Raw genomic sequence first — 72,089 nt, forward strand, 5'->3', positions numbered from 1 at the left:
AATTGAACGAAAAGCTCGTGTTGGCAAGAATTTTAATGTTATCTTATTAAGGCCGCGAATTAATATCAATAGGGCGAGGATGTTAGTAGAAGAATGCATGAATCCGGTAGTGATGTCTAAAGTCTAGCATCGCACAGGTACTTTTAAAATGAACAAACGTCTACAGCTCAAATGATTAGAATTTAATAATACACATTCCATTTGTCATTTTATTTAAGCCTGGTATTTCCAGGTACCTTTAGCAACGTCCGTAGTAATATAATGTCATGTGTGCGGACTAACAAAGCGAGAAATCGGGTTTCAGTACTAGTATTGAGCAGAGTAAAGTTAGCCCATTGTGTAGCTTTGTGCTTAACTATTAACAAAACCTTTACTATTAATACGAATAATTAAAAGTATTATATGAAATATTTTGTCATCAGGAAATGTGTGTGAAATCAAAATACGCAATGCACAAAACTGCAGAAATTAATAGTGGCAATACGTTTCATAATAGATACAGTTAAAAAGTACGTTAAAGTTAATTACCCATATCTTTCTTGTTCATGTGGGGTCGTGGCATTTCATTCCCCCCACCTTCATATCACATCTGTTTTCAGAGTTTCAAAAGTATATGATTGACAACTTGGCATTAAGATCGCAGTGTTTTACGACCGATAGCGACAAATACTGAATTAAAACTAAAATTGATTGATAGCTAGTGAAGTGTACTTAACTATGCAAATGTTTCTTACAAATGCAGTTAATATCACAGATGAGATTCACAAAATCAACTAGAAAGACGTGAAAGTGTTTTGAGATGTTCTGTCCTTAATGATGCTGGTTTAAATTCATTTTTATTCCTTCTTGAAGTGTATATATATGTATATAGCTAGGAAGTTAAACACCAATTGATTTTGCTGTGATAATAACTAGCGTCGATGAAATCCAGTGCTATTCACCAGAAATGTAAGTTATTTAACCCCAGACATTTTTCTGAATATATAAAGGTATCTGTCCTTGAAGAAACTCGCTCATCTTCAGCAGACGAAACGAACACGCAATTCTTGTATTAGCACACATAGCAGCTTATGCAGTCTACGCAATGAATGGAATAGAATATTATATGGATACCAATAAATCAATGGCAGACGTCACAACTTTGCTAAAACTGTAGAATTACTCTAAATGCTGCTAAAGTTATCTTAAAACTCGAAGTTTTGAGAGTGTGATTTTAGCATAAATAGAATGCCAATTATACAAATAAACATACATACAAACACACACCATTCTTAGAAATGGTCAGGGCAACCACATAATATTTAGTTAGAATACGAAGCGCATGGTGTTTACTGAACCACACTGGATGTTGTGAAAACAAATTACTTATTTATTTTTGAAATAGAAAAAAATAATAAAAATTACGTTAAGCATTTACTTTTATTTGGATGTTATACAGGCAGATCGTGATTAGTATATAAAAGTCATGTTTGAAAAAAATATATCGAAACATACTGGTTCACTGTGTACAGGATTCTAACACAAAACAAACATTTCAATAACATCTCTCTTTATTTTCCACGAACCCATTTCAGTTTTTCTATTTTTAACTCATTCTTACATTTAATTCTAAGTATTCTGTGTAACCTTGCTGACGGCAGATTGTGGTTTAAGTAGTAGGAGTGCATTTTTAGGCTGTGATACCCAAGTACTCTTTTGCTATATTTCAGAATTCCGGGGAGAATAATAGCCTCTGTTGTTACTGTTATTATTTTAGCACAAAGTTTCACAATAACATATCTGTACTATGTTCACTGCCAGAAATCGATTCCTGGATATGACTGTTTTAAGTCACTGCTGTGTCGTGAAGGGATAATAGTCTTTTATAAGTTATCTAATTAATAACATATTGAGCGATATGTTATTTTAGCTGTTGTTCGAATAGGATAGAGTAAGAAATTAGTTTTATGCATTTCATAAGTAAAATCCTGGCAGAGCAATCTGCCGGTAGCAAGTCTGAACCTTTAACCGAATAAGTTATATCTTTTAACCGTGTGGGCGTTGTAAGTGAAGGTCAATCACATTTTCCGTTTGTAATGAGTAAACTAAGAGTTGGTGATGGATGTTAACGACTACTATTTTCTCTGGTCTACTATTTCAAAATTAAGTATGGGTTGCGAAGACACCTTTTGATTAGTTTTACTCAAAATTCAACAAACAGACACAAATTGGTTAATTAGTCAGCTCCCACCTCGAACTTAAAACTTAGGTTGCAAGCAAGACTTGAAGAGCATAGAACTTAACTCTAGCGTTAGCTTCAAGCTTTACAGAGCAATTATTACATAAAATACATGTTTAGAGTACATAATAAAGAAAAATAAAATCACTAATAAGACGTGTTAATTTAATTTTTCTTCAGGCCCGGCGTGGCCAGGTGATTAAGACACTCGACTTGTAATCTGAGGGTCGTGGGTTCGAATTCCCGTCGCATTGAATTCCCTTTCAATCGTTGGGGCGTTACGATGTGACAGTCGTTAGTAAAAGAGCAGCTCAAGAGTTGGCGGTGGGTGGTGATGGCTTGTTGCCTTTCCTCTAGTCTTACACTGCTAAATTAGGGATGGCTAGCGCAGGTAGTCCTCCTGGAACTTTGCCCGAAATTTAAAAAAACAAATACACAATTTTTCTTTATTATGCAATATAAACAAAAACACAGTATTGTAATCACCTCTACAAAGAGACTCCTCTTTGTTCTGAATATGATCATACATTGTAAACACTTAACTTAATATGTAATTTAGGTGCGTCGTCTAAAACACTAAATATTTCATTTTCACTAGTGTTTTACATTCAAAGCATAGTGTGAAAAAGGTTTTTAACAGTGTCGACGTTTTCACTTAGGTAGATTAAAAATTGCTATGCCATCAAAACCAGTGCAATTGTGTGTGTCGTAATAAAAAATAAACAGCAATTAGAGCACATATTATCGCGAACATAATTTCAAAGAAATTACATCGCCTCATTAAATTTTTACAACATAGAAGACGTTATCAAAATTTATTGCATGTAATATTAAAGTTTACCTCTGTGTACTTATACAAGTTTTTTGTTATAATCTTGCTAGTTTTTATGGAAAAAAACGAAAAAACATTATTAATTATTCAGCAGCGAAATGTCCATGCAGCTTTTTTGCTATGTTTACCTCATACATTTACCTATAGAAATGAATTTGTAGAAATAGTGCATGTTCTAAAATAAATAATTTTTTCGGTACCATATAAAGTAATGGAAATGGTTATTGGATATAAAGTAATGGAAATGGTTATTGGAGAAAAAGCAATACACATAAAAATGTTACTGACAACTGGGAGGAAGATGGTAGCTTTATTAATGACAAAACATGTTATCGCTATTTTATATGAATTTCTCCTTTTTACACATTATGCATTATTTTCATATAGTTTATCAAGATAAAACTATGTAATAATGTTTCAAATATCCTGTTTTTTTCCCCACAGTTCAACAAAAAATTAAAATTGTTATTGGCCCTCTAAGTTATTATACAAGCCAATACTGTTTAAAAATATTCATATTTTGACTTTATCCGGATCAAACTATGGCTGTGTGTAATGCATTTCTCATCTTACAGTTACTTTATATTTCCAAAATATTTACCGGATGATTTTCTTTGTGGTAGATGAATTCTCATTTAGTGAGTTGTGTTCATGACGGAGTGACATGATGGTTCAGAATCACCTTGTGCTACTGAGCAACAGTTTCAAGCATTTACACATCTCTTTATACAGGTTCGTACTAATATGTATTTTACTGCTCTCGAGTCAATGTTCACATTTGTATTTGCATGGAATTCGTCGAAAAGGTTTCTAATCTATTGTCATTCATCTGTAAAGGATACGATCTGAAAACGCTAACATCACTTCTGGACAGATTTGTACCTTGATCTCTTCTGTTATAAACAATCCCAGATCCATGTGCCCTTTTCAGTTCGTTCTGAAACACGAACTATTTCTGAATTTTGATTTGGTTTGAATATTGTTAAGCCTAAAATTACAGAATGGACTGTCTGTGTTCTAGCCGCCACGAATATTGAAACCCGAATTTTAGCTACGTGTAGTTACAGAACCACTTTGGGGTTTCCAAAATATTTCGAAATGAGAATTCTTGACAAACCAGTTATTTATTTCGTGCATAGCTAATATGTGGTGTATAAGTCCTGGAAACCATGAAGGAATACATATTTCTTCTACTTGTAATATTAATACTGTAATATGACTACTTATGGTTTTATAGAATTTATGTCTGCGTGTCATTTTATGAATGATAGGATACCAGCTAAGCTCATGTGTAAACTATACAATTTGGGTATATTTTAGTGAAATTCGTTTTCACGCAATAAAAGAACGGCATTCACGTAGAATTAGCCTTTTATACGTTTTCTCTTTTCAGTTTTCATGTCTATTTCTAATACTCTATATGAATAAAATACATAAATATACCTGTTTTTCGTATTTTTAGAGCATGTAAATGACATTATTTTTAATATGAAGTGTCGTATGAATGTTTTCTTAAATAGTTAAACAATTTTGACTCAGACAAAGGTGTGAGCTTTCTTTCTAAGGAACCATTGTATCTAACCTACTACATACTGGATTTATTTCTCAAAAACGCCATTCATCTTTTGAGCAAATACAAACTTCATAAATAATTTTAATTGAACCACTATAGGTGAAGCTTGGAAAAGATACTTTTCATTCAGTATCACCACATGTAGATAAAATGCTTTATGTGGATTGGGCGAATTTTAGTGAATAGCACGTGCCATCTGTAAACCTTGGTTGGATCGAATCAAAAGATGATCATTATTTTGAAAACAATAGATTTGATTGATGTATACAGCGTTTCTTTAATGTCTTTTTCCCACCATCACTAAATCATTTCATACAGTAATGGCTTGTTAAGAGTAGTGAAGAATTAATTGTAGCCTCAGCAATATTACGCTTTCCTGCAGAGTAATGGAAAATCTACTGCTAAGAAAAACTTGATAAAAAGCCACAGTGCATCACTAGTTTTTGTTCTTAAAGAATGGTTCTATTGAAACTTATAAAAAAGTTTAGTTTATGTGTTGTTCGTATATGACATAATTTCAAATACATAAAAACAGAAGACAGCTGCTTTAAGTTTATGGTTCTATGGGAATATTTATGCATTGTGAAACATGTTTATATCGTGTAAACATGTTGTGTAGCAGAAAATAATTCTACCGAGTTTAGTAATTTTATCTCTTTGTGCAAATATGTGTTTGTTACTTAGTTATATAATCTTAATTCCGATGACGAAAAGTTTAGCTTGATGTTGAAAATGTTCATATTTTTCACATTTTGTATATGCCCTGAGTTCACGAATATTAATCCTAAATATTTGTATTCTATACAAGCTTCATATACAACAATTATAGCCTTAAAGTAAAACATAATAATTAAATTACGTGCCTCATTATGAAGCCAGTCTCCTGTTTCCAACATAGTTGATGACCGACTTACATAAATCAATCAATTACATGTTAAGTTTAGCTAATTTAGACATATAGAATGCATATTACAGGTTATAGTTGTATACAGAAACATTACGAAGCTCAAAACGAATTATTTGGCATAACCTTGCGAAGAATTAGGAGTCATGTTCAAACACAAATACATTACATCCATCATTACGGGATAATTTATTGATTGTGACTTAGCTATTAGTGTGCAGAATAACCTTACAAATGTCTTGATAATTTATCTGATGATAAATATAAAGATTGTGAAAATCAGACATTTTTTAGCCAATTCCTTGGTGCTGGATAATAATTGAATTGTATTGAAAAGTGAGATATATTACTTAAAATTGAAATTTGTTTAAAACTTTATTAGTGTATTAGATGTAGAATACCATGATATTTTTATTAAGCCTGTCGTTTGTGGTACAACAATATAAAGACGTATGTGTGTGTGTGTATAGCACATAGCATGGTTAATTTACTTAATGAAGTTGTTATGTAACTTGTGATGCAACAGCACAAACTTCTCATTTTAAAACTTCACAGCAAGTGGTATAGCACAGACTTATTAAATCTATAACGTAGAGTAACCATCACACTTTTCCATCTTAAATCCATGTGTGTAGAACAGCATAATCGACTTATTGAAGTGTATAATCACTACTACTTAATTATCCATAGTATGTTACAGTGTCGCAAATTTTCCAGTAATGTCGATTAGTAGTATGTAACATATGATCAGTAATTTTTGTATTCTAAGACTCATAATGTAGGTAAAATTAACATGTAGAATTATATCATATGATAAAATCTTTTTATTTTCTGTTAAAATATTTTTATTTGCAAGCATCTGATACTCATACCGGAGCCTTCATCGAGCAACAATGTTTTTATATCCAATTATATTTGTTCAAGGAATCCACGTAGAAATCTCACGCACTGATGTTAAATACGGAATATAAATGTACTTAATAGTCGGGTCTTTTAGATGTTTATCTTCCGATCTTCATTTGAGAATTCTTCATTTATTGAACACTCGTGCTTTCCAGGAAGAACTTGTATTGATACAGTACATGCTTTTATTTACGAATAAAGCCTCACGGTTCAATGTTAGTGGACAACAAAATTACTGTCAGGTGGTATGTTTTCTTAAAGTAACATCAAGAGAGAGAATAACATTCTCATTACAATCTCAAAATAGTGAGTTATTAGAGCTCATACTTTTTCTAACTTCATCAGAAACTAACAGTTTTTAGTCAACGATCGTTCAAAATTTCTCCTTTCGAGCATTTTTTAAACTTAATATTCTAATTTACTTTGTTTATTGTTAGAAATTGCTTTAATATTATCCGTTTCGTAATTTTGAAGGTTTTATTTTTCTTCAATATGAAAATTTAACCATTTATTTTCATTTTATATTTTGAATTATTCCCGAAATTCTGAACACGGAATCGAAGTACCTAGTCAGTTGTGTATTATGTTGTTTGTTGTTTAAAAAAAAAGAGCTAACTGCTTTTCATACTTCTAATGGAAGTATCTCAGAAATTCTATGAAAATAATCACATGTTCTTATGTTTAAATTTATCTTTTTAATTACACCTATGGTCATTAGCTTTGACATTATATATTATCAAAAACATTAATGATGCAATTACGCACACCTGTTCTTAATCTATTTTAGAAGTCATCAAACAAAGTCGGAAATAACTATACATTAAAGGTCTAACTTACGTATAGTGCTTCAAGAGGTTTATATACTTTCATATTAGTATATTTTGTAGTAGCAAAGAGATTGCAAATGTAAGCCTAATGAAATATCCAGTTTTTGGATATTTGATAGAAAAGGATATATATGATAATAGTATATAGGCTGATAATGATAAAAATTGATGAAGTAGGTATGTAATTTATAATAGTATTTTTATATGTTTGTCCAGTTTGAGATGATAGATTACAATTATCTATCTATCTATGGTATTCTCTCTTTCTTTGTATTTCTCTGTACATCTGTTAGCTTTTCGACGATTTTTAAGGTGAAATTATCAAAGATTGTATTGTAATAACAAAGTAGGAATCAATAATTTTTGTCAATTGTGTTCTAAAGCAAATGAGTCAACCTGTGTGATTCTAGATGAAAAAGAGACAATTAATTAAAGCTCTGGATACAATTGTGATAACCAAAAGTGTAACGACAATTTATATACGTGTTTGACTGGTATTTAATATACTGTTTTAAAAAACGTAGATTGGGCGTTGCTTATTTATTGTTGAAATTTATCACCAACATATCACAGGTACCTGTTATTAGTGGATTATTCAAATACCTGAAAACTTGATACTCAGTTTAATTTTTGAATCTGTTTATTTATATCTATCTCTCTGTTTAGTAATTTATTTGTCAGTCCATTTTTCTGTCTATTAATAAGGTTGGATGCTTGTTTTCTTGTTTTTTTCTCGCCTGTATTGTATATATTGGCGCATAGTACGAGAAAATAATTTATTGTGATAGCAGAAAGTCGATCACCATCACAAACAGAGATTACTGAACAGATAGACGTTTAATCTAAGAACACAAATAATTAGATACATAGAGACTTAATATGCGTGAGAGAACAATATTTAATACGTAAAATGTAATATAGGAAAACAATAATCGAATAAAAAATCCTAAATTAAAACATTTAATGCTTATAAAAGTAGGAAAATTAAGACATGGTACTCTAAAATACAAAATGTTCTGTGTTTATTTTTATAATTTTTCCGATGTGTTTTTATTTTCCAAAATGCCATATGCTTAAGATGGTTAAAAAAAGACGGTTTTAGAATAGTTTCTAAGAAAAACAGTCTAATTAAGTGGAATACGGCTTTGAATGTGAAAGAATCTTTTTAACAATTCAAAACTTTCGTTAAAACTTTACATTGTATCATAGAAATTACTTAAAATCTGTTTTACCTCTAATCATCTTAGCAAAAAAAAAATCTATTAGTCCGCTGGCTTTTTTATAAAGTATACAATTAAATGAATAAAACCTTCTTTCGCCATGGATTTTCTTTTAAACACAGTCATTGTAGGTGAATCTGGCGTAATAATTACACAGCGGATAACTTGCGAAAGATTTTCATGGAAATAAGTAATTAGGCTTCTCCTGGAAAATGTATAAGTGTATCTGTTATTTACGGAAACTAATTGTACCATGCGTAATGAGAAGTGTGCTACAAAAGAGGAAAAAATAGCATTTTTATGATGAAAGGAACGATAAAGAAATTACTGGCCTTTTTAACCTTCACAGACTATGTGTATATATGTCTTCTTATTTATCAATATAGTTAAATATAAATCAGTATAAGGCTCAAAATGTGCTGCACTTCTCGTGACTGAATGTATTACGTCTTCATCAGAGTGATAAACACGTTCTAAAGGATAAGAAGCTAGCTTATCTAACTTTTTGAGGTGTAAGAATGACAGCAAAAAGATAAAAAATACAGAAATATGAAAAATGATTGCAACCATTTTCAATACCTTTCAGGCTCTATAACCCTTTTTTTATCAAGTGTGCTAAACATTATTTAGATATTTACTCTCTATGTCATTCTTTATTAAAGAAATTCACGCTATTTGTAAAACTGCACAGAATTTTATCTTGCACGTCTTTTGGAAACGCAAAACACAAAAGATTTGTATTTGAGTAAGATACCTTTGACTTTTTATGTCGCATTATATTCTTACATCCTTTGAATGTCTCAACGTTCGCTTTCAAATATAAGCACCACAGTTGTGTAATTATAGATCAAATTTATAAACATCACTGGAGGAAACTTTAGATTCAAGTGTATAAATATCGATACATCGAGCTATACCTAAACGTGTTAAATATCTCTTATACCATATTCTACATTTGCAAGGGCCAGGTTTGGCCAGGTGATTAACCATCGACTTTTAATCTGAGAGTTGCGAGTTCGAATCGCCATCATACCAAACATGCTCATTCTTTCAGCCGTGGTAGCGTTATAATGTTACGATCAATTCCACTATTCGTTGGTACAATAGTAGCCTAAGAGGTGGCGGTGGGTTATGATGACTAGCTAACTTCACTCTAGTGTTATACAGCTAAATTAGAGTCAGCCAGCGCAGATAGCCCTCAGGTTGCTTTGCGCGAAATTCAAAAACAAACAAATCTATAAACTTCAGTTTATGTTTCAGTAACTTCTGAACTGAAGTTATTTGAGTTTGTCCCAATTTGTTTGTTCTATACTTCTACACTTCAGTCTAAGTTTCTCAAACTCAGTATAAAAGCAGTCTTCACTTTTAAGATCGTAAAGCCACCAGAAAAGGAGATATTGCTGAATGCGAAATGCTCTTTGTGTATTCCAACGATAACTTGACATTTATTTAGGCAAACGCAAAGACATTTGTTCATTAAACCCTTACGGTAGGGGTTCTTGAAAGTAAAACTAATATTACCTTCACTAAGTAGACTACAAAGTGACCAAAAATATGACAATATATCTTCCGATTGCAGACATAGTGGAGGCAGTGTAAAGCGTATTTGTTTCTGTTACCTACAGTATTGTTTTAGCGCAAAGTTATACAATAGGCTATATGCGGTTTGTGCACCACAGTGAGTGGAACTTCGGATATTAGTATCACGAGTCTTTAAGGTTACCCCTGACCAATCAAGGGTCATCTATAGAGCATCAACTGTATTTCAAAATTGTTGTGAGATACCCTGACTGTTGAAAGTTGTTGCCAAAAAATAAGAGTTAAAAATAAATATAAAGAAAAGTATTAGAGTTGTTGACAAGTAGAAAGAGAAATAATTTGCTTTTAAGTTACTTGGAAATCATACTTTGTAAACTATTTATTGATTGTTTTAGGTTTTAAGGGAGTATATGACTAGCGTGATAGCTGGTCTCTAGATATTTCAGTACGCCTATAAGCTAGTTTAATTGCAAGCGTGAATATAAGACTATTGTGTTAAATCAGTGAAAGAGCTAAATTTTCCTTTACGCAAAATGTTTGGATACTACTTAAACACAAAACTTAACCTAGCATAAAAAATTGTATGAATTTATGATATATTGGATGACATTAATCATTGGCCATAAAAGGAAAGTCAAGAATAGTGCTTTTTTATTGTTATAAAAAACCTGCAGGACACAGTGGAGTTTGAGAAACGGAAATTAAGGGAGAATTTTTTTTTATTTTTGCAGTCGGCTTCAGTGATAATTTAGGTATGTCAAAGTCTCTATACCTTTTACTATTGGATCTTTTTCTTGAAGGAATACTTAGATATTTATTTGTACTTTATGTACAACAGATATCAACAATACCATCACAGGCGATATACTTATAACCTACATATTCATCTTTCACAGGATTTTCTGGACTTTTTTCAGTGCAGTGCCTTCAGAAAAAACAAAAACTCATAGCTGGATAAATAAATGAAAATTAATAGCGAATTTATTAAAATATGTGGAGCCAAAGGACTCAATCTTTCAGAAATGGATTCCTTGTGTCCACTGTGGGAATAGAACAAGTTGTGTGACAGAAAAGCTTAACCTTAGGAATGGACCCGAAAATAATGGATCCAGACTAATCTTTTAACAATTGGAGAACTACAAACTTCAAGTAAGTATTCTGCATAACAATGGTTGTTTCACGTTAAAAATAGGAAAAGAAACGGTGAAAAACACACTCATATTTGACAAAATGTATGTTACGTTTCCATTTTGTGTTTTGCTTTTGGTTTTCAATTTCGCGCAAAGCTATACAAGAGCTGTCTGCGCTAGCCGTCCCTAATTTAGCAGTGTAAGGCAGGTTGTCATCACCACCCACACCCAACTCTTGGGCTACTTTTTTACCAATGAAAAGTGGGTTTGACCGTCACATTATAAAGCCTCCACGGCTGAAAGGGCGAGCATGTTTGGTGCAATGGTGATTCGAACCAGCGACCCCTAGATTAAGAGCCAAGCACCCTAACCACCTGGCCATGCTGGACCCATTTTGTGTGTGCTCAAACGTTGTTTTGGAAGTGCGTATCCACTTAAAGTAAAGAGTCTATGGAAAGTATGTCATGATATATTGTCTGAAATTTATTTTGTAGTATTTTATAGAAATATTGAAAGAGGAACTATTGTATTTGTCAGTAGCACTTATTCGTGGTCGTTGGCGTAAGCATCGGTAACACAGGGGGAATTTACAAGGCAACAGGACAAACTAGGCCACCATTGTTATAATTTATGAGCAACCTAAAGAAAACAAATAACAACTAAAACATAATCTTTTTAAGACCTCCCTGTAGTCACATTGTAAATTTATTTTGATCTTTTGGAATTATATGTCTTGAACATGTCCTTTGGTACTGGAAGATTATGCGTCCATCCATGAGTTGTGATGGTTAGTAAAATAACAGTTTGGAGTCTGGTTTTGGGCAAAGCTTTAGATACGTACTATAGTTTATACTATATTGCTTAATCCTCAGAAAGAAAATCGATACCTTTGTGAAGAAAAGTTTATTGTTTGTATTCCTTGATTTGTATTTAATCAAAGGAGCAAAAGATAACGTTCAGCTTTAAACATTTGTGGCGCTTTATATGAAAAAGCAAAAGAAAGGGCAGAGAAAATAAGACATTGTTAATAATTCACTCAGACAAGCTGAAATGATATATGTTTGTAAAAAATTAATGAGTTTATTTTATACTTGTTCTGAAAATTTAACGTTTCATCAGTAATACAGTTGAGGTAAAGGTACCAAATATTTTACCTTAAAATGTATTATTAGAAAACAACATATTGAGTTCTTTCTCTTACGTCTGGCTAGTTGTAGAAGATGAGACTCATTTTGTCTGAATTAATTACATTTTCCATTGACTACTGTTTGCAAGCTTGAATGAAATTAGAAACCCCATTCCATTCCTTTAAACTGCACAACAGTGAAACAGAATATAATAATAGCTCTATTAACAGTTTCAGTCTAAACGAATCGTTTGAAAACAACAAGTTCTGTATCGTAACTAAATTTAGCTTTGAGTTATAAATATTATTTGATATATTTAATGAGTAATTATTTATTCAGTATTTAGTAAATATTAAGTTATGAAACAATTTATTATGTGTATTTGGCAAATAAGTGTTTATTTATTATTCATAAAATTGTTAGCTTCCACATATGAATTAATTTAATTATTACTATTTCTCTCATTTATATGCTTATTTTGTAGAACGTAAGCTATCTTAAAGAGTCATTATGAGATTACTTATGTAGTGTGAATATTGAAAATGTTTGTTTTTTTTGCTTTTGTAAAATAAAAGTTCTAGGCTAGCTTAAGTGTTATTAGGTTGTTTACGATACTCATTAAATGAATTCATATTTTAACTGTTCGCTATATTTTAAATTTTTTGAGCTAAGATTCATCACAAGATTTCTAAACATTTTTTTATAAATTAATGTTTCATTCAGGCATGTTGCAGGGTTAAGTATAATATTAAGATTATGATATGTTTTACTCTTTTTTTTTCCAGTCTTTTATTATTGATATTTATGTAGCTGAGTAGTAGCTATTACCTTATTTTAAAATAACAAACACTTTGTAGCTTTATATGCATATTTATATAACGACAGTTGGTTGTTTGAAGAAAAGCAAAAAAACAAACTAAACAATGAATTATCTGTGCTGTGTTGACTACTGGTATCGAAATCCGGTTTCTAACGTTGTAAGTCCTCATATATGGTGCTCTACTTGTCGGGGAATATAACAAGATCGTTAAACGTTATTTATAAAACTTACATGTTCTGTTATTGTTTATTGATTCTAACTCTGGAACAAGCATTCAGGATCAATAGGTTGGTACATTAATAAGATAACTTGCGCCTGGTTTCTTCGAATTGCTTAGGTTTGGCATGTTTAGCGCATTTGCTAGGAATCTAATGACCGATTTGCGTTCTTCACGTTATGCTGTTCATCACCTTTAAAAACACCTCAATCAGAGGGTATGAAATGCCTATTCCAAAAGTTTTCGGTACCTCGCCTGTTTATTCTCTCACAGTATTCATCAGTAGACGAACATACTTTGTTATTTAGTGGTAGGAAACTCACTAAACTTTTCAACGTGTTTGTATACATTTTTATAATGACTTGTTAAAGTGCAGATAATTACAAGTTGTACCTGAATTCACTTCCTGTGCTACAGATGTTACGTGACATCAACTATGGTATAGTATTAATTCTATAAACAAAGTAAACAAAAAATTATTATTATATATTAATAATATTCAGGGTAACTTTAAGTATTCTTTGTTTTGTATAATAGTTTCAAGTTTGATTAAAGAATGACGCCTAATTTTTAGGATGAAATGTATTTTATTACAACATTGTAAAATTATTAAAAATGCAAATGCAAATACATAATGACTTTGAACAATAAGTAACATGAATAACCGTGCAATTTTCTAAAAACATTATACTTAAAATATGCACTATTACATTCAAGAGAATAATCAATTTTAAGTACATTAGTTAATGAATTTTAAAGAGTAAGTTGTTCATTACTCTGTTGTTTTTGTAATTTTAAATATTTTTGTCAAAACTGAAGAAATTGGCTAGCTCAGATAGACCTCGAGTAGCTTTGTGCGAAATTCAAAAAACAAAACAAACATTTATACAAGTCTGAATTAGGAACTCAAGCATGTACTGGGTCAAATGTGTTATAAACGATGAAGAAAGTCAGTTTCATGACCAACGTTTAGGTGACTTGAGTTGTGAATATAAATATATATATTTGTTATTATATTTTTGCACTGATGATACGTAGTTCCCAAGAATACAGCTGGTTCGATTAATTAAAAAGCCCTATATTAAATTTTAATAAAATCAACCAAAGTTTTCCTCTGTAATTAGCAACAAGTACAACCAAATTGAAATTTGCTTTGTTGAAGTTTCTGAAAACAGGTGTGATTGTAATAGGCCACATACATTGTTCTGTTTTTTTCATTTATTTATATAATTTAAATATCAAAACTTATTATTTTAAACATTTCAATAATTATGTGCCGAACAACTAAATTCTGTATAACTTTAAAAACGACTATTGAAATTTGTTTAGTGTGAACATGTGAAAGTTTTCCTTACGATAGGGTTATAATGGAATTTTATGGACTATGCTTTATTATGAAAAATAATTTCTGTCAGAAATTATACATTGACTAATTACTAATTTGTCTCCGTGTAGAAATGAATTTCATCTCCTATTTTTCTTTTGTGAAATCACAGATAAAATTTACAAATGTGGATTTAGAATTTGAAGCTTGGAACAAAAGATTAATTTAAATGATACCATTCGTTTATTTATCTGTTTATTTGAAATTAAGCACAAAGCAACACAATTTGCTATTCATTTTCTGCCCACCACGGCTATCAGAATTCGAATTCTAGCGTTGTAAATCCACAGACATAACACTGTGCTAATGGGGTACAAGTGTTGCAAGATAACAGTATGTAAGCTGTGAAAAAAGGAAAGAGAAATCTGTAACACCACATCAGTTCAGAATGTTTGAAAGTAACACTTTATTATGAACAGAAATAAAGTTGATTTTATACATTTTGAAGAGAATGATAAAGCATGTACAGAATATTTCATAATGTATTGACAAGAACTGGTCTCGTTTCTTCAGAAAATTGTAATTTGTGTACTAAATTCAAATGTGCCATAAATTTACTTTTTTTAAATAGGTAAAATGTTATTGTGTTTTTATGATAATACAGTTAGTAATACATGTAGGTAAAATGATATACAACTGGGACACATATTTAGAAGATTTAGAATATTTTAACAGTCACTTAAAACTATAAATAACGCTTTACAGTTTAAAGTATAGTTATTTAACTGATTTTAAACTAACGAAAGTTTCTACGAATTAATTCCCGGTAGCTTCTACTTAACAACAGTGGAAATACTAATCAATATCTTGCTCCTCTGTTTCAATACCTGATTCAGAAATGATTCCTGAAATACAGAGTAACTGATTCAAACTTTCAAAAATAAAAATACAAAACTATAAGTAAACCAGGAATTAATTAAAGTCGTTTAAAAACTTAATGAAAACGGTATTATTCGAAAACTTAACAAAAACAAAATACGTAATAATCTCATATAAGTCGAAAGAGGTGTATTAAGTAGACGCATATTTTCCTCAACGTATTAATATAGCCACTCCCTGCTGTGTTTCTCTCTCATGTGAACATTAACCTCAAGTTTATTAGCAGACCTCCACTTCTTCTTTCATAGTCCCAGAGAAAACAATTACTACGATGAATAAATTGTTTTATCTAAGAATAATTACTGCTTTTAAAATTATCGAAAGGCAAGATATGAGATTAAATTAACTGAAATTACACCATACATAATTCAAAACAATCCTTTCATTTGTTTAAGTTACTTAAGCATAATAGTTTGCTTCCTCACGAGAACATAAGCAGAAAAAAAATTACCAACCATTAATATTCCTTTCTTTAGTTGGGAAATACAGTGTACAGTTAACACATCTATTCCTTTATAAACTCCATGACTGGAACAACAATAATTTTATTAGTATATGTATAAGTATTTTACATTAGCTTTTAATGTCTGCAGAATTCCAGTGTTATATTTTAAACCAATTATATGTATATATATATATATATATATATTCACATATCACTACATAGAAACCCGCCAACAAATTCACATACAAACGTCCACACTTTTCATGTTTATACATTAGGAGAAAATCTTTTGTCGTAGCGTGCGACAATTGAAAAACACTGCAAATATTTGGAAAACCAAACCTTTGAAGCTCATCATTGCCAGTCTTGAAGCTTTGCTGGAAAGTTCATCTGAAATAAAAATACAGAATACAGAAAGAAAAATTACTTAAACTTCTTCACTACTATTCCCTCTAATAATAGTGGTTGTCATGTATTTACGTAAATTCTTCATTTATAAATAAAAATAATATTTATTTCAATTGAAAATCTCCATACAAATAACGAAGTTTTTCTGATCTAAATATATATCCAATAAAACTATTATTAAAAAGCTTTCAGTGGGAAAGATATTTTATTGGAAACGTAGAAAAAAAATATTCTGTGAACTTAAAACTAACTTATATGGATTAGTCATTATCCAGTATTGCCAAGAAGTCTAACCGTCAAGTACACAGAACTGAAGCAGGGCATGGCCAGGTGGGTTAGGGCGCTCGAGTCGTAATCTGAGGGTCGCAAGTTCAAATCTCCATCAAAACAGACATGGTCGCCCATTCGGCCATGAGGGCGTTATAATGTGACGGCTAATCACACTATTCGTTGGTAAAAAAGTAGCCCAAGAGTTGGCGGTGATGACTAGCTGCTTTCCCTCTAGTCTTACACTGGTAATTAGGGACGGCTAGTGCAGATAGCCCTCGTGTAGCTTTGTGCGAAATTCGAAAACAAACAAACAAAATAGAACTTAGTATTACAGAATTGCGGTCTTAAATTTGTCTTTTAACAATTTAGAGAAGCTTGCTATACAGATAAATTAAACATATCATACATAACACGTGTCAATACAGTTGTAAGAAAATAGACCCAATGAAAATTGACCTTCCACACGAAGATCGTGTAAGTAATTTCACTTCACTGAATAGAAATCAAGTGTTTAATTCATAAATAACAACAGATGCGTCTTTGAAGTTACTACTGTTTTTCAGAGACGAAACAAAAAGTCAAAAGGACGAGACACATAAAAATGAGATTATAATTCAGACAGTTTTACTTTTCGTTGATTTATCAAACTAACGATCATAATATCAACTTATTATATTCTTACTACCAACCTCATGCTCACGAGCTCACTGCAAGTCACTAACTTTTATCGACAAACACCTGAAACAATTATTTACATAATAACGGTAAGGATTTTAAAATTATTAATTTGGCCAGTTCTATCACTATATTATCAGTTTGCTGAAACGTTTTGTAAACCGTTAACACTATTTCGAAACTCTGAGCATGATTTGCAATCTTTCCTCAAAAGCTGTATTTCTTTGTCTTTACTTAGTACGAAGTATATCTGTAGAATTTACAAAGTTTCACAAACTTTTTCGAAAACAAACAAGTCATTCATTGTTATGTACAGAGTCGTTTTTACTTTCTATTTAATAAATATTTTCCTTATCTAGCGAAATAAATAGTGAATAGAAATTATCATGTAAGTAAATATTACTTCATTTCACTAATAACTCTTTAAACAATAGTCACTGAAGAAAACGCTTGAGTAAAGAATGTTCACTGGCGAACCGGTTGTTCAACATAATGTTTTCTGAATCACATAACATCTCACGAGCGATGAATAGAAGGATGAATACATTATAATAAAAAGGTTTTGAATATGGTTAATATAAGTCATGTAACAACCACAGCTAGACCTGTTTGTATCAAACTATATTTTGACAATGTTTGACGTTCGTAGGTAGCATGACGCCATCAAAAATTGATTGCTTTTGGGAAGAGTATACAGCAGTGCTATCCTGCAATATATTTATAAGCTTAGATCGAATACTTACGATTTACAAGAGGAAATATTTCTTGTGCTCGATGACCGTGGAAAACAAAAGAACATGGATAACTTTAGATCAACACAACCCTACATAATGAAATCAAAAACAAGTCGTAGCTGAGTCGTCACAAGTAAAGCGTGATGTCTTGTAACAGGTAAAAATCCATCAATATTTAAGTGAGACAAAAAATTAATTTTTTTGTAGTTATCGTTTTATTTATTTTTCAGTTATTATTTCTTTTTATCGTTTAGTTTATCTGTGAATTTTAGCTACAATAAAACGTAAATAATTTTCTAGCTAGTCATTTGTATATTGAGTAAATATATATGTATGATGAAACTGATATCAGTTTCCATAACGGTGACGTACAGGTTATATTAGTGTAACAGAAGATTACTTAAATTTATGATAACATGAGATGTACTCTCGTGACTTACTCAGTGAACACTATCCAATACATACAAGGATTTCTGTCTAAACAAACAATAAAAGTCACGAATATACGAGATGTTTTCAGGATATATCAATACAACTGTCTCAAAACCTCAAACAGCCGGCGATAAAGTGGGCACAAATGTTTGCATACTGTTGTATTTCGATATTATTAAGGTTACAGACACTTAATAATAATTTGATGTTATATTTTGTCATTTCATATGTTTTGTTAACGTTTTGTTGTGATAAGTAAAATTCTAAATTACATATCTTTCTATAGGTTTCATATAAAATTGTTTGAAGTTCTGATGAATCGTTCATGATGTCCATAGAGCCTGTTGCAATATACAACTTAGGCACGTAGTTGTTTAACATAACACGCATTTTTCAGTTTGACAGAGCCATATGTGTTTATATTTTTTCATAATAACAATGATCTTATTTGTTAGAAATTTTGCAAACTTTTGTCCAAAGCTGCATTAATAATATTCCATACTGGGGAGCCTGCAGGAGACAGCGTATACATCTTTTTTGTGCAATTGGACTGTTGAAACGGGCTCTAAGAAACTATCGTCCTCATACATTAGATAGACAGTTATTATGGAAAGCTTGCAATGAAAAGGGTAGTGCTTTTGACAAGACGGAGTCTTTACCAATGGGGTTACAATGCAGGGCTATTATGAAGTTACATGGTAATCAAATAGAGCATGACGAAACGTGGTTAAATGGACTGTAACGATTTGGCGAGGCTCCAAAATCGTTTTAATATAACATAGTCAACATCGGTAATTATGACCAGAAAATCATATGTTTAAGCACATAGTTGATATAAACCGGCGAATAGGCCTAATCATAAATTGTAATATGGCTACCAAAAACATATATAGTTTATTACTTCAGATTTCATTTACTTGTTTCCAAGAAATAAGATTAAATGACAATTGATCCTTAAAACAATTGATTTACAGTTGTTAGTCTATGTTACTAGTTTTCATTGGAGTATATTTCTGAACAGGTAGGAGAAATGAGATGTAAGATTTTAACAGCACAAGAAGTTGACTAGATAAGAATGTAAAATTAATCAGGATAATTTCAGTTCTAGTTTGATATAGATCACTTGAATTGTACAATAGAAATTCAATATTTGTTATTAATTTTTCACTCATTTGAGTTTAGTTTAAACTTCGTAATATAAGTTCACATTAGCATTTAATAGGCGCCTGTGGCTACGTTTGAGTATACCATACATCTTAAGTTGAGTTCATTAAATATTACCGTTTAAGCCTATTTATGAAAAAAATTTAGACTAAGTTGTGTTTGTTTAGAATTATGTGCAAAGCTACACAATGGGCTATCTGTGCTCTACCCACCACAGGTATCAAAACATATCAAAGACATGCCACTGTGCCACTGGAGGGCTTTATATTAAGATCAGAACAGCAAGCCCACTGAAATCAATTGATGGTTTCAGGTAATTACTAAGATGTTATTCATAGTTCGAGGGTAAAATCGTGTACCTGTATAAACGTGATTTTACTTACCTAAGAGTTAAATCCTTTATTATCCTTGCTTCTTAGTTTATTAACAAGTCATAATCTCTGTCTTTTAAACTGAATCAACTATTCCAACCTTTTACTGATGTTTTTTCCTATTAACTTCTGTTTGAAACTGTTACTTTACACTCATAGTAGCTCGGCATGGCCAGGTGTTAGGATGCTCTATTCATAATCTTAGGGAGTTACGGGCTCAAATTTCGGTCAGACCAAATATGCTCACCTTTTCATCTGTGGGGATGTTATAATGTGACGATCAATCACATTATTCGATGGCAAATTAGTAGTTTAACAGTTGGCGGTGTTGGTGATGACTAGTTGTTTTTCCTCTAGTTTTACACAAGTAAATTAAGGACGGTAGCGCAGATAGTCCTCGTGTAGCTTTGCGCGAAATTAAAAAGAAACTTATATTCATGCTATTTTGCTTATTATATAACACATTTTCCTTTGTTCAGTATATACATTTGCGATTTTGTAAAATTTCTTGATTACCTAAACTTCATGACAAAATAACATATAAGCTTAGTTAACAGTTAATACGCACATCAGGAATGTTATTCTCTTGATATATACCAATATAACTGAAAAAATCATTACAAAATTACATTCATATGTTAAAAAAAAGATTTTTGTAAAGCTACTGTTTTTATCATAAAGATCAAATCTATTAATCATTGTTAGCTTAAAATTTACAGCAAGTAGATACATTAAATGCAAAAAAATAAATATCGATAATTCGTCAAGAAATAAGTGCTTGCAGTGTTACGGCTTACCTATGTTACAATATGTTACTGATTTAGCAGTATTTATGTTTCATACGATGTCACAGGAACTCTCTGAACATGTGTTAGGTTAAAATGAATGAACAAATGTAAAATTTATTTACGAATGACGAAGATAATGGTAACCATCTTCACTTGATTGTGTTATTATTACTATGTTTTAACATTTTGTTGGAAATATTCTAATTACTATAACAATGAATGTGTTATTATAATTGAATTTTGTTTGTCTGTTTGTTTATTCTCAAACATAAAGCTACACAATGGGTTTATCTGTAATGTATTCACCACTGGTATCGAAAAATAATTTTTAACATTATAAAGGACCTAACCACTTGAGAGGTAGGCAACATCAGTAAACCACATGAAATACATAAGAGATGGCATGTAATGCTCAGCAATAATTTATACAAAAACTAAAATTGTGTCCAGTGGGTCATTGATGCGTTTATGAACTCAAAACGTTTAAACCTGGACATAGGTTCTCCACAGCCGGCAAAACGCAGATAGAAGTCATGTAACTTTCCGTTAAAAGAAACAAATCAAACTATATTTGAAATTCTATAGTAATATATTTGTTTAAAAAAGTTATTCTGACGCAGTCATTTCATTTCCAGCTACTTCTAATGAAATGTCAAGAAATATATCTTTTCACAATCTGGTAATGTACTAAACATCTAAGGTACAACTTCCTCATTTGTGAAATTTTTATTAAAAAAGCCCATTTGAAGTCATCTGTATTCCTAATCTTACCTCTGATGAATTAGAATAATGTATTTTCAAAACTAGCAAATACAGAACTACTTCAGTTAATTATAAAAAAATATATGCAACTAAACATGTATATATACACATACACTTTAACTCCTTTACTTTTAGGCTCGGCATGGCCAAGTATGTTAAGGCGTTCGACTCGTAATTCGAGGGTCGCTAGTTCGAATCCGGGTCACACCAAACATGCTCGCCCTTTCAGCCGTGGGGACGTCATAATGCGATGGTCAATCCCACTATTCGTTGGTAAAAGAGTAGCCCAAGAGTTGGCGGTGGGTGGCGATGACTAGCTGCCTTCCCTCTAGTCTTACACTGCAAAATTAGGGACGACTAGCGCAGATAGCCCTCGTGTAGATTTGCGCGCAATTCAAAGAAACAAACCTTTACTTTTACTATAGTGTTCATACAATACCTCGTTTAAAAGAATATAGAGAGAGATGTGAAGCTCATATTTTACAGAAAATTTGTTATTAGGGCGAATAAACACTTCAGTCTTGTAAGGTAAATATCTAATAATTTTGTCTTATCATTCGCACCTTTATATAGAAATCAAAAGATCTTTTCAATTGAAATATATCCAAAAAAGAAAAGTGTAGAGTTCAAAATATAAATTATATCGTTCAACGCTCCGATTTATACCTGATATTCAACGATTAAACTGATGAAATTTTACACCTTCAAGTTGAAAATACTTTACAATAAAAGTATAAAATATATATTGCTTGACACAATATAACAATAATTAATTTAGAAGATGTTAAAGTTGATACATAACAAATACAAGGTTTGGAACTATACTAACTTTTTAAAAAAAGAATCACCTATATTACACAGTATGAAGAGTGGTTAAACTATCTTTTAAAAATTCATAAACAGCTTAAATGGATAGAAAAAAATGCATCATTTAAAAACAACGTTAGCAGTGATGAAACGTTGGTTTTAAATAATGAAATTTTTCTATCGCATTTTAGATTTTATTTTTAAATTTTACATTTTGTTGAGTGTTGTTACCTCCATCATTTATATTTAAAACTTATTCGAAAACTTTAAAAACATTCGAAAAATGGGAATTTTAAACAACACCTCTGCGGTTGTAAAAAAAAACGTAAGAAGAAATTTTATGTTAAAAATCCAAAGACCGGAAATCCTTACTTGAGTTTATCTTCCAGGCAAGATCATAATGACTTAACAATATTGCGGATTCATGAGTAATTCGTTGGGACAAATTACAAACATCGTTTAATTATAAACTAAAAACTTCAAATTGTAGAAAAGCTGATTCTTCAGGATTTTTCATGATGATCCTATCTACTTAAAATAATCTTAACGTGTAAAAACTATCCAAAAATTAACAAACAAAGTAGACGATTAATTCCACTAAGATATTGGAAGGAATATAAAAGCACAAAAACTATAGTAAACGAATACACAGAAACTGTAGTTGGTTCTTAATTATTTTTAATATGAACAATAGGCTTACCTGGGTAATAAAAAAGCCTTCTTTCTCTCATGAATTTTGTTCCGTTAATAGTAAGTACGCATTCAAATATAGTGGGCTCATTACGAGACAACGTGTTTATATTTAGAGATTTCACGACAGTGACATTATAACCATTATACGGATCATGAGCAATCATCTGAACTACAACTGCTGCCAGATCCTGCAGCTTCTCTGTAGCAGTCATCTTATACAACTTCAGTTCTGGATGTGGAAAGACTCCCTTAGCTTCACACTGCAGTCGTAGGTCATCGTTTGTTTCGTAGCTTAACGTGAAAATAAATTCTTTCGGAGGTGCTATGAAACGTATAGATGAAACGAAAAATAAGTTTAAATATAGTTTGTTTCTTTCTTGAAAATAAATTAAAAGCCATTTATACTTGATTATATAACATAATACCTATACTCAACTAAACTATTTCTGTATAAAGGAAAACATACGTTTTTCTTAGATTATACCTGCAAACATGCATCTCAATCTTACTTTGAACTTCTGTTTTATTGATTAAACTTATTATGTAAAGTACATTTCATTACATTAAAGGAATCTGAATATTCAAAGTAAATTTGTATTTTGAATGCAGAGTTTAGCATTGTTGAATGACAATCAATTTTGTATATAAAAGTGCACTCCTGATTGTTATCACTGCTATGACAAAATGTTGGTTGGAAACTTCGACGACATACAGATTTTACCAATTCAATGGAAGAGTGCTAATATATGGAATTTGTTAAAGTAAATTAAAGACAAGATTTATCAGTGTACTGGTTGAATAGACTGTTGGTACACAAAGTTTATTAATAGTTACTGGAGGTGATTAGCATACGAAACTTGTTATGGTTAACGGAAAAACAATTTTGTTGCACATAACTGAATAATTTTAAAAGGAACGTCTGTTACACAAAATAAAAAACATTTTACTGCATTTAAAAAATAATTTAACACGATCCACTTTCTGTCAAAATACAGTAAGTAGTTCGGGCCCGGCATGGCCAAGTGTATTAAGGCGTTCGACTCGTAATTCAAGGGGCGCGGGTTCGAATCCCGCTCGCACCAAACATGCTCGCCCTTTCAGTCGTGGGGGCGTTATAATGTAACGTTCAATTCCTCTATTCGTTGGTAAAAGGGTAGCTCAAGATTTGGCGGTGGGTGGTGATGACTAGCTGCCTTCCTTCTAGTCTTACACTGCTACATTAGGGGCGGCTAGCGCAGATAACCCTTGAGTAGCTTTGTGCGAAATTCAAAAACAGTAAGTAGTTCAGCTGCGAGTAACAAATCTTAACAAAATTTATCCATCAAAATAATAAATAAAACTCAATGTTAAAACAGGTACATAACGAAAAACATTTTAATTACTGTGAGTAAATGATCTCCAAAAAGTTTAGTCCACATGTTTCGACGTTGCTTCTTTAGAATCAACTTTTTAATGGTTATAGGTTGGCCCTAATTAAAATAATTTTAATTAAGTGCCTATTTTAACGTTGTGTCTTATTTATTATTTTAACTTTATACTCAAGTACCAAGAAATAACACTGGATATTTCTCTATGAAGTGTTTTAAAGTTCAAAGGTTGACATCCATTATTGGTCAGTTATGTTATTTAACTGTTCCTCATTAGGATCTATTTCTGCTGATCATAAAATACATTACAAATAACAATAAGTTCTTGTAATTTGTTCTTAACATTTTTTAGGTGTTTAGGTTGTCGCCCCGTGGGTCACCAGCAGTTTACAAATTTACAATGCTAAGATACGGTGAACAGAGCACAGATAAGCTTATTATGAAGCTTAGCGCTTATCAATCAATAACATATTTCAGGTGAGCGCATTTTCAGAATTTATCACAGAGAGTACAATTTTGCACAAGTTTGTTCGACGCATCTGATGGTGATAAAGGGTTGCTGAATACAAGTATGTCATAAATGCTGTTTCAAGGACTCAGTCATTTGACGTTAAATACTATTCTACAAGAGTAGGAAATATATATCGATATTGTAATTTGAAAACCAGTTACATAACTTGCATAAGTATTCCGACTATCTGTTGTGAGAAAAACCTCATTAAACTACTGATTCGTAAAGACATTCGTGCTGAAGGAATAACCAAATGGTCAAAGAATTTGTACAGTTTAAAAAAATTAAGTGAACTAACAATATACTTTGAAGGATAAAACTCAAAATACGAAAACCCTATATCTCTAATTCCTTCGTAAAATAAGCTAATCCCCTTATGATGTAAAATTATCGCTATGGTATAGAGTTTATCAGCTCTGATCGAAAAGACTGATAGTATACAAGAAATCCGTCTCAAAAGTCTATGTGTTTAGAGCTTACTAACATCAATAAAAAAGACTGGTATAAAATTCTCAGGCTCTGTTTCATGGTTCAAAGATTTCTTCATAATTCATATAAAATCGCATGTACTGATCAAGTTCCTCTATAATACCCATCTACTGCTATTCTTACTCTAAAAGGGTTCTCTTCTCCCAAACATATCCTTTTAGAATACATTCTTGTGGTGTCTGAGTACATTTTCCACATCTGGTACCGCAAGCTTGTGTGTGACGTATGAATACAGTTTGAAACATAGCAACCTCAGTTCCTGAGGGAGGCCAATAAAAATACATACAATGTCATATTCGGGTTCAGTAACTCTGTAAACCTACTCCTAGTCTAACTCAGTTAAGGATTACCTTCTGGAGGTGCTGCAAACTCATTGGTATCTCATAGGTGGGGGAAAGCTCCAACACACAAACAATATAACCCGTCAAACCATCCGGAGAACTCATCTAAGCCTGATATTGCTAGTTACAAATCTGTAGGAGAAGTTGGCACAAATACACAAACAAGCATTATAGCACTGTTAGCATGCACATTTAGTAACGTACTTGAAGAGACTGTTTGCATACTGATTTAGCAAAGTGTTTATTGACTGGCATGTACTGTTTATTCTTGCCGATTAAAGAGATGGTTAGCATATAGAGCTCATCAGATTTAATGAAAAAATATTTTGGAACATAAAACTTAACCAGGAAAGTTTTGTCAAACTGGATGAAAAATTAGTTCAAAGAGAAGAAAATGTAAGTTATTTTGACAAAATGTTCGTAGTTAATGCGCATGTGAAAAAAGGTTATTTATGTTTAAAGTAAATCTACTTTCTATTAGTGAGTTCAGTTTTGTAATGTAACACAAATAGTACGATCATAGACTTCTTATTCTAAAATATGACGTTGAATAACATGTATTGTTAATGAACATTAAGAGTATAGTTTAATACAACAGGTTAAATTTAGTGCTGGTTACGTACAAAGAAGAATAGCTAAATGGCTTTGAATAAAAATAAAACGGATGTAATAGACCATGTTAGAAAATTTAATTAAGAAGTTTGAAAAACTACCTGGATAATTAATTAGCTGTAGTATAAAACACAGTTACCCTGCATTGGAAGGATTACTTTTAAAATAAAAAACATATTTATAGCTTTTCTTTGATTTGAGAAATATATTGATATAAAAAACAGGTCTGACCACGTCTGAACATAATTATGATGCATTTGGCATTATTTATGATTTGTTGAAGAAATATATTAGATCCCTTTTTCTAAAATAATAGCGTTCATATTAAACGAAATGTTATTTTTTATACTTATTAAAGCTGTAAATGACATGAAAACGAAAAACTGACATTTCGTCAATTATAAGTTCAAAAAGCTCATAGTTTACTTTCACGAAAGATCTGCTTTGATAGAATTACATCAGGGACGACGTTTTAATGTACAGAGGCAATCATTCTGTTACAAATATATTACACTTTGTAACACAGATTTTCTTCTTGGATAGCATGTGTTATTTCTTAATTACTTATGTTGTAAAAGTACAGAAAATGGCCATTATTCCCTTCAAACTTTGCTTTTATGACCTGGATAATGAAATTTAGAAATTAACCTATTTTCTATGTAAAAAAGGACAAATTTGCACATTTTCATTTTCATAATATCTGAATAAAACAACATATGAATCAAGATTTACATGTATTTATACTAAAGTTGTACAAAAATGTTCAGAAGTGAGTAGTTTTACGAGATTTGCGACTGTCATGTAAATCACTTTTACGTATCACCCCCTAAATATAGTCTCCCATCATGTTTTTGTTATACGCTCCCAGGTCACGAAAGCAAAATTTGAAGAATAAAATAGGTCTTTTCCATTTACTTTAGGCATAAGCAATTGAGAAATAACATTTTCTGCTCAGGAACAAGAAAAGTAAAAATTTTGTTACATAGTGTTATTAGCCAGTTACTACCAATAATTAACTAAATACATAAAATTGTCCGTAGCATCAAAAACAAAATGTTTGCTTTTTCTAGAGGAAAGTTACGATGGGTTATCTGCTGTGTACTCTGCGTGGAATTTAATCTCGGATTTCAGGTTTTTAGACATATCGCTGTCTCATCGGGGATTTGAGAAAAACAGCAACAACAGAACAACCTGTTGAGTAGTAGCATAATATTTATTTATAAAAAATGAATAAATTTATAACTAAATAGTTAGATCAAATAGGTGTACATTATATTGGTCGTCCAGGATTTATTGTTAGGTTACATAGTTATAGGAGAAAGAACAATGGTATTTTTAATCCCAAATCGACAAATGAGAAGCAAAATACAAAGAAATGTAATGTTTAGAGAATGCTTCAACCAAAGAAATAAAAGTCGCATACGCCATCAGTCCTTTCTGTCTATTGTTTCTAAAAGTTAAACAATACAGCATTTGTTAACTAAATGAAATCAAAACCACTGGCTGTTCTTTGTAGATATCAATGAAAACTTAAATCCCAGCTTTGTGAACCATCTTTTAATTATCGTAGCAATGGTTAGTTTGTATTTTTGTTGAATTTCGCGCAAAGCTTCACGAGGGTTACCTGCGCTAGCCGTCTCTAATTTAGCAGTAATATTAGAGAAAGGGCCTGGCATGGCCAAGCGCGTAAGGCGTGCGACTCGAAATCCGAGGGTCGCGGGTTCGCGCTCGCGTCGCGCCAAACCTGCTCGCCCTCCCAGCCGTGGGGGCGTTATAATGTGACAGTCAATCTCACTATTCGTTGGTAAAAGAGTAGCCCAAGAGTTGGCGGTGGGTGGTGATGACTAGCTGCCTTCCCTCTAGTCTTACACTACTAAATTAGGGACGGCTCGGTGCATCGGGCTAACAACCTACTCACTTAAATACCTGTTGAAGAATCCGCAAGCGATTGCGGCCCTATGTTCCTTGATGGAATCTCATGGAGATAATAATAATAATAATAAAATAATATTAGAGAGAAGACAGTTAGACATCACCACATACCGCCAACTCTTAGGATCCTATTTTATTAACGAATAATTTGATTTCCCGTCACATTATAAAGTGAAAGGGTGAACATGTATAGTGTGACAGACTAAGAGCAGAGCGCTATAGCCACTCGGCCATGCTGGACAATCGTATTAATGTTAAAATAACGTATGTGACCTGGTGTTTTAATTTTGATTAAGAATTCATATAAGGGCCGGGGCCAGGTGGGTTAAGGCGTTCGACTAGTAATCTGAGGGTCGCGGGTTCAAATCCCGGTCGCACCAAATATGATCGCCCTTTTAGCCGTGGTGGCGTTATAATGTGAGGCTCAATCCCACTATTCGTTGGTAAAAGAGTAGCCCGAAGAGTTGGCGGTGGGTGGTGATGATTAGCTGCCTTCTCTTTGTCTCTTTTGACACTGCTAAATTAGGGACGGCTAGCACAGATAGTCCTCGAGTAGTTTTGCGCGAAATTCAAAACAAACAAATGAACAGAATTCATATAGTAGAGTTTGATGAAACTTTATTTTAAGACATTTATTTTTCTGATAATGTTTATCATTTTAGCCATATCACTTGTGAAAACAAAACCAGTGTATCGATCTTTAACACCATGTAACAAAATTTTTACTTTTTCTTGTTCCTGGGCAGAAAATGTTTTTTTCTCAATTGCTTATGCCTAAAGTAAATAGAAAAAGACCTATTTTTCTCTTCAAACTTTGCTTTTGAGACCTGGGAGCGTATAACGAAAACATGATGGGAGACTATATTTGGGGGCTGATACTTGAAAGTGATTTACATTACAGTCGCAAATCTTATAAAACTGCTCACTTCTAAACATTTTTGTATAACTTTAGTATAAATGCATGTAAATCTTAATTCATATTTGTTTTATTCAGACCTTATGTAAATGAAAATGTGCAACTTTGCCCGTTTTCACAAAAAAAGTACTATCCAGGAACAAAATTTGTGTCACGTAATGTAATGATACAGTCATAATGTTTGCATATTTTGTAATGAATAAACTAAGTCTAACTAAAACTAGGAAATTCATATTATATTAAACATCTACATATGTAATTTTTATAGTGACACACGTTCTGTGGACATCATGAACGATTTATTAGAATAGCAAACAATTTTATCAGACATTTGTAAAAATATGTGCAATTCAGCATTTCACCGATTACAGCAAAATCTTACAAAATCATATGTTATGACAAAACATAATATCAAATTATTATTAATAGCATGTATAATCTTATATCAGTTTATATTAAACAATTGGTACGTTGTTGGTCCTCCCCACACTCTAGTAACTTCAACGAGGCGACGAGACATGCTTTTGAGAAACTATTACTGGAATCCACCATTATTTCATCCCAAGTTATCACTATAAGTCGTTGCAACTGAGACACAGTAGCTTATTTAGGGTTGTGGTTACCAATTTTGCGGTTTAGTTCTGTCCAACAGATTTTATTTGGATTACAATTTGGATACTTTGCTGAAAAAAGCAAACTTGTAACATCCTCCAGGTCGAAATAATCCAGTACAATACAAGCGCTAGTGTCAGTGATATTGTCACACTGGAATGCAAATATACAACCAAACTGTGCTCTCGCATAAAACAGAAATAACGTTTCCAAATGATTCCTTCATAAGGCACTATTGACTTTTATTTGGAGGATATACAAAGCAATTTATCCACAATAATAAATAGCTGCAGAAATATGTACTGCACCATCTCTTGTGTGTTTTCTATAAGAAAGACAGTTTTCCTTCATATTTCTCCATTCAAACTACGAACACGAATCCAACCAACAGCCCTAACAAGATGGAAACAAAACGCGTATGAAAACATATCATGTCACCAGTCCTAACTGTAAGTTGGCATGTTGTCTTGCCCAAATAACAAAGTGACAGTGATAAATGCTGGTTAATATCGGTTTGCAGATAGCCCTTTATATAAAATATCTTGTTTGGTCAAGCTCCTATATGCAGTTTTTTTATACCTTGGAATGAATATGTTTATTCAATTATTTTCATAAAATATTGCAAGACTTCTGTCGACTTTTGTATGTTAACTTGGTTAAAACACCATCATCCCTGACAGTAGTTAATCTCATTTTATATTTTCAAAACTTTCCTTGGCCCGGCATGACCGGGTGGTAAAAACACTCGACTCGTAATCCGAGGGTTGCGAGTTTGAATTCTCGTCACACCAAACATGGTTGCTCTTTCAGTCGTGGGAGCGTTATAACGTGATGGTCAATCTCACTATTCGTTGGTGAAAGATTAGCCCAAGAGTTAGCGGTAAGTTAGTTGCCCTTCCCTTTAGTCTTACACTGGTACATTAGTGACGACTAACGCAAATAGCCTTCGTGTAGCTTTGCGCGAAATTCTAAAACAAACTTTCCTTTCATAATGCAAGTTGTTTATATGACGTATTCACGAAAGTAATACACAAAACATTAATCGGTATAATAATGGAGCTATAGTTATGAAAACAATAAGGAACTAAAATAGTATAAAAAGCAGATACAACGTAAATTCCATCGCTTTATGGTACGAAAATGAGGTTTACTCCTCCTGATAATTTTCACAGTTGTTGGTTGTCATTTAATGGGTTTGAATGTTTAACATCCACATATATTTTTAAAAAGAGCAACAAGATATAGAACAGTCAGTAACCAAGCAGTAGCAGTAGTTTTAATCTAATTGCTCAAGGGACTGAAATACATTGATAGAGATTGTAAATGAAATTTTTGGCTGATCAGAGTTATTTTACATGAAAAAGGTTTAGCAAAAGAGTAGGTAAAGCTGACCCTGTTTACAAATATAAGTGGTCAAGGTATGAAACCTAAACTCTCCACAAATTATGTTTAATATTTCTTATATTTTCTTTACAAGTTGAACGACTGCTGGAGAACAATAACATAAAAATTAGCACCAATTGGTTTCAATGCAGCGTAGTTATTAGAAGCAAAACTATGCAGGGAAAAGGCAACCAAACCAAAAAGTTCAAATGTGCATTGTGGTATAAACAATGGAATGGACAAAGCTGGAGACATTTGTCGTATAGAGATAAGTCTAAGATTGAACTGTCCTATGACTATCACTAACAATTTGTTCAGTGGTAAGGGGAGCACGGTATCATAGTTAATACACAGCATCTGCAGTGAAACACAATGGAGATAAGTAAAAAGTTGGGGTAATCAACAAGATATTAATGGTACTCGGGAAAAGTAGACTTAAATTCTGACCTATCATGCAGTTTACACAGGAACAAGACTAATCGTGCGAGATTTTTTTTTACAACAGACCAATTTTCAATGGCATACAGCAAATGTAACGAAGGACTACTCACAACGAGGGTTATCTTGCATAAGGTTCACATATGAACATTCTTGAGTTTTACAAGTTACGTATAAGCTGGGTGAATTTATGGAGAACAGTAAAGTCTATTTAGAATCACATTCAACAAGTTCTATATTTAAAAACAATTGTGTAGCATTATGAAAATGTGTAATGGTCTGAGTAAAACAAACGACGTAAATATATAATACTGGCACACTGTACAACCTTTTGGCTTTTATTATATATTTTCTGCGATCATGTTGTTTTTTAAATTAATAAATTCACCTTCTATTTGGCAATATTCTTTCTTTGTGACTCGTATCAGTGTCGTTTGTATGTTGTCATAATTGTGTTCATTACTGAGAGTAATCGAGTAACTTCACTCAAAGTTTGTCATTTATGTAATAATGGCGATAGTTTGTGATGAAAAACCATACATCACCTATAGCAAATAATGAAGTGTAGACGAGAAAAACTTTAAAACCCTGCCCCCCAGTGGCATAGCGGTATGTCTGCGGACTTACAACGCTAAAACCGAGTTTAGATACCCGAGATATGCAAAACACAGATAGCCAATTGTGTAGCTTTGTCCTTAATTCGAAACAACAACAACTTCAAAACCCATATTATGTAAAAGCTTATAATTAGTCTGTAATACTTCAGTTACTATGGATATAAATATGTAAATATATATATGTATGAAAATTACCTTCTAAAAACGTAGGGTGAAAACTTCGACAATCAAAAATATATTTTTCAAAATGTATTTCATTTAAAGATGAGTACATTAAATATTTAAAAGGTACACACATGTACATAAGTACACACATTATGTACAATATTCTGCATATTTTCTTACATCTTTAAAAAATAAACAATTTGTTTAATTTAATCACAAATAACAATGTGTCATTTTGCTTAAGTCTCTTAGCTTATTTCAAAACTGATATGTTGTTTATCTCAATAAACAGCGCTGGATTTATTATATTTCATGTTTACAACACTGTTAGTCGACTGCGTTGTATGAAACTCGAAAGTGAATGACAAAGAAATATTAAATTTTATGACAAAAATTTTGCACATATATTGTCAGTTATATATATATATATATACCAATACACAAAGACAGCAACAAAGACGTGAGTTCCGAGATAAGGCAACAAACTGAATTCCCAACTCGTTCAACAGTTATGTTTTCATATTTTGTTGTCTGAAGTCCACCAGATTAGTTATATTTTCCAGTGCAAAACACCATTACTTCTTACTGTGTATCTATGCAAAGACTTGCAATAAAAATAAAAATATGGAAAGTCATGAGCCGTACATGTATTTCAAAATAAATAAAAACTAAATATTCAGACCAAATGTAAGAGACGTGTTGTGTGCTTCAAGCCAAATTTATGAAAGTGGCAAAGAATAATAAACGGCAAACCTTTTACAACTTTTCTTTTTACAAAATAGGTAGCGACACAACTTTTTTGCTGGTTGAAATATGTGTGTGTTGTTTTTTTTTGCTATATCAAAGCCACATCGAGCTATCTGCTGTTTCTATCGAAGAGACTCATTGAACTCTTGATTCAAACTGTGGAACTAGTCGATTCTGATACATCTAATAGTCGAATGTTTAGAGGATCCCTCGTATATATCTGTAGAACATGTTTACATACCCTAGGGTCGTTAACATTTTTAGCATTATTGCAACCACTTTATTAGAAATACCCGCTTTTCGTGACGACGAGAAACCCACTTGAAGTAAAAATGTATTCTCAAGACGGCTGGCATGGGTATTCAAACTTTAATTAAAATAAAGTTTTAAAACACATACCAGCCGTCTTGAGAATACGATATCCACTTTTTTTCAGACAAAACAATTTTTCAAACACATAAGTTTGATAAGATTTGGAAAGTTAAACTGGAAAAGAATTGTTCCCAGTAAAAAAATTAAGAACCAAAGCCTATTTCAAGTAAGTTTTATTAAGCCAAATAAAAAAAAACTGTTACTGTTTTTTGGTAAAATAAGTTTGTTTGTCAAGTTTAGCAAGTCAAACTATGAACACAGATAGTCCTGGTGTAGTTTGCGCTAACATCCAAAACAAATTAACACGTTTAAATGGTATATTTATGCAGTTTAAGAATGTTTGTAATGAAACGCCAATAACATAACCATCAGACCTATGATCTTAAGCTAAATATATATTGAAGAAACAGTATTCTTGGCTTCAAACAAACTCATTAAGAAAAAACAGATTTCAAACAGTTAATTTAACCAAACATATAACGATAAGCAAGCTTTGGAATAAAAAATCTGTGTCTCAGTTTATCCAAATTTGTAAATACATGAGAGTTTCTGAAAAAAATAATACCCTGGCAAACTTAACCAAGTTTATGAATAAAAGTCAGTTCTGGAACGACAAGAAAATGAAACTTGTCGCAGTTAACCAAGACATTAGAGATAAGGAATGTTTTTCGGTACAAGTAAGCTTGCCAATAACAACAAAGCTAGTTGGAATGGAATAATGTATTCATGGAATTAATGGACTCGACAAATTTTTTCGGAAAAAATCATTTTGGGGAGAAATAAGACCAACAGGGTTAATACATATTCGTGAAATTCTTCTGCGACGATTATTACACTTGTTAAGTTCTCAACTTATAAATGGAATCGGTTTGTACTAGTACTGGTGTCAACATCTGATGTTTATATTAATATTTAAAAAAAAGCCAACGTTTTTATCTCTGTATATAATTTTGATAAACATAAGGTTTCTTGGTGGGACTAGAGTAAGTTTACGTATGTGTAATGTTAGAACCTGGGATTTGCTTCCTATCCGTGAGCTCAGTAAATAGTCCAATGTGGCGTTTCTCTAACACACACACAAATATATTTTTGCTTGTTAAGTGTGGAAATGAAATTAACTAACAAGTTAGTTAACCATCTAGTCAAATAAATATATTTCGAAAAAGAAACATTTAACAAAAAATATTACTTACATTGTCTATTAAACATAAACATTTGTTTCATCACCAAAACACAAAAACTGTTTATGAAACAGAAATATTTGGTTAATTCATCGTTTATCGGAAATATCACTTTTCAAGTATTTGAGTTTGAATATGTATTACGTAAGCCATTAAACTGAAAACTGAATTTATAATACTTTTGATATGATAAAGAAAAATCGTTATAATGATATGATTACAATCTCTCTGTGGAGACTATATTAAATTATAGACCTTTTGATCTGTCAGTTTATCTAAAATGCTAAGGGTTTCTCATTGATCGTAAAGAACATGTGAAAGAGGTAGCTTTATATCTTTAATGACATTCATTTAAATGAGAAGTACTAAAAAGGCTTAGTGTTCAGGGTAACTAATAGTCTTCACGTCATAAATTCAAATCCCAACAGGGAACATATTCGCCCTTTCAGCCATTGAAGAATAAGCATGTAATGGCCAATTCTACTTTCCTTTATTGAAGGGTATCCCAGAAATTGTATGTGGTTGGTGTTGACCAACTGATTCTCCGCTGGTCTATCATTCTCTACTAGGGACTACAGCAATTAGCTCCCTATTAACTTTGCAAGAAATTCAGAAAACAGACAAAACTTTTCGTATGAAGTATAGTTGCCACGAACGACAAGAGCAACCGACACCGAAATTACGTGTTAAAATAAAAGTATTGTTAACAGTATTTTGGCATCTACTGAAAGAAACGTACAGACCTAAAACTAAAAGGTGCATGCCTTAAATGTAATTGATCATGGCGACGTTCCGTGCTACACTAAAAATACAATATTGTATGAATATGTTTACCTTAATGTGAAATGGAAGGTAAGTTTAACTTATCAAATTTATTCAGCGTAACAATTGCAACAAGTTCAACAGCTAGATAAAGAAAACAGCGAAGAGTGAGAAATAACACGAAACTGAATTTATTTTGAACAATACAACAATTGTTGAAAAAACCTTGAGTATCAATTATGTTATTTAAATGCATCAATAAATTTGCAATTTATTTTAGTCAGAACTGTATAGAATAAATTGAAAATTTTAATGCATACATATTTTATATTTAAGCAGAGTTAGTTATATACAGAAGAATCTTTCATCCGTTCCTGAAATGTGAAGATTATGTGGTTTGACAAAGATTTTAAGGTCTAGACCTTTTATTTTTCTGCTAGAAACACTTATCAGAGCATTTGTTTGTTTGGTATTGAATTTAGCGCAAAGCTACTAGAGGGCTATCTGCGTTAGCTGTCCTTATTTTAGCAGTGTAAGACTAGAGGGAAGGCAGTGAGTCATCACCGCCCACAATCAACTCTTAGGCTACTCTTTTACCAATTTTGGGATTGACCTTCACATTATAACGCCCCAATGGCTGAAATGGCGAGTATGTTTGGTGTAAAGGGGATTCAAATCCACGACGCTCGGATTACGAATCGGGTGCCCTGACTATCAGACTATGGCAGGCCTTTTATCAGAGCAAAAACGCATATCCTATCAAAAAAAAAGGCTTAAGGAATTAAAATGCCGAGAAAAGCGTAAGTTTTTGCTGTCATTTATCGTGACGAAGATGTTCTCTTCAGAGACCACCTCGTCTAAAAGAAATTATGGTGGTTTAAAGCTGTCACAACATACGTACATGACAATTGTACCTTAATATGAAAAGATGATTTTATTACATCTATGTATGTGTTAGTGTCTACGTATTAACACGTGACGCACGCTCGATATGAATAGCGTCAAGATCCAACGTGCTTTCTGTCATCAATATTCAGGTTTTGTTTTAATTGTGTGCTTAAAACTCAAAGTTATAATAAAAACAGCAACAGGTATATTAGTAGTTCCACGTTATTCATGTTCTTATTTTTACGTTGCATTCTGTAGTCGCTCCACACATACACTTCAATAAAAGCTGATTTCAATGCTGATATTCCAATATTTCTGTTCACATTGTTGTCTGATGAAGCAAATGCTTGCTTTAATCGTCATTATGTATTATTTATTCTATATTTACCTGCCCGACTTGGCGAGGTGGTTAGAGCGTTTGACTCTCAATTTGAAGGTCGCGGTTTTGAATCCCCGTCACATCAAACATGCTCACCCTTTCAGCCATGGGAGCGTTATAAGTGCAGTTAATGTCACAATTCATTGATAAAAGAGTATTCTAAAGGTTGATGGTGGGTGGTGATGACTAGCTGTCTTCCCTCCAGTCTTACACTGCTAAAATAAAAACAGCTAGAACGGATACTTCCCGTGAAGCTTTGCACGAAATTCCAAAGAAACCAACTATATTTATATTTTGCATAAAACATGATAATAAAATTTCAAGAAATATGTTTCAGTTAATTACGGTTAAAGCAGATGCTATTATATTTATATTAAGCTTAAACTAATTGCAGCAGTGTATAGAATCACAGAAAGTTCAAATTCTTTCCCTACAATACGAAACACCAATGACTCCATTCAGCAATATGACAAAATCTTGAACTGCTAATTTCTTCCATGGTTGTATTTCTAATACCGTCAAATGCAACACATTTCTGTTTGAATATGAAGTTGGATTCTGGTTTTACGTTTTATTCGGATAACTGATAAACATTTGATTGCAAAGTAAAACACGGTTCATCTGTAACATTAATACTATTTCAAAAGTCTTTGGTTTATTGAACGTGTTCTTGGTAGCGAATGAACTCACTGAACGTTTGCCACAAGTTTTATGAAGCCTGAATACTAAATTAAATTAAATAGTTGTTCTAGTTATTGCCTTAAATGGCATGTATCTTTAAGCCAATTTCGTCAATAATAGTTTATCTTATATCTGAATAAAATGTTATTCTTTTGTTTCAAATTTAAAATGGTTGAAACTTGTGACATGATAGCTGTGACAAACCGGCCATTTAAAATAATGTCTCTAACTTTTCTTAGTTTATTGTTGGTAATATCACATATATAATGATCAGTAATATGATCTGTAGATGATTTGTCATTCAACCTGAATCATGGATACAATTTTCTTATAATAGTATTTCAGTTGGCACTGAAGCGCTGTAAGTCACTTCAAAGAGGTCATCAAATATGATTAAGATCTTAAGGAAAGAAGAATGATGTTTTACTGCTGCAGAGAGTCATCAGATGAATGTTAGCTGGACAGTCAAACAGACAAGTATGGGAGAGCACGAATGGTTTGGTTTTTTTTTTTATTTCGTGCAAAGCTACTCGAGGGCTATCGGCGCTAGCCGTCCCTAATTTAGCAGTGTAAGACTAGAGGGAAGGCAGCTAGTCATCACCACCCACCGCCAACTCTTGGGCTACTCTTTTATCGACGAATAGTGGGATCGCCCGTCACATTATAACACCCCCACGGCTGAAAGGGCGAGCATGTTTGACGCGACGGGGATGCGAACCCGCGACCCTCAGATTACGAGTCGCACGCCTTAACACGCTTGGCCATGCCGGGCCAGAGAGCACAAAGAAACGAGACATGAATATCACGAATCCTCAGATTCAAATTCCAGACACCATCCGTTTCACCATAACTGGTCCAAAATTGTTAAATCGTTCTTCTATTGAATTTTATATGTCGATGAAAGTCGAATGAACATTCACATTAAACAATGACGATACTTATGAACAATGCTATCTGTCAAGCTGGAGTGTGTTTTCTTATAGCAAAGCCACATTGGACTATCTGCTGAGTCTGCCAAGGGAAATCGAACCTCTGATTTTAGCACCGTAGACTTACCGCTGTATCTGCGGGGTACAACGCAGTATATAAGAAAACAGTTTTATGCTGAGGAGATTTTCATCTACTCTTTTTAACTGAATTTAAAACAAACTGTTTTAAAACTTTCTTTTCGGCACAGTAGTTTTGTAACCTTGACCACCTCGTACAAAGAAGGCTTAAGGAAAATCATATATTAATATCAACACTAAGTTAGTTTATTCCTAAAGCTTACATACCTAAATAAAATGATTTATTTGTATGCCAAAAGGATTAATGAGCTTTGAAAAATACTCTTTAATAACAGTACACTAACAGACTAGTGATTAATGTGTATTAATTCTGCACTAATATTTTAACTGATTGTTCACTGTATAAGCAGTAAATATAGGATTTATTTGTATGTTGAATTTCTCGCAAAGCTACTCGAGGACTACCTGCGTTAGCCGTCCGTAATTTTGAAGTGACAGATCTCCGGACTATGTCTTACTTACAATAGCTCTCTGCTATCATTTTTTAGTTTTTCTCATCAGCCATGCTTACAAAGAGCATGCTTACACACTGATATATATTGACTGCCAATTCATCGTTCTTGTTCGTAAGCCATTTTCTTAAGCACGACTTATTCACAAGGTGAGTTTTGTGTATGTATGTATATTGTCTTATAGCAAAGCCACACCAGGCTATCTTTTGAGTTCACCGAGAGCACAAAGTGAGTAATGATGAGTAAGATAATGATGAATGAACATGGATGTTATTTTTGTAATGTGTACGAATTATATATAAGATGAATTATAATTTAGTCGTACACTCAGGCTTAGTATGTTCCATTTGAAATGTGCTAAAATTTCTATCTTCAAGAAAAGTTAATTACATTTTACAAATTTTCATTAGCTTTAAAATCAAGAAAATTTACCCATTTAAACACGAAGTATTAGCTTTTAGCAACAGCCTAGAGTTTCATACAAGTAAGACCATTATAATTATTTTTTTTCACAAATTGTTTTTATTAGAATTAGAAAACATGATATTACAGACTTCCTGAAACAAGTGATGCCTAATTTTTATATAGATTTTTAAGATAATATCTTAAATTTAAATGAGTAAATTACGCTATTAACAATGTTATAGATGTCATGAATTAGATCGGTACGACATAATGTTTAGTAATGCATATAATGAAGCTTATTCTTGTATCGAATTAATAAAAATTATTACAATAGCGATTATAAAGTTTACAAAATAACAGCTTATGTGATCTGGTCCATGTGAACTAAAACATTTATTAACATAATGTGTAAAACATTGTTTTCACTACCATATTCCATGTTATACTTTCCAATGTTGAAAACTGATTTAAGAAACTCATCATGTCATATATTACTGATATTTGGTAGACTTTACAATCGTTACTGTAATTATTCTTATTAATTCGATAAGTTATCGCACTTCCACTCACACGCCATTAGTTTCACGCAGCTGCTATCTGAAATTTCTGCATTGTGTCAAAGTTAAAAAATACATTACTGCAGGTGTTGTTCTGTAATCATACTTGCTTGTTATTAAGTGCACAGCTCCACAATCCCCAACACGGTATCACAACTCAATTTTTAATATCAAAAGCCCTCAGAATAACGGCTAAACAACTTAGGAGGACTGTCATTATAAAGTTAATATTTTACAAAGTTAAAGCATCAAAGATATGAGGACAGAATAATGCACACATTTTTTTCTACTGTGTATGTGAATCTGACTTTGATTTAGTTGATTATTAAACAATATTATTTATCTTACTGTGATAATTCAGTGCATCAGATTTTTAAGGTAAAAAACATTTATTAAATATAATCTTTTAGCGTACGATTTTTTTCTCAATACAAAAAAATAACATATTTATCTAGTTTCACCGATAAGAAGTACTGTGTAGAAACATCTGGCTAAAATATTCTTCATGACAGAAGGAAATTCGGTCAGGGAATATAAGCTTAGAATAAAGGTAGCTTACGATTCGGTTAAGTTATAAAAAGTTAAAGTCTAAAAGGTGTTTTTTTACAATGTGATAACTGTCATGACTTCTATATTGGAGAAACAAGTAGGAAAATGGAAACCAGATTCAAAGAACACAAAAAGTCACCTTCACACGTTTAATAAATGTGCACATGCTATTACTATTGTAAGGTGTTGCAAGACTTTTCTAGACTTTGATGTGTTAACCTGAGCAAAACCCGTCTCGAACAGTAATATTTTGGCTTCTACCAGTAGAAATTTATGGAACAATGTTTCATGTAGTCCGAAGACGTTTGATAATTCTGGATACTGTGGGTATTCTGCTGTTCTGGGAATGTCTATTTACTTCATACCATTTATCATCAGTCAAACAATTTGACACTGTATAATTTGTAGCGTATGATGACTAGCTGCCTTCCTTCTAGTCTTACACTGCTAAATTAGGGACGGCTAGCACAGATAGCCCTCGAGTAGCTTTATGAGAAATTCCAAAACAAACAAACAAACAAATTGTAGCGTATGAAGAGGTGTGACTTATAAACAAGTAAACAAATATTTTATTCAGATAAAAAATTATCTGAACAATGTGTTGATTTGCTTCGTAAAAGATTATAACAAAACAGGCCCTTTTATACAAAAAAATGTGTACACGTATTTTGACAAACAAATGCCAAAAAAAAAACTTATAAAGACTAAATAACAAAACGTGCATGTGTTTCCTATCATTCGCTACTACCTCGTTAGTACTCGGGCATTTATTCAGTAACTACTCCGTGCATGTAGAAAATGACATCAATATAGAGCAGTATAAAAACATTTTGGTCAAGACTGTATCAGATATTGCATAAGAAGGTGCACACGTGTATATATGTATAAAACTTAACTAGCATTTATATCTTCACATGATTTAACACAATGAGCAATTTTTTTGTGGTAAAGAAATAGGAAAGTCTGGTTATGTTGACCAGGAAACTAAACCATTGGAGACCCATCTAGTTTCTTTGAAAGTAATTTACCATGCTGTAGTTATACAAATTGTGCAAGACTATACTGTATGATCGATAAATAGTCTAACATTAGCAAAATAATATAACGTCATTAATTATTCTTTTGCTGCGAAAGAAGATAGACGTTCTCCCCAATTTAGATCAACAGATGATATATTGAAACTTTTTATCGTTACATTAAACTTCCATTTTGCAAAGTTTGAGGCGATTGTCATAAAGGCTAGGAGATGTACGTTTTTCACATAGTAATGGACAGAAAGTTTTTAAAATCAGTAGCACTATTTACTATTTGCATAATATTCCAGCAACACTAAGGATTACAAAATTGTCTGTTTACCATTGTAAGACCACATCAAACACTTAGTATTGTTTTTGCAAAAAAATACGGGATCCCTTTGGATTGGTACCAGTAAGTACATTTATAGTTACATAAACTGAGAAATGAGGATAACAGTCAACTATTCTGAATATAGAACACTTATATAATGTTTATACAAATGTTTAGAGAGGTAATTCATTAAAAGTTTTATGTTAGAAACTTACCTTTGTGCTTTCTCCATAAATCTCCATCAAAATTAAATTTTCATTTAAATTCTGTTATTATTTTTCACCATAAATAGCAGAATATAAACGTTTGATTATGCTTTTTTACCTTAATCGAAATATCTTATATATAAACTTGAGATATGAATACATATGCATTATATATGCTTTATACAATGCAAGTTGGGCAGTTTTAAGTTTAGATGGTGAGTCGATATGTCATAATATTTAATATGTTTAAAGTGAATTACTACGGTCGAAATAAACAAAAATTAAAATAGGTGTTTTCATTTATAGTTTTGGAAAAATTATTTTTTCTTCTTAATCTATTAAAAATAAGTCTAAAATCTATAAGTGCGCTTGTATAAGTATAATATATAATATGATATACCCAAGGCACGAAAACATTAATTATCCTGGTTAAGTAACTGTGTGGAATATTAGCACCTACAAAACTGAAATCTAGCGTAAGTTTTAATTAGTTGCTTAAATTCTTCAGTGTAAACTTATATAATATATGTGGCAATTTTGAATTTTATTTTCACCTATAGAATCACATTTGATTATCCTACTAATTTGGCTAACGTGGTGTAGAATCTTTATATACAGAAATTCTTATTAATGAATTAACAGATATGAGCATAAAAGCTGTTTTGACAGTTTAATATTGTTATTGATGTTTCAAGGTACATCTTTTGTAGTTTGTTTCTATTCAAAATGACAATGCTCAAGAGAATATAATCTGCGTCAGATCATCACGTGCTCCTGTCTTGGTCCAGATTTTCAAGTGTCATGATTTGATCGACGTAATCTCACATTTAAAATATTTAATACAACAACATATGTTGATTATGTTTTTGTTATTGTGGTGGAGTTTGACTGGTTGCAGATATTCACCTTTACTTATACAATTAAATGCGGTTTACTACTGATCCTAGACAAGAGCATAGATCGGCTTTCTATAATATGTTGATTTGTTTACAAATCTTAATAGTTTCACACCTAGAAGTACATAAAATTGTAACCATGCTAGCTACCAGCGCTTTCATAATAGTGATTTATTTGTCCATTTTACACGAAGGATTAAAGCCTGACACAGAAAAGTTACTTTTAGTGAATTTCTGGTACGTAATTATTACACAACTCATACAACAGCAGACATGCGACCTCACCGTCCCTCAAATTAATTATTGCTAGTTTCTAAAACTCGTTCTTCTTTTAGTTTTTCCGTGTTTCAGCAATTTCTTTCAACGCCTAGATATAATTGAGTATTTTATGGCGGTGTCTTCTAGCAGAAAGCTGCCAAATATGTCTCTTTAAACTTTTTCTGTTTTAGCCTTACTCATGAATTACAATATGCTCTTTAGATCTTGACCATTCATTATTATCACCCTTCCAGATTCATTTCAGCTTTCCTCTTGCCATATATCGGCCTGGCATGGCCACATGGTTAGATAACACGACTCGTAATCTAAGGGTCGCGGGTTCGAATCTCTATCATACCAAACATGCTCGTCCTTTCAACCGTTAAGGCGTTATAATGTTACGGTCAATCCCACTGTTCGTTGGTAAAGTAATAGCCCAAGAGTTCGGGGTGGATGTGGATGACTAGCTGCCTTCCCTCTGGTCTTACACTACTTAATTAAGGGTGGCTAGTGCAGATATCCTTCGTATAGCTTTGCGCAAAATTCAAAATCAAACAAACAAATTATTGCTATGTATTCGCAGATATTTTTCACAACCGCATTTAAGAACGTTTGATCATTAGAACTTCTCACCATATGGACGTATGAGCAAATACAAGTGATACCTGTTTTCGTCTACACAATCTTATCTTAAACAAATTTCTTAATCACAAACATAAAATTTCAAAACATCAGAATGGACTCGTTTTTCAATATAATTGTGAACAATGCCTTAGGACTTATGCTAATACTACTAACTTAAATGGTTGAACACCAGACAAAACGAACAAGCTATTTTTAATAGGGTAAATATAACAGCTATACGATGACACAAGCTATCACCACGTCAAACTTCACTCAGTCTGAAGCATTTTAACTCATTGCTATGGCTTAGAATGAAAGAGACTTTCACTTAAAGGAAGCTACAGTCATGAACAGAGTGAAATCGTCCTTTCACAAAATGTTAGTACTGAGAAGCTGCTATTAACTTTGTAATAACCCTTTACAGTATTAATTCAGTACTGGCGTCGTATGCAGTGATTGGTGAGAAACTAATACTTAAATTCTAAGTACTTATATGAACACACTGTCATACGAAAAGAACATATTATACACGTCACTAATGAAAGTGGAAATCAAATCAGCCGCAAACCAATGAAGACACCGGATATATTATTTGTATGTTTCTTTGTTTGTTTTTAATTTCGCGCAAATCTACACGAGAGCTATCTGCGCTAGTCGTCCCTAATTTTGCAGTGTAAGACTAGAGGGAAGACAGCTAGTCATCGCCACCCACCGCCAACTCTTGGGCTACTCTTTTACCAACGAATACTGGAATTAACCGAAACATTATAATGCCCCCACGGCTGAAAGGGCGAGCATGTTTAGTGTGATGGCAATTAGAACCCCCGAACCTCAGATTACAAGTCGATATATTATTTGGTGCGTTAAAAATGTTTATCAACGATTTTTAGAAAAGGCGTGAATGATTTGTACCATGTTAAAAATTAAGACTGTGAGTTGCTGATAAACATTATGTACAAACAAGAGGTCCTGAAAATACCACAAAAGCAGCGAAGCATTTTTGGAGAGGAGCTAATCGATTTACACAAGAAGATTTAGGAGTAATCATTCATAAGGTTCTCTTAAAAATATCTTAAAGACAAGTACACAGCACCAATAAAAAACTCTTAAATGAATACTTTGGCAGAATACTTTAGTAATTTTAAACTCGCTTCTTTAACGGTAAAATAGCCATTTGAAGATCACCTAAAACCAGCCTTTATTTGATAATATGTTGTAAGTCTAGATTATAGTGCATAAACATCATTTTTATTGTGATTAATTAATATTTTTATTACTAGTCTTGTTTGTTTGTTTTGAATTTCGCGCAAAGCTACACGAGAGCTATCTTCACTAGTCATCCCTAGTTTAGCAATGTAAGACTAGAGGGAAGGCAGCTAGTCATCACCACCCACCGCCAACTCTTGGGTTACTTTTTTACCATCGAATATGGATTCATCGTCACATTATAACGCCCCCACGGCAGAAAGGGCGAGCATGTTCGGTGCGACGGGAATTCGAACCCGCGACCCTCAAATTACGAGTCGAACGCCTTAACCCACCTGGCGATGCTGGGCCGGCTTATTGCTAGTCTTATAAAAAACTTTTGCCCTTTTTTGCAAGCTATAATGTTGAACTATCTTTCATAAAAATATTGTATGTTGGATTAAAACATTGAAATACCACTCACTTGCAAATCTTTCTCTCCATGGTGAATAAAGCTTATAGTAATAGACAAAAGTGAATACAATACAATTCTGGATTTTTAGATTTCAAAATTCTCCTCATAATTAAGTAGAAAAATAGAATTTCAAAAAGCTAATTAAGATACACATAAGTATGCTTTTCTTAGAGGAAACTTTACACCTTCCGTAAAAAACATCTCTCTGTGTGTATGGTAATTTGTGACCGACAATTATGATAACAGTGCACATTCTGTACAAATTTTATTTTCCTATTTGTAAATTGTGAATCTAGATAAAAGTCATCACCACCAAATATATTCATCACCTAATAATGAGATAAAACTGTGGGGATAATTTTAAAAAGTTAGACAACTTATTTTTTTTTCTATTAGTGTCAAGATAAGATCTGTGTATTGGAGCGCTCTTACAGCCCCTTAATCCTGATAACTGAGGCCGTAAAAGCATGGAATCATATAGTCTCTTTCTTGTGATAAAGAAGTTATGCATTAAGTTATCTTATATTTTTCTGATCAAGTTCCATAAAAACTATTTTATGTAATATGGATAACCTTCACATAAATATTTGTCTCTTCATTACAAGTTACAGTTCTTCTCGTGAAGATGAGATAGAACTAGATATATAGATAAGAACTATCATTTATTTACAAACACAACTCTGAATTGTCACATACAGAAACAAGCCCGATGAGAATCTAACAATTCTCGTGGATTTTGAAGGATGTTAAACTGCTCAAGCACTGGATTTTTCCATTGAGGATAATAAATTTTTACTTATAACTTGCGTCGCGTTATTTTTATACAGCTTCAATAGGCAGCTAAATATATCAAACAGTTCTCATCACGTGTAATTATATGTTAACGTTTCAATTTTCTTGTCTCTTCTCATTCACTGTTATATTTCTTATCAATTGCTGGGTAAAAACAATGCATAATTAACGCTGCTTTGATATTTTTAACCAACTTTACGAGAAGGAAATACAATTAACTGTTGCAGAAAGCCATATTATTTTAAGCGTATTGAGAAATAAACTGGTACTATTATTTCTGCCTGAGTTTTCAATGCATAAAATATAAGTTTAATTTACTTCAGCTGTTTTTTATTACAATTATATATCTAAAACGTGATATTATACATTTCCACTCATTGATAGTGAACACTTTTAATCTAAGTTATCTAAAATACTGAGAACATGTATATTTACTCTACAATTTAATGCAGATAGGTAGATTTTGTATAAATGTATATTATTCAACTCGTTTATTCCTACCCAGCCTGTTCTACCAATGAGATATTTAACACTTATTAGACACGAGAATCTGCGTTTCTAGTTAAACAAACAGTCATCTTTGAACATCAGTATGTGTTTTCTTACAGTAAAGCCACATCGGGCTATCTGCTGTGTCCATCGAGGGGAATCGAACCCCTGATTTTAGCGTTGTAAATCCGGAGATTTACAGCTGTAACAGCGGGGAACTTTTGAAGATCGAGTAGAAGGGTTATTTGGGTCAAACAATGTCATTTTGTTAAACATAAAATTATTATATTTAATTGGAATTCGTAAACAATATAGAACACTGAATTATTCCTGGTAGATTTTTACGGTTTAAAACACAAAACAATAAATCAGCCTAATTAGCGTTAACGTTTAATTGATATGCACGCTAACATGTGGAAAAGAAAAAAAAAAAAGGCCGAGCCAGATTTCACACATATTTCTTACCGTATATAATCATCAGCTTCTTCTGCAAGTCCTCCCCTGCTCTTGACAACACGTTGCAAGTGTACATCCCTGACATGTCAGTGGTGGGGTTGATAATATTTATGGCTCGGTACCTAGTGTACTCAGTGGACGGAGATACGCTGTAATCTAGGTTCACCCGGCCTTGTAGGCGGTAAGAGAAATATCTGCTTCCAAGCTCTGGGATCCATTGGTAGATCGGTTCAGGATCATTGTCTAGAAACCATTTCACTACAAGGTGATTATCTTTCATGGTGAAGTCGTATTCACAGTCCAGCACCACGGACTCCTGTGAGCCATTCTTCAACCACGAGGGGACTGACAAGCGTGTTATTTGAAGAGCTCCAGAATCTGAAATAGATGAAACTAATTGAATTAGGTCTTGTTCCTTCAGATGGATCATGAAGTTGCGGTCGTTGCGTGTGAGACTGACTGAAGTGGCTGCACAATATTGCGAAAAGGAATCGAATTCACAATCCAGACTGAAGGAAGTGATGAAATCTAGTTAATAAAGCTGATTAAACTCGTTACTAGCTATCATTACTCCAATAAAAGAAATTGGCCTAACATAAATAATCGACTAATTTTGTTGTCGATGCAAAGCTACAGATCTGTTTGGGAAGTAATCAAGTGAAATTTGTTTAATAAAGTTTACCTATTGTAAATGAGATGGAAACTGAGAAAATATATTCTCTTCAAAGTATTATACTGTGTACATCCTTAAGCTAATCAACACAAACTAAAACTCAACGTCAAATTATAACAGCTTCGTTTAACCAGTGTTTAGATAAAACTGGCTAAACATATTATATAAATAGTTTCTTAGAGAAATGTTCTTTTAGTCACACTAAATGTCAAGTAAAGCCTAAATGGAAGCATATCATTTCAAAAATATCTTACTATTGTTACTATAGACGTAGCTTAAACTACAAAAATAAAAATTTATAAGATGTATATTTCCAACGCATTCATTCAGAGCAACTTACGTTACACGTAACTAAATAATCCATCATGTACTAATATACATAATACGAACTGGAAACAGTTACTTTTTCTAACATTAGTTTCTTTATTCGTTTGTTTGTTTTTGAATTTTGCGCTAAGCTATACGAGGGCTATCTGCTCTAGCCGTTCTTAATTCAGCATTGTGAGAATAGAAGGAAGGCATTCGTGATGACGAGATACCCCCTTGAAATAAAAATGTATCTCAGGACGGCTGATATGGAGATGAAAACTTTTATTAAAATAAAGTAGAGAACAACAATTCGGCCTCCTTAGGTCGTTTTCAGGTTAGCAAAGAGAGAGTTTGCAACTGACTGTTGCCAGGCGCATGTCTTAAGGACGAGAGTGTAAACGAGTATGAGACCTTAGGGGGCGTTCAGTTAGATGTTAGGTTATTAATTAATATAGGTATTAAGGTATACTTTCATATTGGTTTAATTTTGGTTTTAGTTGTTGTATAAGTAGAGCTTTGATTTTGCGTTTGTTTATATTTGTTTCCATACTTAGTATTTGAGTGTTTTCTATGGTTATGTTGTGTTTATTTGACTTGCAGTATTCAAACACTTGTAAAGGGCTTGTTTGTGTTCTTTGAATCTGGTCTCCATTTTTCTAATTGTTTCTCCAACATAAAAGTCGTGGTAGTTGTTGCATTGTATTTTACAAATAATGCTGGTATTGTGTTTGTCATTGTAGTTTTTATATAGTATGGAGTTTAAGTTTTGTACCTGGTTTTCAAATAAATTTGGTGTTTAAAGGAATATATCTTATGATCTATTATTAATTGTTTGTTTATTGGTCTAGGTGTGTGCGTATAATTTTTTCAACAATTTTTGGAGGAAATTTGTTGATGTTGATGAAGTATTGTTTTATTTTGTTGATTTCATTATTAATTTTATCAGGTTAACATAGTTTTGTGGCTGTGTTTATTTGGTTTCTTAATATATGCTGAGTTTTTGTTTTGTTTCATGCGCTGAATCCCAAGGAACGTATATTTCAGTACAGGTGATTTTTTTCCTGTGGATTTCTGTTTTTAATTGTGTATCGGTTCTTATGATCTTGAGGTAAAGAAATGCTATTGTTTATAGGTGAACTTAATATTGGGGTGTATAGAGTTAACGTGGTTGAAAAACGAAGTGTGTGTTCTGTAGATGTGAATCCAGCAGTTGTATCGTCAACATACCTGTACCAGTATAATGGTGGATGTAAGGCTGAATTGATCACTTGAGATTCAATTTGTGTCATAAAAATGTTGGCTAGAACTGGTATCACGGGATTTTCTATTTACAAAACAACTAAAACCAATATAAAGAAATACTTTTATACATATACTAATTAATAACCTGATATATAACTGCAACGCCCCCTAAGGTCTCATACTCGTTTATACTCTCATTCCTAAGACATGCGCTCGGCAATGGTCAGTTGCAAACTCTCTCTTTGTTAACCTGAAGATAGTCTAAGAAGGTCTGAACGTTGTTCTCTGCTTTATTTTGGTAAAAGTGTTAATACCCATACCAGCCGTCCTGAGATACATTAGAAGGAAGACAGCTAGTTATTACGACCCATCACCAACTCTAGTGCTAATTTAACATTATAATTCTAACCTAACAACAATATATCAGTCGTTAAAACAGTGATTTTTTACAACAAACTTATATTCTTAGCAAATACATGGTACTGAAAATAGTTATTAAAACAGTGAAACAGCTTCCGATCTATTGATTTATGTAAATTCCACCAGAATACATCCACGTGCTACACCAGAATAACACCTATAAAAGTACAGGTAGTCGTCATATTATTTGTTGCTGAGCGAGAGTGATTCATTCTTGGACCCTGGTACTGAAACGTCACATGGCAAGTGTATACGATACAGTATTTTTGTGATAAACGACATTCCAGTAGAGACCTCACTAATATATGTAAATGTACTAACATTATTAGAGTGTTAGATGCACACAAAAAATTAGTGTTCAAAAGAGAAAATCAAACAGAAAAACTGCAAATGACATCATACTTCAAACAATTTGATGAAAAACTGTTTTGCTCTATGGTAGAGTTCGAATGGTATAAAAGTTCAACACTGAAGCAAGCTGGGAAATCATTACAAATATTTGGTGCAACTCAACCATTGATGTTGACACCGACAAAATTGATGGCACCTTGACTACCAACATGTATCATGAGCTTTTGTCAGGAAGAAGGTCTCTTGAGTAACGAGTCATCTTCAAGCACTTCGGTGATTCCACCAAGCACGAAACAATACCTGAAAATACAAGAATGTAGATGGAACAATAGCAGCCATGGCCTGGCCTGCACAAAGTCCCGCTATAAATTTGATTAAAGTTGTCTGCACTTATAAAGGAATCAGGAAATGTCAAACAAACGCTAAACAGCTTGCCTAAATTTTGCGAAGTAAGACAATATACACTGAATAATATTGCACAGTTATACAATGATAAATTTGTGGTATAAAAACAGGACGCAGTGCTCTGTTTATATAAAAAAAATTATATATATATATAATGTTATTTACCTCATTTTGTCTGTTATTTCTTTATTTTCTTCTAGAGTATTTAGTGCTGTGAAACGAATTTATTGATCTTCCATATACAGAGAGTTTAGCATGTCATATTAAAGCGAATTTGAATAAGTAAACCAGCAGGTCATGTGATAACCATATCCGATCTGAAACCACGGTGAAATAATGTTCTATAACAATATTTTAGAATAGCATGTAGCAGTTCTTTTATGGCGCAGAGTATTCGTACCTTTAGATCATAAACGTTTATTCAGGCCGGGAGTTTAAAGAAAAGAAAGACACTTTCCGAAAACCTTTTAAACCTTAAAATAGCAATTCTTTTAAAGTGCATTATCCAGGTGACAGTTTGCTTTTTTTAGACATCCAGAAGTGAAAAAGAGCTATTAAAAGACAAAAAATGAGATGATTAATTTCAATACAGTTAAATACCTATTATTTTTACTCTAGAGTTCTCCTGGTAGCGAAAGCAAACGCATACCAGGCTTCAGACGAGCATAAAAACCATTAACAATAGCTATCAGTGAGAATCGTTTTCATTCTATTGTAGGGGGAATAAAACTTATCAAATATACACATATACTATTATCTGTAAAGATTCTTAGAAAAACCTATTAGTCGATATTATGAATTACAAAAATAAATTAATAGAATTGAACAAATCAATTGAATAATCATGTTTCTCACTCGACTGGTGTAATTCTTTATTCAAAAAAGAAAGAAGTTTTATAAGAAATTAATTTTTGAGTGGGTAATGTTAATTGCTTTTTTTTAAATTAAATATATCATCTGTCCTTACCTTTTAGCATTAGAAGTAGCAAGAAAGATACTGCAATCAGTTTCGAAACGGACGTGCAATTGGGAAATTCCATTATTTTATTAATGCTTTTGAGCTGTAGCTTAGTTTCGTAACTCTTGAGTATTTTAAGTTGCGTTATTATAAAATACACGTGTTAAAAGCCCTCCTTTTTACATCCTCTTATTGGATGATGACGAAAGACCGCAAGCTGAAGGAAAGACCTCATCCGTTATGTACCAACACTTGTCACAAGTCTGTCTCGCTGGTTTGCTCAACATGGTCTGTGGCTTGTGAACTAGCGTAAGCTCTTCTCAACGCAAATCATAATATCCTGAAACTACACATCAATATTGGTTCTAACATCACTGTTTGTAGCGCCATCTAGCGTGTATATAAAATTATGGTAATCAAAGTCTGATCTTCGTCACTTGAAGAAGTTAACAGGAAAAATCACTGATATATTCTCGATTACAGAACTTTCAGGCTGTCGTCATTTATTTTTATTTTCAGATTTGTCATCGTACTTTTCGTTAGATTGTACTTTCTGTTTATTTTATTAATTAATAACTTACTCTGAACCTTTTACGATTTCATGCAATCAGTAAATTTAGTTTACATACAAACATGAAAAGAAAAATAATAATTACGGATTTCGTCTCACATTTTATATAATATACACCAATACTTATAGCGCAATCTTAAATGTATTTAAAACATAAAATATATATGATATATATTGTGTGAATGAGTAAAGCAAATAAAATGGTTCCTCATGGTCTTCAAAGTTGTTTGTTAATAAACATAAAGTTACACAAATGACTATTTGTGCTCTGCCCAACACTGATATCGAAACTAAGTTTATAGTAGTATAGGCTCACAGATATACCACTGTGCCAATGGGGTTGGTGGTCTTCAAACATCAGCCTATTTTGCACAGTAATATTGCTTTTACAGGATAGAATTAACAGTTTCCAGGATGCTTTGGTCCTTTTCACTTATATAATAACACGATCCAACAAAAGCCTCCTGGAAACTGTTAATTCTTCCCCGTTAAAACAATATTATTATGCAGAATAGTTTCAGTATACTCAATGAAAATAACTAAATTAATCTTACTCATAGAATGATGTCTAACAACTTTCTGGTTTTTATTTCAAGAATACTTAATTTTAAGGAGAAGGTTGGAAAAAGTTATTCTAAACACGCTCTTTTGCAGTATATATTTTATTTTAAAACAAGTCTTTTAACACATCATTAAAGTAATGTGCAAAAAACGATGGAGAGAAATGTTAAGTTTTAGCGTAAAGTCATTTAAAGTCAAAATGTGTTATAACAGACTATAGAATAACATGCATGGTAATATTTTAAATTTTTAACTTCTTGTTGATAAAATAATCGCCCCAGTAGCTAAGCAATAAATCTCAATGTTTATAACGGTCGAAACCGAGCTGCGACTCTGGTGATGTACAAAGCATACGTAATCCACTGAGTAGTTTAGAGTTTTATAAGAAACAGAACAAATTAAAACAACCTTCTATACTTCCATAAAAATACTTTAATAAATTATTTTTCTGTTACTAGGCTTTTTATTTTTTGATATATTTGGTTTTTTTTCTTTGCACTTCAACAATTGTTTTAATACAAGTTAAGAAGTTTTGCAAAGTTTGTTTTAGTAGTAATATATTATGGGGATTATATAAACTTAAACAAATATTAAATTTCTGTTGTAATAGTAGCTAAACACAGATTTATAGATAACACACTCATGCTAAGTTTCTTCATAATACTAAAACTATCTTGATAAACAGTATTAAAAACATCTATAAATATTTACAAACAAACCTTCAAAAAAGATTTGTTTGAGTCAGTCAAAAATCGGCTTGGAAATATGTTTCTTCGGACATTATGTTTGTACATTTGAATGATTTTTAAATGAAGCATTTTTGGATAAAATATCTCTTTCACACTTACGTCTATTGGTAAATTTTTATCTCATATAAAAATAATAATACTCTTTCTTACTAGCCTCAAGAAATAATTTTGAAATCTGCCTCTCTGCTTGTATTTATTTCTTATTAAATAACTATTTTGTTACAAAACGATTTTAATACGTAGCGTGATCAGCTTGTAAAATTCTCTTTCACCACATCCTTTGATCTCTAAACTACTATTTTTTTATTTTAGAACATTGATGGATGCAAATTAACCTTTATACTAAATCAGCTCTTATAGCATACGTTTTCAACTGCAACAAGTATATATAAGTATATAATGAATTGTTGCTCTGACTGGCGAATTATATTATAATTTAAGTGTAATTATGAATTAGTAATATTAGTTTAATGACTAAATACTAATATATAACTTTTTATCCTACTTATCTGCCGCAAACATGCCTCCGGCTTCAGAAACATCTAAAGAGGATTACTTCTGCGGTGGTAATGGCTAGGATGTTATCATGGATCCTTTAGATATTGAGACTGATATGCTATTCGTTCGTCTGAGGTCTTTCCTCTCTATTATCAAATAAGTCACTTGAATACTTTCAAGTTGAGTTTCTAGTTTTTCCTGATTTCTATGCTAAGTTGGATGAGTGTGTACATCAATCAGGATAATTTTTTAAAGTTTTCTTCTTCTTTCCATTTCTCGTGTATGGTTCATATTCCATTATTTTATTATTTTTTATATCTATCGTATGGTCTTCTTCTTTAAACCATGGAACAAGAAAAAGAAAGTCCTTCTCAATGAACTTGGTGTGAACTACAAGTTACCATGCTGGACTATAAATTCCAGCATTCTTGGCTCACGCTTTGCACATTAGAGCCGTCCATGCGCCATTAAAGTTACAATAAAATTTCACTATTCAGCTCCCCAGCGGCTTGTCTATGGACCTGCAACGCTAAAAACCGGTTTCCAATACCAGTGGTTGGCAGATCACAAATAACTCATTTTGTAACTTTGTGCGCAATTTCAAACAAACAAAACAAACCGCAATTCGATTAGCATATTCTAACAGTTGGCGAGGGATCATGTTGACATGTTGCTTTCCATGTAGTTTATTAGCTCAATACTAGGAATAATAATTCAAAACAGAATACTCCTTTTAGGCGGCAGCAGTTTAGTTGCCGAACCTTTTCATGAAAATTACTTAACTGTTGGTACTTAATACTTAAAACATATATATATGTACATATCATTAGTAATTCATTAATAACTAGACTTAGATAATGGTATAATATTCTAAACAATCACTACAACCTTCCAATGAATGTGTGTGTGTATGTATGTGATTCCGATCGAAGCCACATTGAGCCATCTCCTGTGTCCATCGAGGAGAATCAAATTTGGGATGCTAGCGTTGCAACTCCGTAAATGTACCGCTGTCCACTGGGGACCAACCGTATATATCCAGTAGTTCTTCATGTCACAACAACAACAGAAACAGTTAGTAATAGCTTTATACAAACCTTTTCTGGCTTATTCAACTGCGTAATATTAGTTCTTTAATCATTTAATGAAAATGTCCTGTATCTGTTTGTTAATGACTTATTATTTACTGCCTGTTATCTATCTATTATTATTATTAACTTTATTTCCTTCTGCTACATCAGGTTTATTTACTACGTATTTATCTACGTATGAAATATTAACATACAAAACAACTTGCATTTATCAACTATTTACCACCTAGCTACTTAAATTTTCCGTCTATATTTGTCATTTGGATTATACTTATGTTTAGATGGCATATACAGCCGACGTCTAACGACTGTTTCAGCGACACGCGCGAATTTAACGTTTGCTGAACTGTGTGATGATTTGTCAAGTATCTATTTGTTGAATTACTGTATGTATACATACGTTAAACAGTACAAATTAACCATTATATAATAGATTACGAATAGAATTTTCGATTATTCTTTAAGCCAAGGCTAGAAAATAGTAGTATAACTATTCCTTTACTGCAACTATAGAGATATAACGGGAATGGAAACTCTTAAGAAGTATTCATTATTGCTAGTAGCCACCTCTTCTTTAGTTATTGGATGTTACTTGTTATTATTAATTTGGTATTTTGAAATTATCCCTAGATAATACTAGAGTATTATTTCAAGGTAAAATACAATATTATAGTTCTATCAACTTTAATCTATATTAACATTTTCGTATCTAGAAATTTAATATGGATAATTACTAAACACTACTTTTATGTGATTTTTATTGGACTGTTGGCTATCGTAAAAAAGAACGTACACAAAAATAACATCAGGCTAGAACATAAAACCTTTCCTCGTTGGACGAAAAGCCATTAGTAAAGTTTTAGGAAATTATCAAACTTCTCTCTCAATGCACGAAAGCGATTCTTTATTCAAGTTACTCTACAGGCAAAACGTACACGTGAGCTTGAACATTAAAGGTAAAACAAGGCCTCAAAATGAGAAAATGACATTACTGTCGCTCATAAACCGAAACCAAAACTCTAGTCCGTGCATAACGATGTCATAAAAGAGGGCTTCGTTCCACGTATTTGTTTGAATAACGCAGTAGCAAATCATGATTATTACACATGCGTCGCAGAAAGAGGAATGGAATAAAGACCCCTGTTTGAAAATAATAGAAACTATAAAAGTTTATATACATTTGTTCATTAATAATAAAATAACATGCTAATTTCACTCCGATGCAAACCAACTACTGTGCACTATTAAGTACAAGAAAAAGTTTTGCTAACACTAATATCAATACGTAATAAAGGTAAGAAAATAAAAATTAGCGCATATAATACAAAAAATCAAGAAAGCAGCTATGATATTAACTTTACTGGGGCCTGGCATGGGCTAGCGCGTTAAGGCGTGCCCTTCGTAATCTGAGGGTCGCGGGTTCGCGCCCGAGTCGCGACAAACATGCTCGCCCTCCCAGCCGTGGGGGCGTTATAATATGACGGTCAATCCCACTATTCGTTGGTAAAAGAGTAGTTCAACTTTACTGCTTCAGATGTAACCGTTAGTCGAAAGATATTTAAACAAGAGGGAATCCTCACAACATCTGTACTAATTCTTTTAGAAGGAATAGAGTAAATTAACCTGCGATAATTTTTTCTTTTCATTTTATTACTCATATTTTTGTGCGTCGGCAATACCAGTTGTGTAGTGTACTTATACCTGATTCGGTTTTATTACTCATCAGGACTTCTACCAGCCTACCTTCAAGTTTAAATACTGTTAGATAGGATTAGAGTAAATTAACCTTTGAGACCTTAGGCGTGATTAGTCGAAAGGGTTTGACCTGCTGAGTTCAAAAATGTAATTAAATCACAAGCCGGTCAAGAGATGACAAACTCTTAACATAGCCCTTCTATGAGTCGTAATGCTGTCTTTAAAAATTAATTTTTCACACAAATACCTGAACGTTTCACATACTATGCACATAAAAATCCAAGCCTAAGCTTCTCATGACAACTAATTTGAAGCAGTAGTTTACTGGTGATTTCCTCGATTATTTTAACCTAATTTTTACTGTATATTGAATTATGATATAAATTGAATGTTGTTGCTTAAGGGCATTTTCAAGTTTTACGGACCTCGATATCACAGTGTATTTAATGAAGTACGAGTAATTGTGTAATCTTAAATATGCGATCACTGCATGTTTTAACTCCAAGGTATATGCTGTAATGGATTTAATATTATTTTAATATACTTGTTTCAACTTAATACATGCAACGTGCAACGTACATGGTTAAATGTGTATTGCGCATGTTCTCTAAATTTGTAGAAGTTTTCCGAGTGTAAAAATCAACAATATATATTTTACAAAAACACTAGCGTATCTTCGAATGTTGTTGAACGTTCAAGAATCTTGCCTAATAAGTGTAAAAGCTGACCATCGTAACATGCGGCGAGACAGTAAGAGGATACTGTTGGTCGCTACAGTCAGTACACTATAAGCCTCGTAAGCTACAGTTGTGGTAAATACTTATTGTTCAGGAAACTATAGATATTTGACCAGGAACGTTTATACATTTCAAACATTACAAACTTCAGTGGATTAACTTCGGATATTAGTGTAACAGTATCATCACAGAATTAATTCGCTTGTCGTGAACCTGAACCGTCAATAAAATATTTAGTTCCATACCAGATAGAAAACTGAATATTGTTTGTAAGATTGTAAAATTTTTGTATATAAGCCTTTATTTGTAGTAACTGCTTGTAATAACCGTTATTATAAATCGTATTGTTGTTTGTTTATTAAAATATATTTATGTTAAAAAAAGAAAATTATATGTATCAATTCTGTTGGCAAATATCATATATTTGATACATATCAATATTCAATTCACTTCTGAGTTAAAATTTTCTGCTATTTGAAATTCTAATACTCAATGTACATAACAATATACATGTTTATCTTCTGTTTAATTGTTCGCCAGTTGATTCAACTTTATCACTTTGTTTACCTTTGCAATCACTCTTATTAGAAAGAACAACATTCTTAAGTTAGCATGAAATGACTATGTATTTATCTCACAATCTCATGGAATCGTCTATATATATATTATTTGCTGATTATGCTAACTTTTCTGCCAAACATTTACTCAAACTAAATGCATTGCGTGCTTTTGTGCTATTTGGTTACACAGAAGAAAAAAGAAAAAAAAATGTTATGAAGTTATGAACGGAACCCTTTCTTTGTTCTTGACATTTTTCATTGTTTATTTAGTTACAAAGAAGAAAAGAAAAGAGAAAATGTGTTATAATTATAAACGGAACCCCTGCTTAGTTCTTCAGATTTTTCATTGTTTAAATCCCGAAATTATTTTAAAAGATTAATATGATATATAATACGTAAATTATTTATTTATTGGAAATCTGTTTCAGAAGCAAAATATCGCTAATCAAACGTCTTTGTGCATTTTGTAAGTTTCGTATCAAAAATAATGTTTAGTAAAAAAACAAAATAGTTCTCTTTCTCTTCTGTAGCAAAGAGATCCTAAGTCAACATCCTCTTCTTATCTTTATTGAAACATCGGGTAAATCTTAAGAACCAGGTAGAAAGCAAGGAGTGCTACGTTAAAACAACGGAAAAATGATAAAATTAGAGAATACTCTACAAAGTAAAAACGACAAAGAATTTACTGATGTGTGAACTAAGGCTTTTACAGCCATTACAGTACTTTTTTCATATACTGCCTGTTTTAGCAAACCCCATATATCAAATTAGATTCAGAACTGATATTAGTAACAGATGCAGTTGCAGCCTACAATATTTTATATCCAAACGCGTGTTTATTATCTGTAACCAGTTCCAGAAGTATAGTTTGTTAAGACAAATGAAAATGAAAAGCGTTATTAAAAAGCGAAAACTGCTCACAACAACTTTGACAATTCGTTAGCATGTAATACATTTAACCATTGATTACATGTATAAGAAAATAATTGTTAAAAAATATAAAAATGTGTTAATCGTCTACGGATCTGGAAAATAATTAATATATCTCTTTTTATACAGCAGCATAATACAGCTAGCTCTTGATCACGAGAAATCCATTTGAAATAAAAATGTATCTCAGAATCGCTGGTACGGGTATTAACACTTTTACTATTAAAGCAGAGAACAATGTTTCAACCTTCCTAGATTATAAGAGTGAGGATATCAAGTTGTCATATGATCTCAGTATACGAATATGTTTCGTGGAAAAAACTGTGACACACTCTTTCCAAAACTGCTCAGGTTTTGGTACCATCATAATACTGACGAAATTACAACAAATCTCAAAACGTAGTTCTGATAAACTCAGTTTCATCGAATTTTTGTTTTTTTGCTTTGGTTGTCAGGTAACATAATAATTTGCATATTCGAAATCGTTTTATATAAAGTACTTAACCATTGAACAGTCACATTTATGCTGAACAATATTTTGTAATTAAACGTATAAAATTTCCATATTTACGAGGACAATCGTTTTTCAGACATACGAGAAACGCTTATTGTATACAATATCATGTTGTTGTTCAATATTAAGATTTGGTATGATCTTGTGATTAGGACGCTTTTCCCGTATTTTGCGGGTCGTGGGTTTGCATACCTTTACAGAATATTCTCAACTGTGGTAAATTCCACATTTTGTTGATGAAACGTAATATAGAGTTTGAGTGGGTGGTATTATCAATTACCTACCTTTTACTTTCTCACTGCTATAGTAGGGACGAATAGCTGTGTGCAAAATTTATCAAATAAACAAACTGTTCTTTAATAGCTACATTCATATTTACGTCATGCAAGTAAATATCGTGTTCGTTTCAGACACTGTTATTTACTCATTGACTCATTCATTACTTTTCCACACAGTAAAACATTATAATATACAATAGTTTAAAAATTAATATCCATGACAAACATTGCAACACAGTTGTCAGATTTGGTTTGATTGGTGAACTAGCAGTAATAGCACATAGTTGGATTATACAGCCTTTAATATTGAAATTGTGTTTTAAGAATGAGTATCATTCTGATTAAAATACTTCAAACATGTTCCTCCCATTATATGTGTACTATCGATACAGGCCCAACATGGACAGGTGGTTACAGCGCTCGATTCATAATATGAGGGTCGCGGGCTCGAATACTCGTCATACCAAACAGGTCCACCCTTTCAGCTGTGAGAGCGTTATAATGTTACGGCCAATCCCACTATTCGTTGGTAAAAGAGTAGCCCAAGAGTTGGCGGTGGGTGAAGATGACTAGCTGCCTTTCCTCTAATTTTACATTGCTAAATTGGGGATGACTAGTGAAGATAGCCCTCGTGTAGCTTTGCGCGATATTCGAAAACAAACAAACAAGTATCCGTACATAAGAATATTATATATGGACAAGCGCAACTTTTAAAAATCAAGGTTTAGCGTTTATCATACCAGACTGTAAATTAATTAGCACATGTTTGAGTCTCGTTACTGCAAAACATCCTCTGCATTTTGAGACCGTGAGGGTGTTATAAGAGTGAGGATTAAGCCCAGATATTGAGTTAAAATGGCCCAAGTGTTGACAATAAATGCCATTGACAAACTACTTTTCCATTAGTTTATCACTAGAAAATTAGGGACGATCAGCGCAGATAACCCCTTGTTTAAGTTTTCTGTCTGGTCAGCAGTAAGTTTCAGAACATACAATGTAAAATGTTGTAGCACAGATATATCATGGTTAGTGTGGTGAACACACCAAATGATTAAGATCAAATATTTTATTTCGCTCATTTAAGTGTATTTTATGCAAACTAACTTGATTGCCCGTCCATTAGAAAGGTGAAATAAAAACTCTTCTATAACAAAGAATAGAAAATTGTGCTTTTATTTTTTTCTTAACGTAATAAACATTAAAAGTGCAATAAAAATTTATTATGATACCAATACTTAAGAGAAAGACATATGGCTTTCAAGAATTCTAACAATATTGTTTACATAATTTATTTTAATGCTGAAAGATATATATCATTGGTAGTTTTTTTCAAAAATTAGATGGAGGATGGATCCCACATGACCTTCCTCACAATATCCTATACTGCTAGTCAAGTTCGGTGCTGATTGATCAACACATGTGGAAACGTATGAGGTACAAATATACAGATATTGGCGTTTATTTATACAGATCATGAAAGAGATTTTAACAAATGCCAAAAACAGAAGATCGTTCACTAGAAGGACATTTTTTGATTGTGATGTTGTTGTTTTGATTTAAGCAAAAAGCTACACAATGGGCTATCTGTGCTCTGCCCACCACGGATATCGAAACCCGATTTTAGCGTTGTAAGTCCGCAGACATACCGCTGAGCCACTGGGGTGCTTTTGGTTGTGAAATTTTGATGTTGTTGATGTTGGTTATTAAGCACAAAACTACAAAGGATTACCGGTGCTCTGACCACTACAGGTATCTAAATCCAACTGATAGCACTATAAGTGTACAGACATGTCAGTGTGCCACTTTGGGGTAGGTTGTGAAGTAAGTATGAAGTGAATGATATTATTTTTTTCTTATTTTATAAGTCTTCAATGTCATGATGTTATCTAATGGAAAATTACTGGAACATTCTATGTTATAGATTTTGATGATAACATTTAACACGTAAATACACTTGCTTTGTAATGCAAAGGTTTGAAATCGAATTTTACTAATGAAAATAGTTAAAGACATTAATGCCTCTACGTGTAGAAATGAGGTCAAAATGAAATAATTTGTGACCTTTATTACTTTATTAACTGAGTAACTTTATTTGACAATACATTAACAGTATACTAGATTTAGTCCGCAAGCACTTTATTACAATCATAAAATAATCTCCCCTCACTTTATTCCAAAAAAAGTCATGTTTCCCTTTGTTTTTGTTTAAGGATAAAAATGATAAATAAGCTTATTGATAGATATTGGGGCTGAAAATATAATCATTTTGGTAGATTTCGTTTACTGTCAAAATGAGGTTCTTTATATTAGACCATTAACTGAGACTAACTTAAAATTGTCTTATTTTTGCAGCTAAGAAGGAGGTATATGCGTAACAATAACTAGATTGAGTAAAATAATTGACAAGAGGTTTTGGGAAGTAATTTTGAATATGTAATTTGTCCTTAAACGTTAAATTCGAGAACGCAAAATCTTGAAAATATCAGAGAAACTTTGGGTTATGGGTATTATATCTAGGATTAAAAACAATTTTATTTCAGATGAGAAAATACAATTCCTTTAATCCGAAATGTTATATGTTTGTTCTAATGTCTAAATGTATTTTACCACAGTTTTGTTCTCTTAGAAATTACTGCCCAAACCCAATAGCAGCTTTTAATATCGTTCGTATCAATCTGCAGAAGATTATCGTGTTATTATACGTTTGTGAAACTGTTATCCACAAACAAAGGTGAAGTGCAGTAATGTTTCCTTAAAATAAGATTCCCTCTTTCACGAATGACGCTTCATTGACTTAGTTTATCTGCTTGACAATCCGAGGAAATTACGTTTGTTTGTTTTTTGTATTTACTTTCTCTTGAATTGTCTATATCATAAATTACAGATTGCTACATTTTGTCGTAGAGAAAACCAAGTTTATGTCACAATTATATATTTTATTATATGAAAAAACAGTTCCATCAGTTATTAAAAGATAGAAGGCTTACCAGAATAATTTTGATACATTTTATGGAAAGCTTTCCAGTGTCATTTTTATTTATCTGAAAGAAGTATTACTACAATATTTTAGGTTATGCTATGGAATAGGGTACAGAGAACATATTCGATGTCATTTGTGATTTGACGTAAGAAAAGATTTGTGAATCCATATTTGTGAACCATTTCTTCAAATTGATGAAGTTATCTCGATATTTCATTGTCAAATGTTTATAGACAGGCAAACATTTATAAAGTGATAGTTTTTATATACTTTTATTTTTTCGCTTATTTATAACTATTACCAAATGTTTAAATTAAAGTTAGTAATGAATGAAAGAACATTTTAACCTATATATTCTTTATAAATCAATAAGGCCCGGCATGGCCAAGTGTGTTAAGGCGTGCGACTCGTAATCCGAGAGTCGCGGGTTCGTATCCCCGTCGCGCCAAACATGCTCGCCCTTTCAGCCGTGGGGGCGTTATAATGTGACGGTCAATCCCACTATTTGTTGGTATAAGAGTAGCCCCAGAGTTGCCGTTGGGTGGTGATGACTAGCTGTCTTCCCTCTAGTCTTACACTGCTAAATTTGGTACGGCTAGCGCAGATAGCCCTCGAGTAGCTTTGCGTGAAGTTTAAACAAAAAAACATAAATCAATAAAATAATTAGTGATACTAAATTATTTAACTAATCGTACCTTAAAATGATAATTTTCACAAAAACAATAAAAACCTTAAGTTTTTATTCATATGCATTATCTTTTTTCATATTCAGTCGTTACAATTTTAAAGACATTGTTTGATTCTACATGACAAATATTTATGCACAGGAAAATATTATGTCTGAGAGATTTCAAATGAGAAAACTCGTAAATATTTTATAGTGTACAATGTTAAAATGTTCAGTATGTAATTTATTATATAAAAGTAGTGCGTTTCTTTGAAGTTAAGCACAAAACTACAAAATGGACTATCTGTGCTCTGCCCACTATGAGTATCGAAACCCGGTTTCTATTGTTGTAAGTCCGCATACATATCGCTGTGTCACTGCAAGAGGAGCCTGAGGCTCAGCTTCATGACCAATAACCTTTAGTCAGAGATGATCAATAAATGTTTGGATTAGGGTCTTGATTTCATAAAATGATGCCCTCTCGTCTTCACATAAAAACCTAATATACACCTTTAAGTGATATGATGACTTATGCTGTTAAAATTCGCTTTTCGATACCCGGGATGAATAGAGTACAAATAACTCATTGCATAACTTTTTTTTTAATAAATAAGTAAACAGTTTTCGTGGATCTTTTGGGGAAAAATAGAGCAAACAAATGTTATAAAATACATTTTTGTATCTTGTTTAACATTGAAGAAATAGGTTTGGTACCTTTGGTTCATGGGCAACTTATAGAATGACAGTTAAATATGAATATTTTTTTAGAATAATCAAAGAGATGACCATTGGCGCTGTTCATTTATTATCTTTCAGATACTTTATCTGTTCATAATTACGGATGACTAGCTCTGATAGCTTTTGTGGTGTAGCTGTGCGAAAATATCTGAAACAAATGATCTGAGCTTAGCCTTCTAAATCCATTTAATTTCGGTTTTCGGAAGTTTGATTAACTACCTGTTGTCTCTGTAATCAGTATATCTTCTTCTAGATATATTCTTATTTGTTGCTTTCTCACAGTGATGTCTGTGATGTTCAACTTTTTCATGCTGAAAGTGTTTTCCTGATTCTCTGTGAACAGTTTTATTCTCCTAAAAGCATTAGTCTTTACTTTTCTCGTCATATGCTCATTTTAAGTTACAATTGGAGCATCTATAAACCTGTAGTTTGCTTCTTCCATTCTGAATAAACAGTCTTATAACTGATATTTTAACCTCTTCTAGTCCATCATCAGGACAAATGTTTTTAAACTTTTTGATTTCTTATAGTGATTATTTTTAGGTTTTAATTCAATTTAGTTTCATTTCCACGTCAGTTCTCTTAAAAGTTTACACCTCCTTTCATTTAATCTGATTTACATATACAAATTCATTTAGGCATTTATGAATCAATTGCATGTCCTTTTATGGGTAACAACTGAATGAGACTATTTGACAAATTATGTTGACTTGAATCTTTGAAACAAATTTCTCATCTATCTTCATGAGTTACATACGAAAATGGAATTTAATAAAGGTCTCTTACCTTCCCCTTACTCTGCTTTTAAACATTGCCTTAAAAACTTCTTTCTTATGTATTTAATATGTCAGTTATTAGGCGTGATATTTCTCAGGGTTCTCTGTGTTGAAATGTGAAAGGTTGTTTATTGTTATAAAAGCACGATTAAAAGCTGGTTCTTCACTACTCCATCCTTACATTTTGGAAATTAATTCAAATTTATGTCTCCCTAATTATTTTTTCACCCCAACCTGCTAGTTTTTGAGTGAGCAATGTTGTTTAACTAGTCCGCTAAATTCTAGAACTTAAACAGATAGTTGTGCAGATGTAGTAGTCCAGGAAATTTAAGCAATTATAAGGGACAAGAGCAGTAGTGGTAACAGGTGTAGACCACATGAATTCTATTCCGTGTTGTATAGCTAATAGCCACGCCTTTCCCAGCTTTCTTTCAAGATGTTTTATACTGGCTACGGTGTAATATTTTATTTCGTTAATTTTATTTTCAAAATTCTTCACCACTTTCCTTTTACTCTTCCTACTCATTTCTTGTTGTTCTGTTACACAGTTCCTATAACTTCGCGTCTTCCACAGAATTGTTTTCTCATAATTTTGCGCCATCCAGTATAACAACGGTATATTTGTGGACTCATAACGCTAGAAACCAAGTTTACATACTCGTGATGGACAGAGGACAGATAGCCCGTTGTCTAGCTTTATGCTTAAGTATACACAAACAAATTTAATAATTTTCCGTAAATCTTATGTTAGTTTTGTAAGTTATTTCCTGAATTTCCACCTGTTTCTTCTAATGTTCTTACTTTTCTTCTTGGATTTCTTTTAATTTTCTTCAATTTTGTTTTTGATATGCTTTTAATTTGCTGTTTCTTTGTTTTTGATCTTCTTGTCACTGAATTTCCAATTTCGTTGTAAGCACTTGTCATTTTGAAGTTGAGTCTGTTATTTTTTGAACAAAATATCTCGCGCCTGGCACGAGGGTTTTAATAATTTCTATTGTTGTTTTATTTCTTAAACTCAAGTTCCATTATTTGTATAACCAATGTTCTCCAATAGGCTTTATTTCACAAACAGGCATTAATCTCACATGCAAATTTTGTGTCCACCGCTAGCACAGTGGCATGTTTTCAGATTTATAACGCTAAAATCAGGGGTTCGATCCCATCCGTAGATTCAGCAGATAATCCGATGTGGCTTTGCAATAAGAAAACACACTCTAACTTTGTACATTTGTTTCTTTGAAAAATAAACTCAATATTTTCACGTATTTGAGCTCACTAACTTACTGGCTAACAAAATCATGATATATTTATCAAATTAAATGATTATTAAACTTCCTGAGATGTTCTTTCCTAATTCGTTTTTGTACATATATTTCATATAGTTTCTTATTCTTCAGAAAATGTTCCAGATATTAAGATCACACCTAGTTAAGGAAAAACAAAATGTTTAAAAAATAAAACGATTTATAAATATAGGCCGCAATAATATAATAAATATACCTTCTCGTTTATCACTAATTTTGTTACCAGTAACGTTCTTAGAGCAAAACAATGCAAAAACAAAAAAGAGGGGATTTCAAATACAGTTTCTGAGGATTGCGGGTTCAAATCCCCGTCACACCGAACATGCTTGCCATTTCAGCTGGCTGAGCGTTATAATGTGACGGTCAATTCCAGTATTCGTTGGTAAAAGAGTGGCCCAAGAGTTGGTGGTGGGTGGTGATGAGTAGCTGCCTTCTCTTTAGTCTTATGCTGTTAAATTAGGGACGGCAAGCGCAGATAGCCCTCGTGTAGTTTTGCGCGCAATTCAAAAACAAACAAATGTTATCATCTCTTGGAACTCCACCTCTTTGCCATATACTCACTCCTTAGAGAAACAATGAAGCAAAGACGATATTTTAGAAAAATGTATATACTACTAAACAGTTTTTTCTATGAGCCCCTAAAAACTTGACTTTCAATGCAACATCAAATTTGGCTCTTAATGAGATCGTTATTGTGATATATATTTTGTATTGATGAACCACTGTTTCAAAAGTCGCTTCCATTGTTCAAGCAACTATGCTCAGGAAACCGATGGACACAATGTTTTGAAGTTCTATACGTAGATCAATTACATCATGTTAGAGATGACGTTTATCACCAATGACAACCATATCGAAAAGATGTTATAAAAAATAAACTATTTTTTATCAATACTTTCTATTATGCTAACATGAGATATCGCTCAAATATGTGTGTTGTCTTCTGCAGCGTCAAGTTAGTCTACACAGAAATTCATGGTTTCATCAATGTTCTTGATGTAATTGTCTAAACAATAGGAATAACTTACGAAACAACCGATAAACGTGTTAAACTCACGTAAGTTGGTATTTTCTAACTAAGTTAATTTAAATTATCTTATCAATTCTTTCATATTGTTTTAAATGTTTCAGGTAATTTGGCAAGTTACTAAGCGCGCTTGCCAGGACAACCTTTATATTATACTGATATACTAAAAATGACGCTCAGAACAATGAAGTAACACGAGGTTTTCAAGAACATATTAAAACTTAATATCTTTTTTTCTTGAATATGATCTAAATATTAATGTATTGCTATATAAAACTGGATACGACTTAATGTGACTACTATTTTGTTTATTATTGTTATTCTATATGATTTCTTTGCTTGGCATAGTCATATGTAAGGGCGCGTGACTCCCACCCTGAGGGTCAGGGGCTCGAATCGCGTCGCACCAAACATGATTGTCCTTTCAGTTGGCGATGGTTTTTAATGACCAATTGCTTTCCCCTTAGTCTGTCACTAGTAAATTAGAGATGATCATCGCAAACAGCCATCTTGTATATATTTCTGTATTTCTTACAGTATTGTAGAAAGTATATTGTGCTACAAATTCATTTTACTTAATCGTTTATTTTCTATTGCTTAAATTATATTCAAAATAATTCATCCGGAACACCGGATAATGATAGTTGGTCGATGATAAAGTCAATACCACCATTCATTGGTAAAATAGTAACCCTGGGGTCTGTGGTGGATTCTTTTGATCAGTTTCCTTTCTTCTGGTTGGCAGTTTAAAATTAAGAATAGTACCAGAGATCAGTAATATTTTTATTTTAAACGAAGTGTTGAAACATGAGTTTTTCAATTGTTTCATAATAAACAAAGCAGTTAAATAAATAAATCATAAGGCTGGAATTAGAAACCTTAAGGGTAATAAATCATGAAGTTATTTTTCTTTATTTCTTCTAAATGTTTCATCTGAATACACGGTATGTCTACAAAAGTCATGAGTACCGTGTTTCGCTTCATGACAAATAATGTCAAATTCTAAAATTCACCAAGTATAGATAGATACCATTAGGATATTTCTACTGTAACCACTGATATAACTCCTATGTCTTATAAAACAATTGTATATAATTTAAAATTACGGTTGCAATTGGTGTTCAGAACGTGATCAATCAATCCCATGTCGAATATGTCATGAAAGCCTATGTTCTAATAGCTTTCTTCAAATATATTTTATCATAATCTTTATATCACATTACATATAAATCGATATTTCTTGTACAGATATCCTGAAAGGAATGATTTTCATCGATACAACTAAATATTCGTGTATGTTTATCAAATTCAATAAAACTTAGTCAGTTCTAGGTGATATTTGTAAATTTTTCTATTTACTATTCTGAAACTGTTATTCCTTTCAGTATTTATTAAAACAAAATCTAGGTTTTCTCTCAACAGTCAACAGTTGCTATTTAATAAACACGTTGAAGCATCAAAAAGTTGTTTGTTTGTTTCATAGTTAAGCACAAACCTACACAAAGGGCTATCTGTGCTCTGTCCACCATGATATAGAAACCTAGTTTCTAGCGGTATAAGTCCGCAGAAATACCCGTGTGTCACTGAGAGGGAGACACCAGGAGAAATTATGGGTCAGATAATAATTTTACTGTGTCTGTTATACGTGTGCTGTATCGCGGTATTTTAGTCATAGACAATGTTAAATATTCGATCATTTATAAATAATTGTTCCAATTCTGTTTAGTTTCATTTAACTATTACTAAATTCTAGAAAAAAAAATTATTAGAATGTGTACATTTGAGGTGCATGTCCTAAAGACTAAGTGTCTTTGATAAATACGGTGTTAAATTGTGCATCATGTGTTTTGTATTTATACAAGATTAATGTTAAACTACATATATTCTTTGTAAAAAACTGTGTAGTTTTGATAAGTTACTAAGTCTGCATTTCTCTTTAACAGGTTGTCCACTCGGTGGAATATCATCTACATTACCAACTAAGAATACAAATATCTCGTGTTTGGGTTCCCTAGATGAGTATGGCAGATAGCCCCAGCAGTCTTCACGAAAGTGTGCATTGGTGTATGGCTTATTTCAACAATATACAGAAAAAAATTGTCAAATACAAAAGGCAAGCAACACTTATGTACTTTAACAAATGTCCTTTATTTAGGGGATGTTTATTTGTTTGTTACTGAATTTCGCTTAAAGCTACACAAAGGCTATCTGCGTTAGTTGTCCCTAATTAAGCAGTGTAAAACTAGAGGGAAGGCAGCTAGTCATCACCACCCACCTTCAATTGTTGGGCTACTTTTTTACTAATGAATAATGGGATTGATCGTCACGTTATAACGCCCTTATGGCTAAAAGGGAGAGCATGTTTGGTATGATAGAGATTTGAACCCACGACTTTCAGCTTGCGAGTCGAGCACACTAACCACCTGGCCATACGGGGCTCTACTAACGGTATGAAAAACACAAACGGTTAATGGAATTGAGAAAATATGTCAATTTATGGTTACTTCAATTATGGTTTAAATTTCCGAAATAAAAATCATACAACGCGTATATTTCAACCAATTAATAACACTAACGTTACATATTCAAACAAGAAAGTGTAAAAGCGCATTAAAATATATAACTTAAGAACTGTAAATAGCTTCAAAAGACTGAAAGTACATTAACAAAAGACGAACATTCTTGATGGCACAGAACAGATAAAATAAGGTAGGTAAGAAGCCTGATACGTTAATAAAATAAAAAGAAAGAATACCTATACCAAATTAATGTTTTTCGTGCATTTTATCACTTTTATGAGTATCATGCAGTATTAATAAAGGGTAATGAAGTATTTGTTTTCGTACCCAACAATATAATACATGATTTAACAAATGTACTAACATTTTGTTTTCTTACCCAACAATAAAATATATGGTTTAACAAAATGTCAGTACATTTGTAAAATATGTCATATTCACGATTTATTATTATGATGACCATGCAACTTAACTCAAATGTTTTGTGTGTGTGTTTTTTATGGTAAAATCACATATTCTGTGTCCACCAAGAGGAATCGAACTCTCTGATTTTAGCATTGTAAGTACGAAGACTTACCGCTGTCCCACAAGGGAATAAAAAGGTTTTAATGCGTTAAAGTAAACTTAAAAATTGTATATCTTGTATGGCTCTAATGCTTGTATTCGTAGAATGACTAAATTTGTGTGTCACAAAGTAAGCTTTCGCTTATGATGTTGTGACACGTTTCTAAAAAATGGAAGACTTAAAAAATCATTGAAAGTCTACTTATTATTTCACTTGTAACTTACACGTGACAACATTAACTTTTGAGTATATCGTCCATGTCGTGGGAATGTGTGTTTTTTCATGTTGATATTTAACATTATTATAAGCTTTTGAATCACTGAATTCTACCTTCTGTTGAGACAAATATTTTAAGAAACTAAGTCATACATTTTATAATATGAAACACTTTGTTTTAAAACATACATACATGCAAGAATAATCGAATGTTTTATATTGATAAAAGTAATGTATAGTAGTAAGTATTAAAAAACAATAGTGAGTTATATCAAAAAATAGAAGTTGAATAACTTATCACACTGCTCGAACAATGAAACAATTGCACGTTATTAGTTTCTAATTACTCCGATCATTTGATTTAGAATACGTAACCATATGCATTATCTAAGTTACAAAAGTTTTTTCTCGTCAGTATTATTCTTATTGGTGTTAAGTTTATCGAGACACCAATCATGTATCTTCTACGTATGCTTGTTTTTAATTTCGCGCAAAGCTTCATGAGGGCTATCTGTGCTAATCGTCTCTAATTTAGCAGTGTAAGATTAGAGGGAAGACAACTAGTCACCAGTACTCACCAACAACTTTTGGCCTACTCTTTTATCAACAAATAATGGGATTGACCGTGATATTATAACGCCCCTACGGCTGAAAGGACGAACATGTTTGGTGGCCCCGTGAATTCGAACCCGCGACCCTTGGATTACGAGTCGAGTGCCTTAACCACCTGGCCATGTCGGGTCGTCAATATTTGAATACTATTCTTTTTTCATATTCCTCTCCTGTTTTGAGCAAGTTAAATAGTAAACTGCACATAGTATATGCGTAAATATTAAAAGAACCTGTGAAGTAACATGTTGGGTACAAGGTAATTTCATTAAAAATTTGATTTTATTTTCAATTCATAAATTCTGTACAAATTAAAATTCTTAAATTCGAACACATCACAATCCTTTTTACTTAGCTCAACTACTGTACTGAACATATTTGTGTCTGTTATTTTTTGTAATTATTTTTTGTGTTAAAGTACCCTCAGCTCTCTCCTACAGACAAGTATCGTTTTAATATGTGCTTCAAATAACGAAATGAGGACGCTATCTTGTTATAGTAATGAAGCTACAAGCGAAACCTGTACATAATATGTATATATAATAGTTCTAAACAAGGTTTTATATTTCAATCTAAAAATAAAGACAGCAAAAGTTTTCTGATTTGTCTAACAAGAGACATTTTTACCGAAAGCCTTGTTATATAAATTTTCCACCGTCAGCTCGTTGCAGTTTTGATCTGGTAATACCAATACGCAATTTATAAAGTATCAAAAGGACTTTGAGTTTGATTTTAATAGCAAGCGATCGTAAAGCACACTACAAGATACAAAAATACGTAACAAAAGCAGTTGTTGCACTTTAATTATAGATTATTTTATAATAATAAACTCGCAGTCGATTTAATTTCCTTTGAACAATATCAACGTTTTTT

General features: G+C 32.3%; 1 protein-coding gene across 3 annotated transcripts; it reads right to left on the reverse strand.

The window, feature by feature from the left end:
* Window positions 1-13,985: 13,985 nt before the first annotated feature.
* Window positions 13,986-51,946, reverse strand: LOC143238902 (uncharacterized). 3 transcript variants are annotated; one of them, XM_076479542.1, is made up of 5 exons: window positions 51,641-51,946; window positions 47,283-47,651; window positions 23,130-23,444; window positions 16,361-16,408; window positions 13,986-15,036 (listed from the first exon to the last, which is right to left on the reverse strand). In XM_076479542.1, exons 1-5 carry the CDS (start codon window positions 51,711-51,713, stop codon window positions 14,951-14,953), a joined length of 891 nt encoding a protein of 296 aa, XP_076335657.1. In that variant the 5' UTR covers window positions 51,714-51,946; the 3' UTR covers window positions 13,986-14,950. The 3 variants fall into 3 exon arrangements, with proteins under 3 accessions (XP_076335657.1, XP_076335658.1, XP_076335659.1); XM_076479544.1 differs by lacking the exon at window positions 13,986-15,036 and adding an exon at window positions 15,051-15,539; XM_076479543.1 differs by lacking the exon at window positions 13,986-15,036 and having other exon boundaries at window positions 15,049-16,408.
* Window positions 51,947-72,089: the final 20,143 nt, after the last annotated feature.

Source organism: Tachypleus tridentatus, chromosome 13, assembly GCF_004210375.1.
Source record: "Tachypleus tridentatus isolate NWPU-2018 chromosome 13, ASM421037v1, whole genome shotgun sequence".
NCBI lineage: Eukaryota > Metazoa > Arthropoda > Merostomata > Xiphosura > Limulidae > Tachypleus > Tachypleus tridentatus.

Bases quoted from the DNA above. Each gene is read 5' to 3' on its own strand.
- LOC143238902 (XM_076479542.1), bottom strand. From the start codon at position 51,713: ATGGAATTTCCCAATTGCACGTCCGTTTCGAAACTGATTGCAGTATCT. The intron at 47,652-51,640 runs GTAAGGACAGAT...CATCTATTTCAG, and splicing joins GCTACTTCTAATGCTAAAAG to ATTCTGGAGCTCTTCAAATA. The intron at 23,445-47,282 runs GTAAGAAATATG...TACGTTTCATAG, and splicing joins GAAGCTGATGATTATATACG to CACCTCCGAAAGAATTTATT.